The 62,500-nt window shown below is 46.8% G+C and overlaps 2 protein-coding genes across 2 annotated transcripts in view; both read left to right on the forward strand.

Moving 5' to 3' along the window:
* Nucleotides 1–25,140: 25,140 nt before the first annotated feature.
* Nucleotides 25,141–44,633, forward strand: peak1 (pseudopodium-enriched atypical kinase 1; the record flags this gene model as incomplete). Its single annotated transcript, XM_080545039.1, has 4 exons — nucleotides 25,141–28,535; nucleotides 34,741–34,952; nucleotides 38,944–39,788; nucleotides 43,056–44,633. The coding sequence occupies 4 exons, from the start codon at nucleotides 25,141–25,143 to the stop codon at nucleotides 44,631–44,633; spliced, it is 6,030 nt and encodes a 2,009-aa protein (XP_080401165.1).
* A 17,337-nt stretch (nucleotides 44,634–61,970) lies between these two features.
* The window catches only part of syt12 (synaptotagmin XII), a gene marked incomplete at both ends in the record, with an annotated part of 11,739 nt that continues 11,209 nt past the window's right edge, over nucleotides 61,971–62,500 (forward strand). Inside the window, one exon of the mRNA XM_080544994.1 lies at nucleotides 61,971–62,016. Coding sequence (XP_080401120.1) covers nucleotides 61,971–62,016 — 46 coding nt within the window. The remainder of the gene's footprint in view (nucleotides 62,017–62,500) is intronic.

The following is a 62,500-nucleotide window of genomic DNA, read 5'->3' on the forward strand; positions in this document are numbered from 1 at the left end:
AGGAGGAAGCCAGTCTGGTGGAAGCGGTTACCACATAACAGATACGTAGGTGTCTTACTACCTGCAGTGGGAGTGTCTCATGTTGACTGGCGTGTCTTCAAAGCTTCCACCTCAATCAATACCAGGGGGGAAGGAGTAGGAAGTCAACCACACACACACACACACACACAAAAACAACCCCCTAAGGATATTGCAAGGTATTACATAATCTCTCCTCTAATGAGCTTAATACCAGTTTCACTTCTTTGGCTTCAGTTTTCTTCTCCCTCTTTTGTGAGATTTGTTGTTCCGATCCGAAATGAAATGCAAAGGCTTTCAGAAGTCCTCCTAAGTCCTCCTAAGGCGTCTAAATGAGGAGCTGAGCCTGGGTATTTTTAGCCACAGCGAGGTGCATTGTTGTCAGATTATTATTGATGATGGAGGCTGAGGCTCAAACAAACAGTTCCCCTGGCAAAGCAGGGGGGGCATCTATTGACACCCAGGCAGTCCTTTAACACTACAACAGCCATGAGGGGTCATTTTGAAAAGAAAGGTGTTCTATCTTTGCACTCGATCACATTTCAGGACCCTCCTTTCATGACTTCTCCTAGATATGTGCGTTCTACCACCCAGTATCCTTACATTTTCAAAACCACATCAGGATAAGCTAGTATAAAGCTATTTTGCCGTTTTTCTGTGTAGGAAGCAGGCTAATTTACAAGCGGCCAACTAGTGGTCGTTGTGTGTAAATAGCAGTTTGAGCATTGTAAAGAGAGTAAAAAGGCACAGCTGTTCTAGTGTTAAGCTCTCTCTCTCTTTCTCTCTCTCTTTCTCTCTCTCTTTATCTCTTTCTCTTTCTCTTTCTCTATCTCTCTTTCTCTGTCCCTCCCTCCCTCTCTCTCTCTCTGTCTCTCTCTTTCTCTCTCTATCTCCCTCCCTCTCTGTCTCTCTCCCTCTCTCTCTCTCTCTCTCTCTCCATTTCAAGATGGAGAAGGAACAAGTCCCTCAGTGGTAAATGTACCATTAAATCTGTTTTAGCGCAGCATGGAAGAACGATGACATGGTTAGAAAATGAGTTACAACTTTAAAAGCACATTGCCTCAAGGAAAATAACAAAAGCTCCCCCTTTCTCCTTCTCCCTCTTCTCTACCTCCTCTGTTTTTCATTTTCTCATGGCTCTCTTTTCCCTCTCTACCCACCCCCCCCCCCTCTTCCTTTCTCTCTCTCTCTCTCTTTTTCTTAGGTTTTTCAGCAGTGACAGAGTGTTGTGTGCTGGGAGCAGGCTGGAGTCCATGGCTGCTGTCTGAATTATTACACAGGTAAATTGTGTCCCTTCTCTCCCTCGTGTGTGTGTGTGTGTGTGTGTGTGTGTGTGTGTGTGTGTGTGTGTGTGTGTGTGTGTGTGTGTGTGTGTGTGTGTGTGTGTGTGTGTGTGTGTGTGTGTGTGTGTGTGTGTGTGTGTGTGTGTGTGTGTGTGTGTGTGTGTGTGTGTGTGTGTGTGTGTGTGTGTGTGTGTGTGCGTGCGTGCGTGCGTGTGTGTGTGTGTGTGTGTGTTATGAATCATGAAACACAGGACGTGATGTTATACTGTCCGTTGTGCCAATGGATGATACACACATGAGGTTTGCCTTGATGTTGCATGGGAGCTGTATCTCAGTCGTGGGGAGGATGTACATTTTGGGACACATCATCAGTAGTGTACCTTTGAATCATGGGGTGTTTCGGCCTTTCAACACTAGATACCCTCATCTAAGGTGGCCAGCTACAGGGTGATCAAGCCTGAGCTTGTGTCCCATGTCCGATCATGAGAATTGCCTGGTGGTTTAAATGGCGCAGCCCCACGGGACTATGCAAGAAGGCAGGATACATCGCCTTAACCTCCCCTATCTGCCCGGTGCTTCTAATTTACCAATTTACACCAAAAATGTGAGAAGAGCAGAACTGCCAGAGCTGTGTCTATAATGAAAGCAGTGACTATACCAGACGTAGTTTAGATTCACTCTTTCACACAATCATGTGGCCCCTATCAGTGAGTACGGCACACATACCCAAATGGTACCTCAGAGCCGAGCCGAACTGAACTGGGCTGGTGGCACATCCACCATAGATGCTGAAACAGGAAAGGAGCGTGTGAAAGGAACGTATCTGAGCCAGCACAGTATGTGTTGTGTCTACCCTGTAGTAAAGTCAACCCCCCCTATATTATAGGTGTTTGCTGCTGGCACCAGATATGATATTATCGGGCCAATTTAGCTCTCGTTGAGAGCGCCAAGTTAGTAAACAAAGGGTCCAAAAGACGTCCTCGGGGAAGCCGGATTGTGGGTTCAGATGACGTCTTTCTAGGACGCCCAGATGACGTCTTTAGGACGTCTTATGGACTACAGAATCATCTTAAGATGTCCTAAAGACGTCATCTGGACGTCCTAGAAAGACGTCATCTGAACCCACATTCCGGCTTCCCTGAGGACGTCTTTTTGGACCCTCTTTGTTTACTGGGTTTGAGAGAGCTAAGCCAAGCAGGTAGACAGCACAGCACAGTTCAGTTCAGGTGTCCCGCAGTGAAGTGTTTGTCACAGGGGGCGCGTTACAACTAGAATACAAACCCTGATTTGTTTTCATGGAAAAATCAATCTCAGCTGTCTGAACTGGTCACTGTTGCAAAAAGAGATGTTTAAATCTCAACAACACAACCTGTATGAAGTACCTAGTGTATTTTCTACAGGCAACAGCATTACGGAACAGTTTGCTATGAAAGCGAACCAAAAAAGTATTGTTATTGATATGAGGCGTCACTGCCGATGCGTTGTACAAGATCAGACGTCAGCTGGATTGATACGGTAGAAGCCGAGGCTCAGTGGTGGACTAGTGTAGTAGTCTGTCTCTCCTCATTGATGATAATACCATTAAAACTCACATCGAAGCCGTGGGGGGAAAAAATAACACAACAGACAAAATAGCTGGAAGGCTGGAAGGTTTGTTTTATGCAGGCCGGACCTGGAAGAGTCTCACTCACAGGCTACTATGTAGAAGGGCGTAGGGATATACACTCTCAGGTACAGCCTCTACACACACACACACACACACACACACACACACACACACACACACACACACACAGATACACAGACACAGACACACACACACACACAATCCTTTCTCTTTTTTTTTTTTTTTAATTTGTTTTTCAGATTTTATCCCTTTTTTCACCCAATTTGGTAGCCAATTTAACCCAACTTAGCATCCAATTATCCCCTGCCTATTGCATTGGATCCGCCGCCCGACCCCGTGGCCGGCAGTCCCAGAGGAGGGCGCCAGGCAGACTAGGCTGACTGGCTCCTCGAGCCCAGTACTGTTATTCCGGCACCCCAGGGGGCGGTGTTGCGCGACGGATCCTAGTCCAGAAATACTCCTATACCCCCCCTCGGAAGCGGCCGGCCAATATGCCGCTTCCCGTGTGCCTCGGCCATTATCTGGATCTGGCGAGCCGGGATACGAACCCCGGCCCCGGTGGGCAGCATGCACTAGCGGCCAGTGCGTAGACCGCTACACCACCGCGGGGACAATCCTTTCTCTTGACTTCGGCCAGGGACAACACCGACATTCTGTTTGTCATAAACATTGGCCTGCAGTAACGCACGCACAATAATAATAATAATAATAATAATAATAATAATAATAATAATAATACTAATAACTTATAATAATAACTTAATAACTGTATAGCGCTTTTCCTGCAAACGTTGCAGCTCAAAGTGCTCCAATCATTATATAATCATAATTTAATGATTTAGTCATTTAAAGGCAATATTAAAAAGATGGGTTTTTAGTCTTGACTTGAACATATGTGCTGAGGTTGCATCCCTAATGTAAACTGGCAGTGCATTCCACAATTTGGGTGCATAAAATGAGAACGCAGCCTCACCAAATCTCTTCTTTTGTACATGTGGTACACAGAGAAAACCAGCGTCAGAAGACCTGAGAGCTCTAATGGGCTGATATGCTAGCTCAACCCAAAACCAGCCGGTATCGATTCTCAGAGATTCACGCCGACCCAAACATAATTTGTTGTTGAGGTATTGGAGCAGAAAGGCCAGGAGGAGGATGAGCATGGATGAACAAACACTGATTCCTTTGTGTAAAGTTGCACAGCCGATAATACAGTACTGCATTATCAACACATCAGTTGTTTCTTAATACTGGGAAAAATAAATTGAACATTTGTATTAAAACGTGACACCTTCTAATTTAATACCCATTCAGAATATATTACTAGTAACATGTTTATTGAAACACCTCCAGACCTTTTCTCCCTTTTTTCTTGATTTTTTTCTTTTCATTTTCACTTTTTCACCCATCTGTTTATCTGTTTAGGGGTTATGCTACGTTTCTTTGCCCTTTGTTTTACTCTTTAAGATGTAGATATGATGTTCTGTCCATGTTTAAGATGTAGATATGATGTTCTTTCCATGTTTAAGATGTAGATATGATGTTCTGTCCATGTCTATGCTGAAACCCAATACATACTCAAGTGATAAAAAAAAAAAAGTAGTTTCTTAACTTGAAGCGGAGAGAGTTGCAGGACTGGCATTGTGAGTAGGAGGTTTCAGTAGTAGGTTTCAGTAGGAGGTTTCAGTAGGAGGTTTCACTAGGAGGTTTCCAGGCAGCATGTCAGCTCTCTCTCCCCCAGGCAGGCTGCTATCTCCTGGGTCTCCTGTCTACACCGCCTCCTCTCACTTCCACACATCACCTTTTGTGTTAGCCTCCTTTATTTCCTCTCCCTGTGTGTGTGTGTGTGTGTGTGTGTGTGTGTGTGTGTGTGAGTGTGTGAGTGTGTGAGTGTGTGTATGTGTGTGTGTGTGTGTGTGAGTGAGTGAGTGAGAGTGTGTCTGAGTGTGAGTGTGTGTGTGTGTGTGTGTGTGTGTATATACCCCTTCACCCCTTTGAAATTTGACTCTAAAAAAAGGGCCTGGTTCAGTTCAAACTGCATCCTAGTGCAACACCGAAATGTCTGTCTGCAGCAAACAGTGAGACGAGTCCTAGTGCTTCAGGAATATCAGGAATGTCAATGGTATCAACTCTATGGAAGCGGGGACTGTGAGAGCATCAACTGATTATGGGTGTCATCCGGGGGATGGGGATGGGTGTTGTAGATAGTATCCTGTGCCGTTGAGGTAGGGCTGATGGGTATTGTTGATGAGGCTGGCATTGTTGATGAGGCTGGCGTCACAGGGAGTGTGGGGCCAGGTGTTCTAGCGTGGAGAGTTGCCTGAGATGGAGCAGCTCTCGGGGTGAGCTCTACTCCTGTCTTCACCATTTTCTCTAACCTAGCTGAGAAAGGCAGGAACGGCGTGAGTTGGAGGAAGGAGAACTCAGTGGACTCAGTGGATGAGTGTCTCTGGGAGTAGTAGCCCTAGTCCTAGTGCTTCACCATGATGAGACTATAACACTAGTCCTAGTGCTTCACCATGATGAGACTATAACACTAGTCCTAGTGCTTCACCCTGCATGATGAGACTATAACACTAATCTCGCCAAAACCACCTCCTCTCCACCACCACGTGAGAACCAACGGCCGTGAGAACAACCCTCCAGCCGCCAGGCGAAACTTCCCTGAGAAGCGTGTGAAATATTTTAATGATACCTGTCTGGATCGGTTTCACACTTGTGTTGTGACTTGTACCGTAAACGGTAGTTGAGGAGAAGCGGGCGGGGGGGAGGGGGGGGGGGGGTTAAAGGAAAGCTGTTCATCGTCTCAGCGACATGTAAAAAGAAAGAATGAAGAAAATGTGACATGTTGAATACGAGGCTCCAGGGCATCGTTAAGCTCTTGAGAGAAGAACTAATTGTATAAATGTCCTCGTTGCGTTTGGGGGTCAGTTGAGATTTGTGAAATGAATGAGACGTACAGCGATTGATATAAGACGTTTTTATTGAATTCTGCCTTTTACGCCTGAAGTGGTAGGCCAGGGACACAATGTACTGTAGTTGACTGTAGTTGAGAACACATTTAGATAAATAGCAGGGTTCCCACGGGTCCTTGAAATCCTTGAAAGTTTGTGAATTTGAGAAAAAGAAATCAAGGTCTTAAAAGTGTTTTTAAAATAGACATGGGTCATTGAAAGTGTTTGAATTCCCCTCTCTCTCTCTAATTGCTTAACTTTACACATATTTCACAATATATTGTTTTGCTGTGCGGAGGTAGAGAAGGCAAGAGACCATCTAGTGTTCACACATTCAAGCCTCTCTTTTTAATTGTTGTCTGCGAGCGGATAGTTCCTATTATATAAATTCTCATCTAGATCTGTCAAACTATGCCGTGTTGAGTCCTTGAATTTGAGGGAATTGAGTCTTGAAAGTCCTTGAAAGGTGCTTGAATGTGATGTTTCAGAAGGTGTGGGAACCCTGTAAATAGTGTTGAGGAGGTTGGAGACGACAGAAGTCACTTGTGCTGGCGATGATGATGTCACAATAAGATTGCAAACTGACAGTTTGAAACGGATACAGCACCAGCTGCTCTACACTACACAAGGCCATGAAGAGTTCGGCCTATTTCTTTCTTTTTTTCCAAAATGTATTTTTATTTAGTAATTTTAAAACAATTGTGGTATAATACAATTGTGGTAATTGTGGTACGATAAGACTGTTATTCCCCCGATCCCCCCACGCATTCCGTTGCCCTCGGCAACAAACAATGAAAACAGAAACACAGAAAAAGTGTCATACGTTGTGCTTCCTACAGTATATTTGGATATAAGGTACCGGTAGTAGTAGGGGTGTAAATCACCAGCTTCATCACGATACGATATTATATCGATTTGTTTCTATGACGATACGATGTTTGACGATATCACAATGTCAGTCACGATACGATTTCGATTCGATTCGATTCAAGATCGATATGACGATATGATCGATATGACGCGATATCATATGCCAATCTAACACAATTATCAATTGTAATAAGTGGTAATTAACATACAGCTCATTAACATACACACACACACACACACACAGGTTCAGAGAGACATCCAGTCACACACGCACACACACACACACACACGTCCACACACGTGTCACACACGTCCAGCAGGTCTGATATTGGTCTGAATGGATTCGCCTCGAAGAGTAGATGTTAAAAAATATATTTGGTGTCCAAAACGGTCAATGTATTCGGCCATTAGACTCCCGTTAGACGCACTCTCATTAGACGCACTCACACAAGCCGAACATTTCCGAAGATCACCGGAGATTGCCGAACGCGAGAGGAGGAGGAGCCGAGAAGTGGAGCCGAGCCGGTAGACAGTCACACACGGAGAATGCGAGTCACACATTGCGAACGCGAGTATGTTACCTTTCCTGGTTCAGAGAGACTTACTGTCTCTCATCAAAAATGAAAAACATTCGTATCTTTTTCAAGTCTCTCTCTCTCTCTGCGCGCATAAGATGACGATATAGATCGATGTTTTTACATTGCATCGATGTAATCAGATCGTTAGTCAATGAATCGATGCATCGATGTGAATCGATGTATCGTTACACCCCTAGGTAGTAGTGATAACTAGTATATACCAGACCACCAACATGTATGTGTGTTTGACCTACACACCCTGTCACTCTCCAGGACCAGGTCTAGGGACGGTAGGTAGCCTAGAGGTTAGAGAGGCCGCCCAGCGATCGGTAGGTTGGGGCTGTGGCGCAGGAGGTAAAGCCGGTGTCTAATGATCGCAAGGTCGGCAGATTGGCGGTTCGAGCCCTGGCTGGCCACATGTCGAGGTGTCCTTGGGCAAATGACTGAACCCCAAATTGCTCCTAATGAGCGGCCGGCGCCTTGCATGGTAGCTTGCCGCCATTGGTGTGTGAATGGGTGAATGAGAGGCCGTTGTAAAGCGCTTTGGAATAAGGCGCTGTATAAGTCAGTCCATTTAGGTTGTTGGTTCAATCCCCACCCCAGGAGGGAGCTGGTGTGTGAGGTGACTGGAGGGTTGCTGGCGTCATATCTAAGGTGCCTAACTGTACCAGCGGAGCTAACGATGGCTGTTGTCTCGGGGTAATCGAATGATAAATTTATAAATGATTGATTGCCATATAAAACATATATGTTTACATATATTTGGAGACTTTTAGCCAGACCTGGGTTCAAATAGTGAAAAACTAATTTCAAATACTTTGCTGTGATGTTTCGCTTGGTTGAGTTTACCTAGCCACAATGGACCCAGTGGAATAAACCTTACCCATCTGGCATTCCATCAAATCATTAAAGTATTTGAACAAATTTGAATTCCTTAATCCCCCCCCCGGGTCGGCCTGTAGCCTATATCTTCCTCGAGGGGCCGTGAACAAGTGGCCCGGATATCCGAACACAGGGAGACGGCAGAGCCATGCTTAAGTCATTACTGGAACGACTTTCTGTCCTATTTTCCCATTACCTTCGGCAGAGTGGTCTGGACATTGTCATGGGAAAGGGTTTAATAATTTCCCCACTTTCACACACTCTTGTTGTTGCAAATTGTATCCTCTCTCATTCCCTGAGGAAAGAAAGGCAATGATCATACGGTTCTCACGAGAAAGACTTAGAATCCAAACTATACATATCTGGACAGGACGTGAGTCTGGCTCTTGACTGCCCTCTATGGCCCCACTGAAGATGTTCAACATACATGTGCTCTTTTTCTTTTTCAATAGCAGCAACAATTTTACTCAACCCAAATGTAGAATGAGATTATAGAGATCAGCAGGGTTCCCATGGGTCCTTGAAAACCTTGAAAGTTTGTGAATTTGTGAGCGGATAGTTCCTATTATATAAATTCTCATCTAGATCTGTCTCAAACTATGCCGTGTTGGGGTCCTTGAATTTGAGGGAATTGAGTCTTGAAAGTCCTTGAAAGCTGCTTGAATTTGATGTTTCAGAAGGTGTGGGAACCCTGAAAGTTGATTTTGCGGGTTGATGTCCGGTTAGAGACACAGGGCCTGAACAGCTGAACAGACCCAGAGGGCCTAGTGGAGGATTAGAGGGTTAGAGGAGCTGGCCTGGGATCAGATCATATACAGAGTAGCTGGCTTCAGTCACCAGGCCCCGAATGGCTCCAGAACAGGTGGAATAATCCAGGAGAACCCAGCCATGCTGGCAGAGTGTAGCCAGAGCTGGAGGTGTGTGTGTGAGTGTGAGTGTGTGAGTGTGTGAGTGTGTGTGCGTGTGAGTGTGAGTGTGAGTGTGAGTGTGAGTGTGAGTGTGAGTGAGAGTGAGAGTGAGAGTGAGAGTGAGAGTGAGAGTGAGAGTGAGAGTGAGAGTGAGAGTGAGAGTGAGAGTGAGAGTGAGAGTGTGAGTGTGAGTGTGTGTGCGTGCGTGAGTTCTTTATGTCTGCATTTTGTTAGTGTGCGTGAGTGTGGAGGTGTGTTGTGTGTGTGGAGGTGTGTTGTGTGTGTGTGTGTGTGTGTGTGTGTCTGTGTGTGTGCATGCGTGCGTGCGTGCGTGAGTTCTTTATGTCTGCATTTTGTTCGAGTTGTTGGCTTTAGTGTGCCTGTGTATGCGTGGATGAGTGTTTGGCTGTTTACATGAAACCCAGTCCTTTCCACAACGTTCAGACAAGCTTGAGTGAACTCGAGGTCGTGTCTAAGGCCCGGCTCTATGGAACAGATGACTTTGTGACACGTTTTGACCGATAGTTGAGGAATAGCTCAGTTTGGGGTGAGGAAGTAAAGTTGTGAGGGTTAGGGTTAGACTTCTTTATCGTCTGAGAACTAAGGATGTCCAAAAATGGATTACATAAGACTCTCTCCCTTGTGGCGCCCATTAAGTCATTAGACGGGATTAGAGAAACAGGGGGCTCAGTTGGCGGTTACAGAAAGAGTCAAACATGGCTTTCACACCAACACCCCCCCCCCGCCCCGCTGCTTTTGCTCAGAAAGTGTCTTCATTTCTTCATCTGCAGTGTTTCATTACAGCTCTTTGCTTTTTGCCTGTGGTAGTTTGGCACTAGTGGAAACCTCTGGGTTTCTGGTTATCAAAGACCTCCTGCTCAGATCTCTGGGAGAAAAGGCTTGTTGTGGACAGCAGTTGCTATCGGAAAGGGTCTCTGTGTGTCGTGTGTTCCAGCACTGAACAAAAAAACATTTGAAATGAAAGTTCATTCCCTTTCATTGAAAGTGTACGACACTGAAATAGATGTGAGTGAGTGAGTGAGTGAGTGAGTGAGTGAGTGAGTTAGGGAGCGTATTTACGCCCCCACAATCTTCCAGTGTGTCTGCTCTCAGTCTCTTTCTCCTGGTCTGTGTGTGTGTGTGTGTGTGTGTGTGTGTGTGTGTCTGTGTGTCTGTGTGTGTGTGTGTCTGTGTGTCTGTGTGTGTGTGTGTCTGTGTGTGTGTGCCCCGGGGTCAGCAAACATCTTCCCCTTGGGACTCTACTGTTTCTTTCTCATGCTCGCTCCTAGAGCTTGCACAACAGCCTGCAGAGCACTGGAATGTACCCCATTCTTTCTCTCTCTGTCTGTCACACACACACACCTCTACTATGCTCTCTCTTTCTTTGTCCATTCTTTCTCTCTCTCTCTCTCCCTTCCTCTCTCTGCTAAGGATGATTTTAGCAGTCACAACCTAAATATGTACTGGCAAGACAAAATGCCTGAGACTCCCAAGAATGCTGTCCTGTTTGACTGTGAGTGGTGGAGAGGCCAGTGGGGGAGGGAGGGAGGGAGGGAGGAAGGACAGAGGGAGGGAGGGAGAGAGAGAGAGAGAGTGAGGGAGACGAGAGGCGTTTCTCCTCATGGGGTTCAGACCACAGAGATCCTCCAGAGTTTCTTTATTCATCGCTATGCGAAAATGCAGCAAATTGAATTTGAGCATTCAGACTGATACTGATTGATGAACACAAAGGAAGGTTTATTACACGCCAGTGAACTTGAATAACATCAGCTCATAACACGAGATGAACAGTGTCCTGTGCCGCGTTTTGACTTTGCTAATGTCAATGTGAAGAAGAGTAGACCTTGTTCAAAAACAGAAAACACAGAAACAACAAACAAGCAACAGATAACATGAGCACATACAACACAGAGTTACCGAACGGGGAACACAGTAACGCAGCAATGTCCAGGGGTGGAGGGAGGGAGGGGGGGAGGGGGGGTGGCAGGGTTAGGGGAGATGGTTAGGGGTAGGGGAGGATGTATGCACGGGAGAACAGGTAGGTTTTGAGGTGGGATTTAAATCCCATGGTTTGTATTTGTTTGTCTGTCCCCCCCAAGTATTGGAATTGTCCCTAGGATCTAACTCCTAGCTTTAAGAGCAAGAGAGGACCTGGGTGAGACCAGCCATGCTGCAGTGCCCACTATGCACATTAATAATGCAGCCACTACATAATACTGGACACAATCTATTACCACGACTACTGTTGTGGATCATCAATATACATTACCGGCCTGCGCCGAGCTATTACAGGGTTATATGTGGAGACAGTGAGTGTATTTATGGAGTAGTTCAACCAAGGTCCCTGTATCTCAGTAGTTAAACCAAGCCCCTGTATCTCAGGCAATGGACTCTAAGCACATCCAGTACACTGTTTGTGGTGAATCGTGGGGAGTTTGTAACAAGAACATTGTTTCTGTGGCAGGAAAAAAGAACCCTGTGTACATCTCAAGCTGTTGCTGTTTGTGCTTTAGGCTATATCCTCTGACCCCAAACCTCCAACTCCTCCTCAATGCAGAATCATCTGAGCCAAAACACCTCCCTTAAAGGAGCACGGTGACAGAATGTCTCCCGTGAAAAGGCTGGTGCGATTGTGCAACCTAGCCTAATCGGCCTCAAATGTCCCGAAAACCCCCCTTGAAACCGGAGTGAAATTGTGTATAATCCGTTTGGCTGCAGACGTTTACGTGGAGGGGGTAGACAGTTGGAACGAATTGGAAGTTATTTGAACCACTGAGGCCTGACCTGCATCTCTTTATTGAATCGAGAACTTGGCGTCTGGACGGGCGTTGGGTGAAGTGATGTCTCGCTTGTCATTATCAGACAGGCTTGTTATTGCTGGAAAATCCAACTGCTGCAATATGAAACTGTCGAAAAAGACTCGGTCGAAAAGAATATATCTTGTATTCCAATCTTCCGTCGAGTGTCTGCGAATGCGTTTGATGGCCTGCGAGAATACACTGGCTCACAGGCTGATGGCTATAGCCAATACTCAGGTTGTAAAAGAAAATGTTGGGGGGATGGTGGATTTTATCATAATACAGCCCACAGTATTTTACTCAATATGCGCAAAACTAAATATTGAAATAGCAGTAATACCACGTTGATTGATAAAATGACATAAGGGATGGAAAGGGGGGATGGCAGTTTTAGAAGGGGGATGATTTTGACCGTTTTTATTTCAGGGGGGCATGCCATCACGCCTCATCCCGTCTCAACTCGAGTGCTGGTTATGCTATGTTATGTTTAATCCACTATACTGTATGATTAGTTTTCTAATGTTAATGTGGTCCTATTTCTACACAAACGTATATACACTGTACACTATCATAACCCATTAGTTAAGTTTGGGTGCTAAACGCTACAGCCATCCCCCCTCAACTCGAGTGATGGGTAACTGTGGCAGTTGGGTGAATGTACCGTAGCCTACAGCTCCATGGCTAACGGCTAACAGCTAACTCCATCCCCGCTAGCGTCAGACCTGTACCGTCGCAGGCTGTGCCTCAGCTCTCTTATCATTCCAGCCGCCTGCAATAAAAACAACAGAAAAATCTAATCTCCCAAGCCTGAGCAGCCCGAGCCGCTATAATATACTAAGCTAGCAGCTCAGTTTCCCTCTTTCTCTCTCTCTGGCGGAGGGGACGTGCTGTGGTTATAAATGGGCCTCTCCCCATCTTGATTTACCAACCTCCTGCTCTCCCTGTAGTCTCCGAGTTTTTGCCTTGGAGACTACTTTATTCAAAGGACCGTGTCGACACGAATATATACACGCATCCCATCCATCTAATGTCTCATTCCTGCACCCTTTGGCCTCCCTGTCAGTCAATCTCTCTCTCTCTCTCTCTCTCTCTCTCTCTCTCTCTCTCTCTCTCTCTCTCTCTCTCTCTCTCTCTCTCTCTCTCTCTCTCTCTCTCTTCCCTCCCTTGCCTTTCTCCCTGTGTGATTGAAATACGCGTCCTCTAAACACTGTTCCACGTATTGACACAGTCTTAAACAAGATGGACAGCACATGTTGTTGTCCCGAGTTGTGGCGCTACATTTATGTGGACGTGTCAATTCCTGACCGGTCGGGGCTGTCATCATCTCCTCCCGCTGTCAGGCTCTGTTTACTGACTCATACATTGGGTTCTGATGGCCCATCTGGCACGGGGGATTTCAGATTCTGTGCATTAACCGACTTTGTCTGTCACAGAGAATGTGTGTGTGTGTGTGTGTGTGTGTGTGTGTGTGTGTGTGTGTGTGTGTGTGTGTGTGTGTGTGTGTGTGTGTGTGTGTGTGTGTGTGTGTGTGTGTGTGTGTGTGTGTGTGTGTGTGTGTGTGTGTGTGTGTGTGTGTGTGTGTGTGTGTGTGTGTGTGTGTGTGTGTGTGTGTGTGTTGTGTGTGTGTGTGGTCACAGAGAGTATGACTGTGTCTGTCACAGAGAGTATGACTATGTCTGTCACAGAGAGTATGCCAGTACTCTTTTAGCACTAGAACCGCCGTGCGTCTGTACCTACTAAAAGAGCCGCCTCGGGGGTCAAATGACCATAGTCTTTACAATGCTCGAGCTGCTATTTACACACAACGACCACTAGTTGGCCGCTTGTAAATTAGCCTGCTTCCTACAGAGAAAAACGGTTACTAGCTTATCCTGATGTGTTTTTGAAAATGTAAGGATACTGGGTGGAAGAACGCACATATCTAGGAAAATATATACTGTGATCGAGTGCAAAGATATAACATTTTATTTTACTCACATCGGTCAAATGACCCCTCATGGCTGATTAAGTGTTAAGAGCATGGGTGTAAGGGGTAGACAGGCAAGTCCAGGACATGCTTATCGTGGGAAATTAGGGCTGACCAATGTACCCCATAATACAGTATATCACAATATGACACCATTCATTTTTCCGGTGCTCCACTGCGGGCAGATCTTCATTACACACAGACACACTGAGGCTGGTTGTGCAATCGTGACATCCAGTCAGCCTCAAATGGTTCTCTCCCAGGGAGGGAGTATTTTCCCTGCCATGTCGATTCAGTCGGCTGTAAATGAGAGAGGGGAGGGGAGGGAGAGAGAGAGAGAGAGAGAGGGAGAGTGATGTAGATAAAGAGAGAACGAGGGGGAGAGAGAGTTGTGGCGAAGGCGGGTTTCTCTTTGGTGAGGGAGGGATGGAGAGATGGGATGGGGTCATTTAAGGGGAGAGAGAGAGAGAAATGGAACCTTGCCTTGGTATCTGACACCGAAGCTACCCTGCAAGCTCCCCGTTTTTTATTCTGTGAGGGTCATTTTTTCTATGCTACATCACCCAAAAAATGGAAAAAAAAGTCTAGGTTTAGAAGATGGTGATAGAAGAAGATTTTTCCTTCTATCGCAGAGACTGCCAATGGCCCCGAGCTGGATTATTCTTCCTGCTACGACTGGTGGATTGATGATTCACTTGCTTAGTCAAATGTATTGAGTGTAAGTTTGGAATAAGGCGTCTGCTAAATGCCAAAAATGTAAATGTAAATGAAGACAGAAGTGTGCAAATCATTTTTTTCAGTTGAGTGACGCATAAAGATGTAGAAAATACACTTCTAGGCAGGCAGAAAATCGGACACGCTTTGTATTCAGAGATGTACCTAAGTACCTTCACTCTCACCGCAGGGGGCATCTCTTTAACTCAGTAAGGCTTTCTATATCTAGAACGCCCTCCCCAACCACATCAAAACCCACCTCTTCAAGCTCGCCTTCACCAGTTAACCCCTCTCCCCCTCCCCTTCCCATGTGTCCCCAGCACTACCTTAATTAGGCCCCTATACTTTCTTTTATACATTTTGTGTTTCCTTGTATTATTTCTACTCGATCTTTTCAGTTTGTAAAGCGTCTTTGAGTGTCTAGAAAAGCGCTATGTATTGTTATTATTATTATTATTATTATTATTAGAAGTAGAGTCTTCCTCTCTACCCGTGCCATCCCTCAGGCGCTGTTGGCTGATGGTGGAGGGAAGCAGCAGGTGTTGTCTGAAATGTTGCCTTGGCACCAGCGTAGAAACCACCACTATTATCAAACCAGGACCAGATGGGCATTAACTACAGTGTTTTTTTCTGTCAGGGCTGTATCCTTTCTGACGAGAGAGACTCTGGCCAGCCGCAGATAACCAGTAGGCTGTGCCAGTGCATGGTGGAGCAGCCCAGGCAGTTTGGAAAAACCCAACAACAATAAGATAGAGAGAGAGAACGTCTCTCTGACTCAGCTAAGAGTCTTAAGTTGTAATGAGGCTAACCTCCCGATGTATTTGTCTCACTTTGATTTGTGTGTGTGTGTGTTTGGGGAGGGGGGGCTGTGGGTGGGTGGGGGGGGTCAAAGCCACGAGCAATTTGTGGGTCAAAACCACTAGCAATTTCCCAATGCTCCACTATGTTTATGTTTTTATCTTACAGTCAAGCAGCCTGGGGATTGTTACCCAGACATTATTTGATATGGAATTCAAGGTATTGCGTGGGAGTGTGTAAGTCTGTCATGTTACACAGAGGAGATGTGTGCTCCGGTCCTGGATGCAGACAGGGTTCTGTGTGTGTGTGTGTGTGTGTGTGTGTGTGTGTGTGTGTGTGTGTGTGTGTGTGTGTGTGTGTGTCATCAGAGAATCTTGGCAGTCACACAACTAGCATTCCTATGATTGCCTGTGGGCTGCCCACAAACCATACACCTCCTCGACAGACATAAACATACACAGATCCACACACACACACACACACACACAACGGGAAGGTGTGTAGTGAGGCTGCAGGGAGAGGAGAGGTGAGGAGAGCCAGACAGACAGACAGGAGAGGAAAGTGGGATTTCAGGACCTGCCATGTATGTCAGTCATCTCCCAGAGAGGGAGAGGGAGAGAGAGGGAGAGGGAGAGAGAGAGGGAGAGGGAGAGAGAGAGAGAGAGACACACACACACAGAGAGACACAGAGAGACACACAGAGAGGGAGGGAGAGAGAGAGAGAGAGAGATAATGTGGCTCACTCCGTCACCTGGATGTAGCCTTCCACTGTGCAAGTAGGGGAGTGTGTGTGTGTGTGTGTGTGTGTGTGTGTGTGTGTGTGTGTGTGTGGAGATATGTGGGGTAGGAACTGGCCCATACAACATTGCAGTAGGTATGGTATGGATGTTCAACTGTAGTATAATGATAGAGATTAAGGCTTATTTACACATTTGAAAAAAGATTGTCCTAATCGAATTGAATTGAATTGAATATAACTTTATTGTCCACCAAGGTAGAAAATTGTCTTGGGCTCACCAAACAGAAAAATCAACACAAGAATCCAGAAGGCAGCCAGCACGACATAAAAACACAAACAGGCAGAGACAGAGACAGGGCTGCACATTAGAAACACATCAAAACACTTCGTGTCTGTGGCTTCCGTCTTGTTGGTCACTTTGCAGAATTAAGGATGCTAATGGCAGTTGGAATGAAGGACTTCTTGAATATATTTCTAGTTGCCATGGGGAACTCTACAGCGCCTCCCAGAGCTCATGAGCTCAGACTCAGTCAGTCACATAGTGATTATTACTCTGACTCCTAGCAGCAGCCAGCCTGGAGGGAACACGAGTTCACACGAGGCCATCGTCTCTCAGTCATGAACCGTTGCTTTATGACACCTCTGCTGCCTAATACGGAGTGATTGGGCGCTGTATGTCCCTCAGTGGCACTCTTAGGGCCACCAAATTCCATTTCCTGTTTTCAATAGGACCTAAAAACAGACCACATTGGCTCTCTTTCCCCTCCAGTTTCAGAAATTGTATTTTCAAAAAAAAGTGAGACTCCAAGAGGACGTGAGGGAGTGGTGATGAAATAAGTGCACTTTAATATAGCCTAATAATTGCTGATATTTTGATATAGATGCAGCCATACCATTAACAATGATTTAAAGGTCAACATCATCATCTGTAGTGGGGTGAGTCCGTTAACGTTAGAGTTCACTCAGCAGTGTAGCTAGTGGGAGAGAAGAGAAGTGTGGGAAGAGTAAAAAAAAAACGAAAGAAGGAGATATAAGCTAGACATGTTAACTGCGTGGCGTGTTAATGTAGCACAGACCAACTTGTCTTATTGTCTTACCAGCACCCTGCACTGCTTGTCTGTCAACCATGAGCGCTGCTAAACGAGAGAGAGGCTATCCTTGATGATTCAACATTAACATTCTGCTTCAGGCCTTCGTACTCGGTCGTAACAACGTTTTTATTGACATTCCCAAATCAAATCAACTTTGATAAGCCCTATAATTAATGTATTCAGCAGGCCTGCCAGCCGGCTTACTGTATGCAGGAGACACAGCTAAATTAGTGGCAGAGAGACGCCTCTGCCTCATAAAACATTCATGGGCGACAAACAACAACAGGAATGACAGGAATTAACAAGCAGGAACCCTGTGGACAGAGCTTTGCATTTACCCATTTGGACAACCAACCCCAGTGTCCAGTGAGCACAGCCCCACTGCCACACACTGTAGTGAATGGTCAAACTTCCCTCAAAGACAGGAGACACCTGATGGCCACACAACCAAAGGTGTGGGATTAATTTCCAGCATGGTGAAGGTAAGCAATTTACCATGAGAGGAATGGGGTTGTGGAGACATTTACCACTGGTACAGGGTTGGGAAAACCCTGGGTTGGGAAAACCCTGTACGGTGGTAAATGTCTCCACAACCCCCCCCTCGAATGGTAAATTGCATTTCTACAACAGCCACCACATATACATATAAAACATAAATACACAGTTAAATTCATTTATTTACAATCATTAATCGTTTCAGAATACATATATCCTTCCACTACAGAATATAGTCCCATAAACAAGATCAACGATTGCATTGTAGGTCAGCACAGGTGTTCTTAATCAGATTGATTGGGAGGCGCGTTGATACTGGAAATGCAGTCTGAACTGAAGGTTGTTGGGGTATTTACCACTGTTGCTAGCCAATCAGAATCCAGTATCCAAACATGCTGTTGTAGAAAGCTCTACATTCACCACTATACATATAATATAGTCTCCTAAATGAAGCAATGAAATGCTTAGGGCAAGCTGGCTCCTCAACAATGCAGAAAACAACAATAAACAATTGCAATACAATGCAATGATATGAACAAATAAAAACAAAACTATAACACAAGGTTGCAACGTGAATAGCAACAGAACGTAACAGCAATATTGGGCACAAAAGTAGTAATATAGTGCAGAGTAGCAGCGTTAACATTAAGTTAAGGAGGCTGGGGAGAGTCATCTAGTGTCTCATAACAGACATTTTTAGGTAAGTAACTTATGACATGTTTTTTGCTTCGTGCGGGCACTCTGACCATGGTGACATGTTACCACAACATCCACATTGCTTTTTCTTTTCTTTGGCTTTCGTTCCTCACTTGAAAGTCTGATAAACGTGGGAAGAAACAGATGTACGTGGGATGAACGTAGGTGAAATGAAAGATTAGCCCATCTTCAGTCTGTGTGATTCCCACGTTTATCAGACTTTTAAGTGGAAGTGGAAGCAGCCTGTAAGTAGCTGGCTTACTAACCACAGGTCCTGCTGAAGAGAGGAGAGGGAGAAGAGGAATGTTCTCCCATCTCGTCCTCTCAGTCAAACCTCTTATCATTCCTCTTTCGGAGGAACAGGAACCTTGAATCAGAATTGCAGGAGAGAGGGAGCAAGGAGAGAGGGAGCAGTCTGTTGGACACATGCCCAGACCCAAATCAATGAGCCTCGACCAATACCAGCTCAGACCAAACACTTGGGGGGAGGTGTGTGTGTGTGTGTGTGTGTGTGTGTGTGTGTGTGTGTGTGTGTGTGTGTGTGTGTGTGTGCGTGCGTGCGTGCGTGCGTGCGTGCGTGCGTGCGTGCGTGCGTGCGTGCGTGCGTGCGTGCGTGCGTGCGTGCGTGCGTGCGTGCGTGCGTGCGTGCGTGCGTGCGTGCGCAGTGTTTCCCCTAGGTTTGCTGCCTTTGGGGGGGGGGGGGGCATGGACTGTGGCATGGCTCTGGGATCGGGGTGTGTTCGTAATCACAAGATGGAATCTCATTTTTCACAATGAATGTAAGAGTCAACAGCGAGCCAAACAGATACACAGAAACTAGTCGACTGACAACGGGGAATCAGGTGGAGAATCTAAACAGACGGACAGCCTTCTGATTGGCAGATGGGCAGCCCTCTGATTGGACAGGAACAGGGAATGAATGATAAATAACGGGGATGAATGGTGAATAACAGGGATGAATGGCCAATTGCAGACGGCCACCTGAATGGAGAAGGATAGTGAGAGGGGAAACACAGAATAAAACAAGGACACACACACACATGCATGCCGTTGTTGACGTAACACACAGATCAGGGACAGAGACTACCATCCACAGAGTAGTCACCAGCCAAACTACATCTGTTTCTTCCTTATATACATGGAATAAATGGTAAATAGACTGCCCTTATATAGCGCCTTTTAGCTGCTCCAAAGCGCTTTACTTTACAACGGCCTCTCATTCACCCATTCACACACACATTCACACACCAATGGCGGCAAGCTGCCATACAAGGCGCTGGCCCGCTCACTGGGAGCAATATTGGGGTTCAGTGTCTTGCCCAAGGACACTTCGACATGTGGCCAGCCGGGGCTCGAACCGCTGATCTGCCAACCTTGTGATCATTAGACGGCGACTCTACCTCCTGCGCCACAGCCGCCCCAAGTAGTAGTAATAGTAGTCTATTGTGGCCCCATAGGGCCCCATTGATTGTGCAAATATGTCCAAAGCATTTTGCAGACACTTTCATCCAACTCCAATAATATGACAATCACTCACTGCAAGATTTTGGCTGCATTCATTTTCTGAAAAAAGTCATTTTGTTATACTGTAATACATTTCAGTGTTTTCATTGTAACAAAAATGTTCAAGTGTATTTCATTTCAAAATGCTGAAGTGTCTGCGAGGTGTTTTGGCTATGACTACTCAGTCTCTAAGGAAGCACAATAACAAATCAAACTGTCTGGGCTAATCACCGACACCAAAGGTCAGGGCCGAACCAGGAAACACGTGGCGGCTGTGGCTCAGGAGGTAGCGCCGGTGTCTAATGATCGCAAGGTCACCGGTTCAATCCCCGCCCGTCCACGTGTTGAGGTGTCCTTGGGCAACACACTGAACCCCAAATTGCTCCCAAAGAGTGGGCCGGAGCCTTGCATGGTAGCCTTGCATGGTAGCCTTGCATGGTAGCCTTGCATGGTATCTTGCCGCCATTGGTGTGTGAATGTGTGTGTGAATGGGTGAATGAGAGGCAATTCTAAAGCACTTTGGAATAAGGCGCTATATAAGTGCAGTCCGTTTACGAAAACAAGTTTTAAAAGGTCAAGACATTCCTTTAACCTGGCTGCAGTGAAGTTGAACAGTTACAAGTTTACAGTACTTACAAGAACATTCAAACGGATTGTTTTATTGATGAGGAGAAATCAAACTCGGCACAAGTACATTAAGTGCGTTCAACTCAGCCAAAACCATTATTGAATACTGGGTGAAACATGACTCCACTCCTCCACATCCCAGTGAAACTGAATCTGGATGTGCAAGGGAACCGTATTGCTCCGGGCATGCAGGCAAACTGGGCCACAGTACCCAGGGAGCAGTCACCGACCGCTCCGTGCCAGGTCATAAAAAAGATTTTGTGGCTGAAAGAATGGGCGGAATTTCCCCTTTGTCTCAGTTGAGTGATGAACTTCCCCTACCCAGCCCAGTCTGGGAAGAGATAGTCAGGAAGGAGGAGGAGGAGATATGCATTGGAATTCATTGTGACAATGGAAAAAGAGACAGTTATTAATCCCTCTACACTTTAATCAGTGTAGTTAAATACTCCAAACCTCTTCTATTGAGCATTAACTCATGTCCACTGGTTTACTAAGCAGTTGTACCAGTGCAACGTTTTCCAAAAGGGCAAAGACTAAAACAATGCCTTCATGGCACTGTATTTATTTACACTTCGACATATATATATACCTATTATATATGCACATATATATACCTATTATATAGCATAATCTAATTATGATCTAATGTCTTCCCTCTACCTCTATTCACAAAGTGTACCAACTTGGCCATAACCTTCCTTCGGGAAATGGGCTTGTGGGTCCTCGCTTACATCGACGATGAGTCGATATGTGATGAGTCGATAGGTGATGAGTCCATATGTGATGAGTCGATTATGTGCGGACACTAAGAATCACGCAGCAGAGCACACAGTGCTTCTAGTGTCGCACCAATATAACCTGCAGATGGTGAGTTCAGTCCAGTGATATTTCACTGAGTCTTCATGCAGTGAGTAAACCAGGTTTCTCCCCAAAGAATGGAAGAGTGGCGCTGGGCCACGCTGTGAACTTGGCGGCGCCTCTATGTAAACATTTCAAGGCAAATGAAACTCTGTAGTCTGTAGTCAGTATCGATAGAGTAACTCGTGAGTTTAGAATTATAAGGTTCTATCTCCGTTTAGGGCAGTTCAGAGATATTGAGCGTCAAAGTTTTTACATTCCATTATGTTTTGTGAGATGGAACCTTTGTATTTTATTAATTACAGACTCAAAAATTTCAACATTTTAAAAATAACACCACACAGGCATTAATACACCCCTAATGGATCAGATTATGTAAAAAACTCAATTTTGACAAAAAAGGAGATAGAACCTTATAATTCTAACGTCACGAACTGTCTTTGATCGTCAATGACATTGTTGTTTAAAAAACAACGATGTGAAAGTGTTTGGATGTTTCTAGGTTGAGCATTCAGCATTTTAGCAGTATTTGTTTTTGTACATTTTGACATAAATGAACGTGAGTCAGGTTTTGATAATTGCAATCCTGTGCCATGCTGTCCTGGGAACCCTGGGAAGAACCCTGTAAACCTGACTGCACGTACTGAGAGAGTTTCATCTCTCTAACTTGTTTCTGATTAGAGGGAAAAAGCAGGGCTTTTCACTTGACCCCTGTTACATTTGTCCCTAATCTCCACTATTTGTACTCGCTACTATCTATTAATGATAAGAGATTTGTTTCTTCGCTGATGTACCCCGAGAAATACTCAACAAGTAACATTCTGGTCGGTCATGTCAGCGTGTGGTAATTCCAGGCAGTGAGGTGTCCGTTGAGACTGCACACAGATACATGACACTACTGTGATGAGGTAACACACTGTAACACACAGTGTTCCACACGTCAAACAAAGCTATTTAAGCCTCGTCGCTGGAGCACAGACATGGAACGTTATGGTAGTGGATAACATTTAATCACATTTTACTGGCTGCGACCTGAGAGCACTTCGCCTCAGAATACTTCAGTGAATGTAGTCCAGACTTCTGCCTCAGACAGGGTACAGTTATAGACCAGATGTACAGTATAATTCCTTGCTGTCTACAGGGCTCCCTCCCACGGGTCCTTGAAATCGTTGAAGGTTTGTGAATAAAAAAATCAAAAAATCATGGTCTTAAAAGTTTTTGAAAATAGACATGGGTTATTGAAAGTGCTTGAATTCCTGTCTTTCTCTCTCTCTCTCTAAAAAAATAGATATATATTCAAAAATGTTTTACTTAGCTCCTCCTCTCTGTATTGCTTAACTTTACACATATTTCAGACTATATTGTTTTGCTGTGCTGTGGTAGAGAAGGCAAGAGACCATCTTGACCAGACATTCAAGCCTCTCTTTTTAATTGTTGTCTGTGCGCGGATAGTTCCTATTATATACATTCTCATCTAGATCTGTCTCAAACTATGCTGTGTTAGGTCCTTGAATTTGAGGGAATTGAGTCTTGAAAGTCCTTGAAAGGTGCTTGAATTTGATGTTTCAGAAGTAGTGGGAATCCTGTGTCTACTTGGCGAAAGGAAAAGGCACTGCCATTCCCCTGTATGCTTTTTTAATGTCCTCCCACTCTCTTGCTTGTCTTGAAGTAGTTTGAAGTTGACCCTAACCGCAGGGTTACAGTGTTAAAAACTTTCTTTTGTCCTCCACATGATTAAGTGAGGCGCACTCAAGTGGCACTTAATAACAATAGCTGACTGATAAGGAGATCTATATTGATGGTGTAGAGAGTAGGTCTTACTACAATGTACAATTCAATCCACCATCCTCTTGTTTTTAGTTTTTTTTTTATAGTAGAATGAGGTAAGTGAAGTCATCTGTATAGCCACTGCAGTAAATGTCTAAACTCGACATCACTACTGTTATTGTTTGTTGTTTTGATAAACAAAAAATGCCTTCAAGGCAATGTTGATCATGATAAGAGAACTGGATGCATCATCCTTATTACAGTGTTACCAGCTTTGCTACTCTGAATATCTCCAACTGTTTTTATTACTTTTTATTTTTCACATCGCGTCCTTCTGCTTCAGAGTAAAAGCGAGAGTAATTGTTGAAATAAAAGCAACAATCACAGCAGGACATAAAAAACAACTTCCATATTCCACATGTAGGCTATTATAAGTGTGAATTAATGAATGTGTTTTAAGTGGTTGGGGTGAAAAGAGTGGGCAGAGTGGTCAACTGAGAGACATAGGCTAATTACTGAGAGACACGTCCATATAAGGATATAGCAAATGTGATTTTCCCTTCTTCTTTTTTGATTAAACTAGGATAATATTCTGCAGTATGAATATACTGTACATGAAGTAAAGAAATATTGAGAGTGGGGTCCACAAAGACTTCAAATCCCATGATCCTCTTCATTAACTTGCAATAATATGTGATGAGTGTCCAATGGTTCATTTCTGCACCTATAACGGCTGCATTCATGACAGTCCTGCCCGCAAATTATAACCTACATAATGTCATTCTCGGGCCTCAGTGATGGAGGGCAGTAAAAAGGGATGATGACTCGAACATGGAGCTGAGAAGAGAAAATGACAAAATGGGGTTTTGAAAGGATGTGGTTTCCTGTCACCACATAGGCCACATGGAAGTGTGACCTGGCTGACAGGACTGGATACACAACAGGAAGTGTCCCACCGCTGAGCTGTCCCAGATGACTCGTGTAGATTTGTCTCGGTCCTGCTCTTAAATGTCATTACATATTTACAGCAACAAAAAGTCGAGTTTGAGGTTTTTATTCAGTATTTTTTAGGTTTATAAGTTAAGACAAACTTAGGGACAAAAACAGTCAATAACAATCCTGTTTCTGTTTTGAATGTTCTGTAAAATAATACAAATGTAATAGTTCTTAATGACATTTAATTTAAAAAGGACCGGTTTCCCCCTAGCTACTCAGGTGCAGAAAGATTTTGACATGGGCCTATATTTATAGCATTGTCAATCCATCCATTTCTCCTAAGCCAACAATTGTACAAAGCAGTCCAAAAATAGGCGGGAAATAACCGTCTGGCCTGTTCATTCCTGACCCCCTGGCCCCATAGACGCCCAAGCTCAGCTGAGGAGATGCCCCTACTGCCCCTTAGTGGTCAGCCTTCTCAGTCTGCCTTCACAGAGTGAAAGATTGAAGAGCATCGCCACCTAATGGAGGGAAGGGAATGTCTCTGACTCAGTTAAGAGTCTTGGGAGTTGTAATGGGGCTAACCTCCCGATGTATTTCTCTCACTTTCATTTGTGTGTGTGTGTGTGTGTGTGTGTGTGTGTGTGTGTGTGTGTGTGTGTGTGAAGTGAAGTGAAGTGAAACTTTATTTATATAGCGCCTTTCGTACACGGATGCAACTCAAAGCGCAATCAATGTGTGTGTGTGTGTGTGTGTGTGTTATATGTTAAATCTTAGGTTTTACTTGTTTTTTTTATCTAAATATTGTGTACTGTCCCAAGTAAGAGGTGTCAATTGTATTGTCTAAAGGATTTAAAATCAACAGTTTTCTAACGTCATATTTCGTTTTCTTTCAGGTAGAGTCTGTCTCTGTGGGACCTGAGGATTAACTAGCAGCCGGTGGTGATAAAGGAAGAGACCGTTCCCCTGCATCTGTACCTATGGAGGGCTTTCCTGTCCACTGACCCACCGCACCGCCTCACTGGGATAGCAGCCATGTCCGCCTGCAACACCTTCACCGAACACGTGTGGAAACCAGGCGAGTGCAAGAACTGCTTCAAGCCCAAGAGCCTGCACCGCCTAGGTGAGAGTGGTCTGAAGAAAGCTCCACCTGAGCAACACCGGCTAACCCAACATCAGCACCAGCCTCCGGCCGGAGCTAGGCCCAACGCCAACCTCGCCAACAGCTCCCAGAGGGGCGGCAGCGGTGTGTCGACCCGCTCCGGCCACTTCCGTCCCCCTGTGGCCAAAAAGCCCACCATCGCGGTCAAGCCCACTATGATGCTGCCCTGCTCCTCGGCCGGCCTGGACTCGGAGGGCAATCTCCACCGGCCGCCGAACGCCGGCGAGCCCGGGAAAACGTCAGCCTTCACGGTCTGGAACCGCAACGGGCTTAATCGCAAGAGGCCCTGCGGGCCGAACAATAACGAGGGGGAGGACGCCGGCGAGGAGATCGAGGGTTACGTTCAGTGTAGTCGACGTGCGCCGAGTGGCAACAATAACAATAACGGCCTAACGGACGTGCTGAAGGAAATCGCGGGCCTGGGCTCCGGCCCTAGCCCCTGCCTCAGCTCTGGCTCCAAAGACCTGTTTTTGGGGCGCATCAGTAGCTCGTACCGACGTTCCCTAGAGAGAGGCCTTCCCGCCTCTGGCTGCCTGGCCATGGGGAGTGGCGTCGGTGTCGGTGTCGGAGGGGCTGTCCAGAAGCAGGTATCCCTTAGCAACAGTGCAGACGTCATCAGCGCCGAGGGAGGGCGCTTTTGCTACCCCGAGTTCTCTAGCGAAGACGAGGACGAAGACGAGGAGGACAAGAGCGAGGGGAACGACGACGGGGAACACGAGAGTTGGGACGAAAGCGACGAGGAGCTCCTGGCCATGGAGATCCGCATGCGGGGTCAGCCGCGCTTCGCCAACTTCCGTGCCGCCACGCTCTCTCCGGTGCACTTCGTCGGAGGGAAGAAGTGGAACACTGTGCCGCTACGGAACCGCTCGTTACAGAGAATCTGCGCCGTGGACTACGACGATAGCTACGACGAAATCCTGAACGGCTATCCGTCCATGGACTGTAACAGTGGCCACGGTCTCCTTCCCTACGGTCCACACGACCTTCACGGCAGCAACTTCCTCTCCACCTCAGAGTCCACCACGTCCCCAGAATCGTCCTCGTCGCTGCCGGAGGACTCGCGCACCACTTCCAGCAGCAGCAGCAGAACCCCTTGTGGTCTTGGAAATGGCCTCCACTCTCCCTCCTCTTCCAAAGCGCCGCTTACACGCACCGCTGCTACAGACAAGGAGCAACAAACCCACCGGGCCCCACCTAAGGTGACAGAGACTCACAAGGCTGTCCTAGCCATCCGATTGGAGGATCAGGACGGAAGGGAGGGCGGGGCTATGCCCCAGGCTCTTCCTGGTCAACCGGTTACGATCAGTTTCAGCCCCACGGAAGAGCAAGCCAAGCCTTACCGGGTGGTCAACCTGGAGAAGCCTCTCATCTGCAAGCCATACACAGTCGTGGACGTGTCGGCGTCCATGGCCAGCACAGGGGAGGAGCACGCCCCAGACAGCTCTGCTCCCAAATCCAAGACCATCCAATCCATCCCCTCTAGCCCAGTCTCCTTCCCCATCTCCCCCTTAGGCCAGCCTCTATCTCCGGTCTCGCCCACCTCCCCGTCGTCCCCCATCTCCCCAACGTCAGCCACACCCTCTGTCATGCTAGGCAACACCCGCAGGAAACCAGGCAACATTCGCTATCAAGAGGTGTGGACATCCAGCACCAGCCCACGTCAGAAGATCGCCAGGGTGGATCTAGGGGGTGGGGGAGTGCCCGGCCCTGCTTTCCCACCCCGACACTGCAGTCACAAATCGGCCCCCACCTCCCCCATTGCCGGCCTCTCCTCCTCTCGGACGGTACCTGTGAAATCCCCCAACCTGTCCGAGATCAAGTTCAACAGCTTTAACAACGCGGGGATGCCCCCCTTTCCCATTATCATTCGGGACGAGCCCACATACTCACGCAGCTCCAAGAATGCCGTCAAGGTTCCCATCGTCATCAACCCGAGCGCTTATGACAACTTGGCGGTGTATAAGAGCTTCCTTGGTCTCAGTGGGGAGCTCCCCCAACCTAAGGCAGGGATAGGGGGCAGAGTAGCCAGCCATACCTATGAGGAGATTGGATCCTCAGAGAGTGTCCATCCCACCACCACAGAGAAAACAGCCAGTAGTAAATCAACAGAGAAAGCTGTCGCTGACGAAAGAAAATCTGCACCCGGGTTGGCCCCAAAAACCCAGGAACTCGCCGGCAGAACCAGTACAGACTCGAGCACGGTGACGAGCATGGCCGCTGGTGTTGGTGTTTCTGCCACGACAATGACTGGTGGTGCCTCAGCTCCTCTCACTGTCACTACAAGCTTGCCCAAATCCAGCCCCACTGCTGCTGCCACCAACAGGCGCACTCGCAAGATCAGCGGGGAGACCACATCCAGCAAAGAGGGTAGCATGGATTTCCCTCTGTCCTCCTGTGGCACTGGAACAGGACACAGAGAGAAGGCCAGCACGGTGTTATCCCAGATCGTGGCCTCAATCCAGCCCCCACAGTCCCCACCGGAGTCCCCCTCCCCACACTCTAAAGCCTGCAGCGCTGAGGAGCTCTACGCTCTCCCGCCAGACGCCATCAAAGAGACACTCAGCCGGCCCAAGTCGTTGTTCTCCTCCGCCGACGGCTGTCTGTCCAAACCCAGGAAAGACACCCCCTCCAAACAGCTGCCGAAATCCCAGAGCGCCTCCGCGGCCATACCCGTGTCCAGCCCGAGCAAATCGGAGCCCAACGCTCCGTTCCCGCCTCCCAGGTCCACCTCTTCCCCTTACCACGCGTCCAACATCCTCCAGAGGCACTTTGGGAACTGGACCAAGGCCGCCGCTGCCGCGAGCTCCCCCACCCAGCGTCCCGGGGGGGACGGAGAGCCGACCAGCCCCGGGGGAGGGGAGGGGAGACGCGGGGCGGTCGAGAGCGCCAAGCCCAAACGCTGGATCTCCTTCAAGAGTTTCTTCCGCCGGCGGAAGGACGAGGAGGAGCAGCGGGAGAAGGCGGAGAAGGAGAAGGAGAAGGGCAAGCTGGTGGGCCTGGATGGGACTGTCATCCACATGCTGCCCCCGCCACCTGTCCAGCGCCACCACTGGTTCTCCGAGGCCAAGACGGACGACCCCAGCCAGAAGCCCACCATCATCTTCACCTATAAGCCGGACGGCAGCGCCACCGGTGGCGGGGAGGGGGAACTGCGCGTGGAGGAGTGCAGGGAGACCTCTCTGCTGTCGTCCCCAGAGGAGAGCACAGAGACGAGGCCGCTGTCGCCAGGGCAACCAGCTTCCCCACACACCACAGGGAGCGCCGTCAGGTAACTACTCTGCTTTATTACTATTGTGACGCCTCCCACTCTGCCTGCCTATTGGTTGTTGCTGGTTCCTTTGGGAATCTTGGCAGAGTGGGTAGGTCGTCAGCCTAAATAGTGTCACCTGGGTTGGGGAGCTGAGGATGTATATATTGTGGGAGTATTCTCAGCTCTCTCTCTCTTCCTTTGGCTTTGGTTCATTTAGAGTTTTTGGTAAACCAACATGGTTCATCCTACTGCCCTCGTTCTTCACTCTCGTAGTTTGTCTAATTCATGCTTGCTGAAGGAAATACATGTTTAGTTTCCTCCGTACTACAGTAAGTCAGTGTGTAAAAGCCCAGCTGCATAAACTCCCAGCTTACCTAACCTCATTATTGAAATTCAAGAACATCAATTACCTAACTCATTGCCAGAGCACGGGTCTCCACTGAATTAGGTACATTTAGTTGTGGTGCACCTCACTGCTGGAACAGTCTGCAGAGAATGTTTCAGTTGGTTTCTCTAGTGCCACTCAGGCAATTTAAAGTTTTGATTAGGGACCTCCATTGTTGTTGTGTTGATTGTGTTTTATACTGTCGTAAATTTGCATTACTATTATGTGTGGTTGTAAACTGTGTATATGCAGGGCTCCCTAACTTCAACAAATGGTCTCTCCAGACCTCTCTCTGGGTTAGTGACAAGGTCCTGGGGACTTCTAGTGTTAATTGTAAATGTTTGTCTTTGGTCCTTGCAGTGTGAAAGTGTGATTAACATTTCAATATTTTCCTTGGGTCCTTATTGGCTAATTAACTGTCAGCGATGAGTACTGTGGCCATCCATCACTTGAAATTAATTGAGCACCGGGAGTGGCAAAGTCGGCCACAGTTAACAGTTGAATCAGGACAATATGCGACTAGTCAATTAGCTCTGGACATAATCTACGTTTCACTGGCCTATTCAAACACACTCTCGTCGCAGATAAATCCTCATTTAGAAATGTTGAAACAACACACCAGCACGGCCGAGGGGAGGTTAGTGTACGGAAAGTTAATGACGTGTGGCTGGAACATCTGCTGTGCTGGGACAAGTTAATCAACGGCTGGAGCAAAGGTGCGACTTGCCCCCCGAAGCGGGGCTCATACAGGAGAACATCTCTCCTCAGTGGGGCTCCCGCTAGGAGAAACACGAAACTCGTCAGTGCGTTCCAGCTCATTGAACACACATATCCATCATCACTCGCTGACCCACAGGATTGTCTCTGCATGACTGGCATCATCAGAGGTGTGGCTGAGAGCCATCTTCTGTCATCTCTCTTTGTTTACTGGGGAGTAAAGGTGTGACAGACATGAGTGATGACGAATGTTCCTTGCCACAGTATGAATTGTCTTGTATTTATTTCAGTTTTTTCTCCGCTATTTCTCCGCATTGCTTGTTGGGCCTCGGCTTTTTGTTTAGTCGGCGTCTTTGCTGTGAGAAATATTGAATTGAGTTAATGACGGTCGCTGTACAGTTACTTGTATTGATCGTCTTTAGAAAAGCATTTCACTATTAGAGAATTGCAATGTATGTGAGAGAACTCTCACACAGGCACACACACACACACATGTACAAACACACACCCACAGTACCCACACACCTAGCCTCTCTTTCATCTGTGTCTTCTTCTTTCTGTATTCTTAGATTGACATGACGTATTTAGGTTGTTGCTCCTCGCCATTGTTGCTTTCCCACTTTGTGACCATGTCATTGTAGAATGAGCGAGGTCTATGACATACATGCCTATGACAGGTCTATGACATACATGCTAGCCTGATAACACTGAGACAAAGGAAACAGATCCACGTAGGTTAACTTTGTATACTGACTGATTGATTGATTTTGAGATTGAGTTTATTCATGGATCGAGTTAAAACAGTAATCCAAGGGATGACATGTGAAAGTGAAGGTAACAGATATTGTTTTGAAAATATATAATATACTGTGGAGCTATGACCGTTGAAAGTGATTTTATATCAATACAATTTAAAAAACAGCGGTGGCGTAGTACCCGATACCGGTGTTATCGGCACAACCTTGTTTACCATACACTAGGTGCTTCTGAGGCTGTTGACGTGGACGACGTGCTGTGCCTCTGGAACTCCCCCTCCCGAGCCCACTTCCTTTGATGTCGCAAACCCCACCGCGGAGGAATCGCCTCGCTATGAACTCTGAACATGTGACGAAATACTCGAGTGTGTACTTAAGAAATGGCACACACACACGGCATACCATCTGTCAGGTGAAGATGGCTTCCTGTTGCATACCACACAGACAGAGTGTTTTGCTCCAGGCCGGTAGGGAGAGAGAGGGAGGGTCCCACCTGACCAGTGTCACAGAGAGTCAGAGACACAGAGGAACCAGCCACGCTGGTCAGTCAACCCTGCTAGTGTACAGATCTGTTGTTTGGATCAGAGGCAGAGTAAAGGGTTAACCTACTAGTTCCTCCCGTGAGCAATGTTGTTGGCTAACGGCGGGGCGTGTTGTTCAGATCACCTCAGACAGGTGAGCAGGAACAGGAGGGCAGGAAGAGAGGAGAGAGAAAGGAATACGTTCTACACCGCGAAGGCAGCAGAGAGCGGTCGTCTCGTTCTCAGAATGTGAACGACCTGTGTGTGACCTTGTCTTCTTCTTCACGTCTACAGACATGGGGAGTTGTGTCAGTCAGTACAGCGGGTAAGCTCGGATAGTCGCTGGTCGTCCTGTCACACCACCGCCGCTTCCTCTTTGAACAATAACCTGTTACCTTCTGCTGTTGACTTAGTTGGGTGGAGATTCAGTAGTGTGTGTGTGTGTGTGTGTGTGTGTGCGTGTGTGTGTGTGTGTGTGTAGGTGTGTGTGTGTGTGGGTGTGTGTGTGTTTGTGAAAGTACTTAAACGCACTGCACTGAGGCACGTTCTGGCTGCCGAAGGAACAAGTCAGGTCCTGACATTAGCAGACATGAAGGTATTTATAGTGTCAACCTCCTCTCAAGGTATGGGATGTTTGTGCTTGTACTTACTATGTTAGAAGGTGTTCAGTATAGAAGTACTTATTGTTAGGATGAGTTCAGTATAGAAGTACTTATGTTAGAAGGTTTATTGTATAGAAGTCAAACAGAATGACAGTCTGTAGTTTGACCATCACATGGTGTGTGTATTCTTTCTCATGTTGACCTAAACCATGATGTAGTGTCCTGACGGCCAGTTCAGATGTTTTCGAGCCCTTCTCTTTTTCATAGAAAGGCTTCAGGAATGAGTCAGTGTTTTAGACAATTAACTTGATAACATTGTGCTAACAAGATAACATTGTTAGCAAGCTATTATGTTTTTAAATGGACATTGCTCAAAGGTGCTCACGGTTTTATTTGTTTCCTGAAATTATAACTCGGCTGTTGGAAGGCTACCTATGTGGTGACCAGTGAGAATGATTGCCTGTTCCGTTTTGAGCTGCCCTTTGATTGGCTGTTCGGTTTTGAGCTGCCCGTTGGCTAGTTGGGAGGGTGGCATTCGCGATACAGGTCTCCACCCTCTTTATTTCACTAACTGCCAAAGAATTCTGGAACGCTCACCCCCGAGAGTACCAAGTGTTTCATGTGGTATTAACTTTACTATTACTTTATTAATACCTAGCAACACTACTTGTGATTGGCTACAAAATGAAGCATTTGGGGTGAATAATGTCACCCGTGGCACCCTAGAATGTTGACAGTTCGGCCGACTTCGTTCACCCTCAGCACTAAACGAGTTAACGGCTTTCTGCCTCGAACTGCCCCAGGCTTACTGAGCAAGGTGACAAGACTGGGCGACAAGGTTATGTACCATAATACAAATGATCCCGTTCTCTCTGTAGTAGATGCAGGCTAAATGACCAGGCTAAACGTTTACAAACCACGATTGTCAGTGAAATCAACCTAGAATAAAAGGAACTCAAAAAGAAGAAGAGATGATGTGTCTATTCATACACTGGTGCATGGATGCACAGTTGATGTTGTTGTACACCTGTTGTCTGTTACTTGTTTTTATTTTCACTTGTTTGCCTGTTTTAACCTGCTGTGGCTTTCACTCTTGTATTATGTTTTATTGTGTTTCTTCCTTGTTATGTAAAGCACTTTGTGACCCTTGGTCTGGGAAAGGTGCTGTATAAATACATTTTACTTACTTACTTACAACCTCAGGCATCACAGGCCCACATACGGGCGGCTGTGGCGCAGGAGGTAGAGCCGCCGTCTAATGATCGCAAGGTTGGCAGATCGGCGGTTCAAGCCCCGGCTGGCCACATGTCGAAGTGTCCTTGGGCAAGACACTGAACCCCAAATTGCTCCCAGTGAGCGGGCTGGCGCCTTGCATGGTAGCTTGCAGCCATTGGTGTGTGAATGTGTGTGTGAATGGGTGAATGAGAGGCTGTTGTAAAGCGCTTTGGCTAAAAGGCGCTATATAAGTGCAGTCTATTTACCATTTAAATAGGTTCCTTTTTCTTCTTCTTTTTTTTTGCTTTGTAAAAAACGCTGGAGCCAATCATAATGACAGCTAACTTGTTTCAACCAACGGGTGGCTGTTGTGCCCAGGTGTCAAGCTGAGCCTTGAGTGACACATGAACCAGTTATATTATTATGATATATTTGTATATATCTATATATTTATATATCATATTATTATATATTATTATGATTATTATTATTGTGTATTACCGTTATATTACTGTATACGGTATTGTAATGTGGTTTAGAAGATGGTGATCGAAGTAGATTTTTCCTTCTATCACAGAGACTGCCAATGGCCCCGGGCCTGAGCTGGATTATTCTTCCTGCTACGACTGGTGGATTGATGATTCACTTGCTTAGTCAAATCTATTGAGTGTAAGTCGCTTTGGAATAAGGCGTCTGCTAAATGCCAAAAATATAAAAATAAATGTAAATGTGATGCATTATATTGTGTCAGTATCATATCATTCATTCCATTCCTTGTTCCGTTCCGTGCGTTCCAAGGAGCCTGTCCTCCTGTGTCTCCAGCCCCAGCCTCCCAGCATGTTGGCCATGTGGCCAGTGCTATGTTAGTCCTCCTCCTACATGCATGATGTGATGAACTATCACTCCAGGCGTCACCTGACCTGGTACATTTGGGAAGCAGGCCATGGTAAACATTCAGTGGCTGGCACGGCACGAGGCCTTTCTGGGTCACTTCTGTTGTCTTTGATGTTGACTGTGGGTCATCTCTACAGATATATGTGCTATGATGAATATTATATGATATACAGTATATATATGAATATAGGCTTCCCTACAGCTCCACTAGCTTGGGACACAACACAGTTATGATGATCAAGCTTCAGTTACACCATCTGTGGTTTTATTTCTGGTAATATATTATTAATACAGTGCGGGGAGGATCTTAGCGAGAGTACACTGCACCATGATTGTCATAAAAGTGTGTGTGTGTGTGTGTGTGTGTGTGTGTGTGTGTGTGTGTGTGTGTGTGTGTGTGTGTGTGTGTGTGTGTGTGTGTGCGTGTGTGTTTGTGTTTGTGGGTGTGGGTGTGTGTCTTATGTACTTGTATTGTTATGACAAGGAACTACATTTCCCATGTGTCTCTGCATCTCGTGTTTGTGTTTGTGTTTGTGGGTGTGTGTGTGTGTCTTATTTACTTGTATTGTTATGACATGGAACTACATTTCCCATGTGTCTCTCTGAAGCCCTCCTGAAGGCAGCTCATGTCCTGTCACGTTCGCTAGATGAAAACCTCCTTCGCTCCCTGGTTCTATCCCTACGAGAGGGTTCTATCACCTCTAACCTCTAACACTGGCTCCCCGCTGGTGGAATGAGCTTCCCACGGCTGTCAGAACTGCAGAATCACTACCCATCTTCCGTCGTAGACTGAAGACCCATCTCTACAGGTTACACCTTAACTGCTCCTCCTGAGACATCTACTACCCCCCAGCACTGCATCTCCTGAAGACACACGCTTCTCCCCTCTACTGTGTCCCCTAAAAACTTCTATTGCCCCCCTTGTACTGTTTCTCTGTTTCTCCAGTGTTTAAAAAGGCTAGGTTTGGGAAGAAGGTGATGGAAGAAGGTTTTTCTATCAATGGCCCCGGTGATGATTCACTTGCTTTGTCAAATGTATTGATTGTAAGTCGCTTTGGAATAAGGCGTCTGCTAAATGCCAAAAATGTAAATGTAAAATGTAACCGCTCCGCCTCTCTCTCCTCTGTCCTCCAGCCAGGTGCCAGGCGATGCGGGGGACAGGGAGATGCCGACAGCCGCCTCTCTGCCAGCCAGGCTGGAGGTCTCGTCCCCCGGGGAGGGGGGGGGGTGTCCCACCCCGGGCTCGGCCAGCGAGGGGAGCGCTAGCCTGGGGGACCCGGAGGAGGAGGGCAGCCAGTCGCCCTCGCCAGCCTCCAGCTCCTGTAGCGCCACCTACAGCAACCTGGGTAAGACCACCTCTGGGGTTCGAGCCCCGGCTGGCCACATGTCGAAGTGTCCTTGGGCAAGACACTGAACCCCAAATTGTTCCCAGTGAGCGGGCTAGCGCCTTGCATGGTAGCTTGCCGCCATTGGTGTGTGAATGTGTGTGTGAATAGGTGAATGAGAGGCCGTTGTAAAGCGCTTTTGATAAAGGCACTATATAAGTGCAGTCCATTTACCATTTACTTTGTTGAATGAAATGACCAAACGTAGCGTGATGAAAGCCCACTGTCTGGCTGTGTGGTGAGCACCGTGCTTACATCCTGTGTGTGTGTGTGTGTGTGTGTGTGTGTGTGTGTGTGTGTGTGTGTGTGTGTGTGTGTGTGTATGAGTGTGCGTGTGCGTGCGTGTGCGTGCATGCATGGGCTCATGCAAGGGTTATTAACAGTGCTGTAGGACACGGGAGCAGTGTGTTAGCCACGGTCAGTTACATGACACGGGACCACGGTGGTTCTGAGGAGCACTCTCTCAGAACAACATATCGCGCGACAGCAGACCACAGCGGACGGTCTGTCGGACCGACACGGCTCTTAGTTCCCGCCTGTCTCTCCTCCGTCTCTGAAACGGAGAGAACGATTCTGGATTCTCTCTATTCCCTGAAAAAGCACTCACTCACTTACTCACTCACACACACACACACACACACACACACACACACTAATACAAACTCACACTCCCTCCCCTCTCTGTCAGCGACAGCCGAGGGGCAGGAGGGAGGGAGCGAGGGAGGGAGGGAGGGCGCGCGGCTCGCTGTCTCACTCAGAAAGAATGCTGAAGTAGCGCAGAGGCGTCCTGTCTGCCTGCCGGTGGGTGTGAGTGTGTCTGTCTGTCTGCCTGTCTGTCTGCCTGCCGGTGGGTGTGTGTGTCGCAGCAGGAATTCTCAGGGAGACAGAGACAGACAGACAGAGACGTCTGCCGTCTCTCCTGCCCCTCTTCCACTTCTCCTTCTTGCAACTTTTAACACGGAGACATAAACAGGACCACGCACGGTAGGCTTTTCCTCCTCTGCTTCTCTCCCTCCCTCCCTCCCTCTATCTCTCTCTCTCTCTCCATTCTCCTCCGTTCTCTCTCTCGTCATCTCGTAGGCTTTAGTTATTCGCAGCACCTCTCTCTCGCGTCTGTTCTGCCCTCCTCATCCCTCACCCTTCTCCTTCGTCCCTCCTTCCTTCACCCCCTACTTTACCTTCCTCCCATCCCGCTTCCTCTCTCTCCCTTTGTCCACCTGTCTCACCTGTTGCCTGTCTCACCTTCTCTCCCTTTGTCCCCCTGTCTCACCTGTCGCCTGTCTTACTTTCCCTTCCTTTGTCCCCCTGTCTCACCTTCCCTCCCTCCTCTCATCCTTTCTCGTTCGTCCCTCCTTCCTTCACCCCCTACTTCACCCTCCTCCCCCCTCTCTCTTACCATCCTCCCGGCTCCTCTCTCTCCCTTTGTCCCCCTGTCTCACCTGTCACCTGTCTTACCTTCCCTCCTCCCTTCCATGTTTGCCATTCCCCTCCCTCCTCTGACGCTCATCCTTAGTTCAGGTGCGAACATGCTGTTAGGAGACAAAGCAGTGTCTCAGCATCACTGTCAGTCTAGAAGTGTCCCAGCATGCATCAGTCTAGAAGTGTGGGAATCACATATAAGTTCCAATGTCATTTATCTGCCGCTATGGCAACAGAATGTGTCTCAGAAATCTGAATGGAAGTGAATATGTTTGTTTTCACATTCTTATGCATTGTATTATACTGGACGTCTATTGCACCCATCGACGTGGATAGTTTGTGGAATGAGCAAAAAGTAATCTCGTACACAGGCGAGATTTCAACCACAAATCAACAAAAGGTTATCAAGGCTTGGATTTATTTCATGTAAAATGTCATCTTTACGTTAGGTCTTTTCCCAGTGAGGGAATGTCTGCTCTCTTACGCAATGGGATTGTTGATGATTGATGGCTTATGATTATTCCACAAAGGCTGAAGCTCCAATTTGGACTGACAAAAATAGACAGCAACTGCAAGACTGATGCCAAGGACTTATATATGGATTTTGGTCGACAGGGAAAAAAATACAATTAGCTTTTAATCCTGGAGAGATTTGTGAGGGGATTGGGACCGCAGCTTTTCCCATGTGACCGCGACCACAACCGTGACGTCAGAAGGCCTGTACTTCTAGTTGGCTCTGTCTTGTTACCAACACCCAAAGTTGCCCACAGAAAGATTATCTCTCACTGTTGTTTAAAAAAAGATCTGGAAGAAATCGGGACAATTCCTAGTTGGTATTTGACATTCTATTTGCAATCAACAGGTCTAGGAGTAAAATTAAACCTGGAACAATCGGTCCAACTTTTAACTTCGTTTTCTTGCAACTGTTATCACAACTGATTATCACAATGAAAGAACAATTGAACCATTATCTGGTGTGTCAGGCTGAAGGACTACAATACTGTACTGTTCCACACAGAGAGTTCATGGTGAGTTTTTCCAGTGAAAACTCACTCTGTCACTCTCCTCCCAGATCTTGGGGTTTCTACCATGTCTCCACCAAATGAGGGCAAAACTGTTAACGAAAGCCCGCTCGTGAGCTTAGAATTATAAGGTTCTATCTCCGTTTAGGGCAGTTCAGAGATATTGAGCGTCAAAGTTTTTACATTCCATTATGTTCTGTGAGATGGAACCTTTGTATTTTATTAATTACTAACTCAAAAATGTCAACATTTTAAAAATAACACCACACAGGCATTAATAAACACCTAATGGATCAGATTATGTAAAAAACTCAATTTTGACAAAAATGTAGATAGAACCTTATAATTCTAACGTCACCCACTGACAAAATCACTTTCCAAGTTGCCTCTTTAAGCCTCACTTAAGACCCACTTGGGGAGAGATTTACTCTCCCACCACATGGAGGCAGTTGGATGGACGTGTTCCGCCACAGCTGTTCTTCTGCTCCGTGTCCTGTACTCTCCTCAGGACCTCCGACCTTATCTGCCAGGCTCTGACGCTCTCCTCTTTCTTCAAGAGATGTCTGGTAAATGGAAATACTCAGGACCTACTGCAGACATCTGTCATCATTATATTATATATATATTTATATTATTATTATATTAATTATTATATGACAGCAGCTGGTGAAACCCGGGAACAAGTCGCTTACCAAATCAAAATGTTCTGACTTTTAGTCAGAACATTTTTAATCAATTTCGACGTTGTTGAAAATCAATGACCCACTCGCTAGTCAAGCCAAAATATTGCAATGCAATGGATCCGGTGAGTAATCCCCACTACTCTACACTAACTAGGTAGTCATGGGGATTACTCACAGAATCCATTGCATTGCAATGTTTTGGCTTGACTAGCGAGTGTGTCATTGATTTTCAACAACGTTGAAATTAATTTATGTTGTTCAGAATAAAAGTCTGTTGGTTGCCGACTTGTTCCCGGTTTCACCAGCTGCTGTCACATATCAAATGGCCTATGTACAGATTAGGGAAAAATAACAACAAAGTGTGAGAGAACAAGTCTTAAGAAATACAGTTGTCTTGTTGTCGTGTCTGTGTTCAAGGGAGACCCTGGACTGACGTGACTTGATGGTCATGACATGATGATGGCTCATAACGGCTGTTTGACCAGGGTTCCCACGGGTCCTTGAAATCCTTGAAAGTTTCGAGAGAATTTGAGAAAAAGAAATCAAGGTCATAAAGGTTTTTGGAAAATACACATGGGTCATTGAAAGTGCTTGAATTCCCCCCTCTCTCTCTCTCTCCCAAAAAATAATAATATTAAAAAATGTTTTACTTAGCTCGTCAACTAGTTCTGTCTCAAACTATGCCGTGTTGGGTCCTTGACTTTGAGGGAATTGAGTCTTGATTGAAAGTCCTTGAAAGGTGCTTGAATTTGATATTTCAGAAGGTGTGGGAACCCTGGTTTGACCCATGTGTTCTTCCTGTTCTCCTCTGCCTCCCCCCCCCCCCAGGTCAGTCCAGAGCGAACATGATCCCGCTGAAGCAACCCCGGTGCCCCAAAGCCTCCGACGACACCCTGGCCTCGGCCGACCTGGACGGCCCCCCCCACCAGCACGACACCTCCAAAGCCACGCCGCCCCCCCTGCCCAAGAAGGGAGTGACCCGCTCCACCCCAGAACCCTCCTCCTCCTCCCTGGGTCCTAACTCGCTGCTTCCGACTCCCCTGCGGCCCAAGCGCGAGGCTAAGCCCGGCGGCACCAACCTGAGCGTGGCTAACCCCATCTACGACCTGGACTCCACCTGGGAGACGGCCAGCCAGAGCTCCTCCATCAGCTCTGAGGCGCCGCCGCCTCGCCACCCCCACGGTGACCACGAGAGCGGGGGCGGGGACTCCCTGGAGAGGTCGTCCGGCCACAAAGGTCGGCCGGCCAACAGTAGCTTGTCCTGCCTGGCGTCCTCGACCCCCAGCAGCACCACGGGGGGCGGGAGGGAGCGCCGCGGTTGCCGTAGCGCCGAGTCCCTGGCGGGCCGGGCCCGGACCACGGGCAGGGGGGCCGGCGGCGGTGGCGGGGGTGGGGGCGTAGCTAAGCCCCAGAGGCAGCCTCTCTACAAGGGCATGGACAGCTGGGAGGAGGTGGTGGGGCGTATCCGCGGGCTGCACACGGACACGCTGAGGAAACTGGCGGGGAAGTGCGAGGACCGCTTCATGGCGGGTCAGAAGGACCACCTGCGCTTCGGGATGGACAGCTGGTCGCACTTCCGGCTGACCACGGGCACACCGTGCTGCGAGGCCGGGGACGCCGTCTACTACACGGCCTCCTACGCCAAGGACCCGCTGGTCAACTACGCCATCAAGGTGGGTGAGACCGACGGTGAAGTGAAGTGACCCCGCCCACACACACACATTGTGGTAACAGCCATGGTTTGGGTTTTATGTTGTTGGTCCCTTTCTCCAACTCAAAGTGGGGGGGGTCTTTGTTACGATTCCCCCTTAAAGAGCTGTTGTGTGTGTGTGTGTGTGTGTGTGTGTGTGTGTGTGTGTGTGAGAGAGAGAGAAAGAGAAAGAGAATGATAGAGAGAGAGATGTGTGTGTGTGTGTGTGTGTGTGTGTTTGTGTGTGTGTGTGTGTGTGTGTGTGTGTGTGTGTGTGAGAAAGAGAGATTTGTGTGTGTGTGTGTGAGAGAGAGAGAAAGAGAGAGAGAGATTTGTGTGTGTGTGTGTGTGTGCATGCGTGTGTGTTTATGTGTGCGTACGTGCACAGCCTGCCGGGTGAGAGCTGGAGATCCAGCCATGTGATATTTACATGTCAGAAACCCCTCAGCTCTCCTCCACTTCAAAGCCTTCCATCCCAGCCTTCCATCCCCATCCCAGCCTTCCCTCCCAGCCTTCCATCCCATCCTTCCATCCCAGCCTTCCATCCCATCCTTCCATCCCAGCCTTCCATCCCAGCCTTCCATCCTAGCCTTCCATCCCAGTCTTCCATCCCAGCCTTCCATCCTTCCATCCCAGCCTTCCATCCCAGCCTTCCATCCCAGCCTTCCATCCCAGCCTTCCATCCCAGCCTTCCCTCCCAGCCTTCCATTTCAGCCTTCCATCCCAGCCTTCCATCCCAGTCTTCCATCCCAGCCTTCCATCCCAGTCTTCCATCCCCATCCCAGCAGCCTCAGGAGAGCCAGGCGCTTGTTCTCCCCGACACATGCCGATAAGATAAGATAGCCAATCAACAGGAGCGTCCGCGTGCAGCTCAAGCCCAGCTCCCCAATTTAGAACATTTTCTCCCTCATATTAATGTGTCGCCCACACTCCCCCCTCAGCCCATCTACTATTCTAAGTTGATCTGTCGATGGGTTTGTGTCATGACTATTTAATAGTGTAATCCTGATTCCCAGTCTGTCTGTCACAGATTAGATTAGGCAAGGCAAGGCAAGTTTATTTGTATAGCACATTTCATACAACAGGGGCAATACAAAGTGCTTTACAGACATTATTTAAAAATACAGCAAGAGGAGCATAGTAAGAAAATAAAAATTACAATGAATAAAAGCAAATATAAGAAGATAAAACATTTCATTTAAACATGTAACATTTAATAAGACAATAGTTAATGGAAAAAAGACATTGATAGAAGTGTTTGTGTTTAATCATAACTGCTGCAAAACGTGAAGGTTTTTTAGCTTAGATTTAAATATTTTAAGGGTTTGGGCCTGTTTGATTTCTTCAGGGAGTTTGTTCCAGGAGCCTGCTGCACCGTGTTTTGTTTTTACTCTTGGCATGATTAGCTGATTAGTCTCAGCTGACCTTAGGGGCCTTGCGGGAATATAGGGTGGGAGGAGATCTGATATGTATTTTGGTACCAGTCTAGCATCTAACCAGAAGTGCAAATAATGATACTTGCAAAACATGATATTGTAGACAAAATAGGATATGTGCAGTTATGAAGTGATAACTACTATATGCTAAGTACAGTAGATAGTAGGTTTATACATGGGATAGATAACAGTAATATAGCTTAAACTGTGATTAAGTGTGAAGAGTTACATCCCCAAAGGTTTTCAAAGGCAATTCCTATTTTAAACACATTCATGATTACTGATTTTTATCATGAAATACACCCTGCAGACACCCACAACAGAGTTATGTTTAAATTATTTTAATTAAATTGATCTCCCTTTGAAGACATTCACCACTGTAAATGCAAAACGATCTCCATTTCATTTCCAACTCCAAATTGGAATATAGATAATTATTCAATCCCAGAATGTATTTCAATTCCATTTCTGTTCCCCAGATTCCACTGAGACCGTGCCGTCACGGGGGTTGGTGGCTATTTTGAGGGTTGGATAATCATGTGTCTTGTGTATAAACATTCACGCTGACTCTCATTCTCTCATGAACACAGTACCAAGCTAATGAGGAAAGTCAAGTAATGCGCATACATACATACATGTCTTGAATGAACAACAAATACAGGTTCCTTATTGTAATTTTTCTGTCTACTATTCCAATGATGCTGGAATATAACATGCCCAACCTTTTCCCAGTGAGTGAACTTTCTGAATTTCATTATGAAAAATGTTAATGCGGTATTAAACATAAATCCATCCCAATCGTTTCAAACCGATTTACATTTTGCCCTGATATTGTTGCTATTAAAACTCTCAGGCAACAGTTAACCAGCGGTACTGGGTATCATATGCAACAGTTGTGCAAATGAGGATGCCCTATTTCTTCCTGTTTGTTTGCAATCTATCTGGCTTGAGCCTCTGTGACTCCTCAGAGAGCTGTGTACAGAGAGTGATGTCTCTCTCGGAGAGAACGGTTGGAGCTTTCTTTGATCAAAGTGAAGAGAAGAAGAGAGACGGTTTGGCTGCAAAAGCTGTCACCGGGGGTTAGGCAGAGGAGAAAGGCTCCCACCAACATGTGTGACAGTCAGACTCTCCTCCCACTGCTATGGGGAAGATCAGTGGCGTGAGCCATAATGCTAGTCTGAAGAGAGACAAAAGAAGGGAAAAAAGGGAGAAAGCAGAGAGCAGATTATCTTCTTTCTCTCTGTGGATCTTTATTTCTTTGATCAAAATCGCAGTAAGACATTAATTTTTCATCCTTCGTTGACAGTCTTCCACATATTATTTCTCTCATGGATTCCTGAGAGTGTCCTGCAGGTATGACACATCTTGAAACACAATCTTTGACGTTTTGGAAAACTTCACTGGTTTATTATTATTTTACTGGTTTAAGCTGACCGGCTACCCACCACAATGTATTTATATAGGACATTTAAACATGACACATGTCAACCAAAGTGCTTTACAGTAAAAGTACACCTAAAGTGTAAATAAACAAAAAATAAATAACCAACAGAAACAACAGAGGAACAGAACAACACGTCAAAACAAACAAGGCAAGAGTCAGAGTGAGTCAGGGAACGCTAAAGAATACAAGTGGGTTTTGAGTTTAGATTTAAAGGACAAGTCTGATGGACATGGGGATGCTGTCAGCTATGTTTAATTGTACTGTTTTTAATTTCAGTGTTAGCCATAACAAAAATAGCATTGAGCAGTCCACGCAAATATATGACTAAGTATTCCTAACACGTTCTCTCTCTCTCTCTCTCTCTCTCCAGATCTGTCGGAGTAAAGTGAAGGAGACCCAACAGCAGTTCTTCCACAGCCTGGCCGTCAGACAGAGTCTGGCGCTGCACTTCAACATCCAGCAGGACTGTGGCCACTTCCTGGCTGACGTGCCCACTCGTCTGCTGCCCTGGGAGGAGGAGGAGGAGGAGGAGGAGGAGGAGGATGACGATGACGAAGGGGACAGCCAGAAAGAGACAAAGACCGCAAGGAAGGACACTGCCGACGGGCCGGGCGAGGCACTCTCTCACTCGGCCCAGAACGATTCTCGACAAGCCGAGAACGCCCAAGCGGCGATGGACATGGGCTCTGCGGGCCGGCTGCGCAGTCGCGTGGTGGTCATCACCCGCGAGGTGCCCTTCCAGACGGTGGCCGACTTCGTCCGCGAGGGCGTGGCGCGGCACGCCCGCAACCCGGAGCTGTACGAGCGGCAGGTGTGCCTCCTCCTGCTGCAGCTGTGCTCCGGCCTGGAGCACATGAAGCCCTACCACGTCACCCACTGCGACCTGCGGCTGGAGAACCTCCTCCTGGCCCACTGCCACCTGGGAAACCCCTGGAACGCCGACCCGCTGGAGCCTAACAACAACAGCGGCGGCGGCACCGGCACCACCCCGGGAACGGACGCTAACACCACCGCCGCCGCGGCCAACGCCACCTGCCCCGCCCGGCTCATCATCAGCAACTTCTCCCAGGCCAAGCAGAAGAGCCCCCTGGCGTTGTCGGCGGTGGACCCGCGGACGCTCCAGGACCAGTCGCGCCTGGCGCCGGAGATCGTCACGGCGACGCAGTACCGGAAGTGCGACGAGTTCCAGACGGGCATCCTCATCTACGAGATGCTGCACCGGGCCAACCCCTTCGAGGAGACGCCCGAGCTGAAGGAGAGGGAGTACACCTGGGCCGACCTGCCGCCCCTGCCCGCCCGCTCCCTCTACTCCCAGGGCCTGCAGCAGCTGGCCAGCCTCCTGCTCACCGTCAACCCCTCCGAGAGGATCCAGATGGCCGAGGCGCGGGCCTGCCTGCAGGGTTTGCTCTGGGGGCCCCGGGAGGACCTGTTCCAGGCGCTGGGCTGTAGTAGCGGTGGTAGCGACGGGTCAGGGAGCAGCGCCACCCAGTCCAGCCAGCGCGAGGCCACCCTCCAGAACTGGCTGGACCTGAAGCGGACGCTGATGATGATTAAGTTTGCCGAGCGCTCGCTGGACACGGGGCCCGGCGTGAGCCTGGAGGACTGGCTGTGCTGCCAGTACCTGGCCTTCGCCACCACAGACACGCTGGGCCGCGTGGTCGGCATCCTACAGCCCTCCCAGAACCAGCACCCGGGGGGACAGACACGGCACCTGACCCAGAACCAGCACCTGGGGACACAGACACAGCACCTGACCCAGACACAACACCTGACCCAGAACCAGACCCAGCATCTGACCCAGACACAGCACCTGACCCAGACACAGAACCAGCATCTGACCCAGACCCAAACACAGCACCTGACCCAGTCACAGACTCAGCACCTGACCCAGACCCAGACCCAACACCTGACCCAGAGTCAGCACCTGACCCAGTCACAGCTGCTCTGAGCTCCACTGCTCCTTTACCAAGAACCCGACTCTCTCTCAAAAACTCACGAATCCTCATGGTCACTATGGCAACGGAGCAGCAACGGATCCGGCTTCTTCCTCTTCCTCTCCTTCCATCTCTTTGCTGACAAAAACACATTCGTGACAGACGGGAGCTAAACTCTGCCTGGTGGTGTTCTGTGACATCGCACGCAGCACGCTACTCCATATCCGTTTCATCTGTTCAATCTCCCTTTGTTTTCTTTTGGAGAAAAGAAAAGTGTTGTACATCGGGTTCTGTCGATGGTGACGAGTCACGTTGCGACAAGCAGAGACGACGTCAAACTGTCAAACCGAACACGCTGACTTTATGTCTTCATGAAGCACTCCGATTACACAAACAGCACTTTTGATACTTCTAACCAGCATACAAGTGTGGCCGTGGTCAATCTCAACAATCAAGCTCGGAGCAACTGGAAAAAAAATTGTGTTACATAAATAAACCCTATGAAAGGGGCTCTCAGCGGGAGTCGCCATGGTTACACAGGTCACAACCACAGTTACTTCCCCAGTCTGTGATTGGCTTGACTGGCTGGCATCTCCCCAGCACCATCGCCAATCACAGTCCGATCAAAACTCTTGTTAGTAGAGTGGCCTCTATGCCGTGGCAGGTCAGTTGACATTAGAGAGACGGTTATTATTATGTCCCACGCATCTGGTGGTCTCGGCTGAGGTCTGCTGCTCTGACTCCCCCCTCTCTAGCGTGTGACCCCCACCAATCAAAGTAGATCAAAGACCTGGAGGGAATTCATCCAGATTATTTGACTGCAGCTTCCCAGTAGGACTGTTTGAGGCTGAAACAGGGGGGTTGTATCCTAGTAGAGTTGGAGGGTGAAGGAAGGAGAGCAGCAATGGACCTATCGCTAAGCCACGCCCCCTTTGAAAACTCGGACAAACAAACAACGCTTCACTGACAGTGACTGACTGACCGACTGTGACTGAAGGGCATTCAATGACTTACAATGGCGGGAGTTGGGAAATTTCTGATTTCTGATTTACCACAGCAAGTAATAGACATGTTTTTTTTTTAAAGATGACAAGAATATTTAGTCTAGAAGCTTTTCACCATCAGATATTAGCGAGTTGTTCGTCCGCGTTTTCTGCCTCTCGTGACTTTTGCTGTGATATGATTGGACAATTTCTATTTTGGGCCGTGGCTTAGCGATAGGTCCATTCTTAGACAGAGAACTGGAGGCTCCTCTAGCTTGGGGGCAGAGGAAGGGCGGGGGGGCGGTTTATTAATTAAACATATCCATACCGAGCAGAGGAGCACTGTTTGGCACACTCATTCTGAGATCAGAAACATTGTGCAGTTTCACATTTCGGGATTCATAATTCACTCTGATCTGATTATAGGCGCACCTATCATTTCAAACAACAGCGAGGAAAAGTTATAGCATCCTTAACGTAGCGCTCTTGTCGTGCTTGTCCAAGTGAATTGGCTCGTTAGCCGAGACTGTGGTGATACCATTTTTAATGTTCTCCTCATCACTCACGAGCTCAGTAAAGTACATTCTCTTCATCAACCATTACCATGCGAGAGAGAGGAAGAGATGAAGGGACAGAATGGGAAGGGGGTGTAAGTGAGAGAGCGAGAGAGAGAGAGGGTCATTGATAATGAATGAAGTATACAGGCTCCTCCGTTCTCCCCTAGAGGGATTGACCTAAACTTCAACAACTTACAGCTAACAGTTTTAACAGTTGATTCTGAAGGTAACAATCGGTTATTGGCTATTTTTCTACCACTGAGTGTGTTATGCAAAATTGAATCATCTCCAAAGATCTGCGGCTGTGTTATCTGAAATATCTTGTTTCAGTTCATCAAGGTTGACCCGTAGCCTAAATCATTTGAAGTGTCCTTATCACACAGATCATTGGGATTTCTATGTATCTGAACAATCAATGAAGACCATGTGCTTGGTAGTGTTTTCGATGAAATGTCAGTCATTGTTTGAACAAAGAAGCACTCCCAGTTTGATGTGCTAGATTTAAAAGCGAAAACCAGAACTCTGAAAAATGAGTTAGAACAACGTGAGATTTGTTGTATGTGTGTGTTAGGTTGGACATGCACACTTTTTTTTTTCCCTTTGGATACGTGCAATTGTTGTCAAATGTTATTACTGATGAAAAATGACAGTATTTAAACATACCGTATATGTTATCTTAACACAATATGCATATTTTCAGTTATTCTCTCTTCTCTTCTATTTTTTTCGTACATTTTTTTGGCACATAACTAATGACAATGTCTGGCTGAATACGCAGGAGTTAAGTCTCAAACCTGCTTTTAGAACAAGCTGCAGTCAGGAGCTAGGATAGGGTCGCCTCGATCCGCGGGGGGACTCCTGTTTCAGGGACTGCACGATCGTTTTTGTCGTTTTTTCTTTTAATTTTTTGTTTTTTTCATTGTTTACATAAGATGTTTTATCTCTTTTTTTGAATGGTATCCGAGTGTTTGTTGTTGATGTTTGCACATTCAGTAAGAACTCAAGCGCTTCTTGATGGAGAGATGAACTGAGTCTGTGTGATAATGGAGAAATGGAGGACGGATCCCAATTCTAGAATAAAGTTCCAGCCATTGTGGAACAATTATCTTTTCTTGCTCATCATCAGCACATGGAATTGTACGAGTTTTTCTGGAGCGGAGTGAAACCATGACAACAAAAAAGGAATCCTACGAGCCTGGACTCATTCCCGATAGACTGCTTTATAGTCTCCGTTTGGGGGCATTTTACTAGTCAACCACTATACACTACACACAAGAGCTCCAGATCAATAGAGAACAACCACTGCCTTAAAACTCTGCCCATTAAAACTCACCGCACCTATCACTGAGTGATGCCCACCCTGACACATAACCCCCCCTTGCTTCCTCTGCATTGTCGCTAACTGCATTTAGCGTCAAACTAATTACAACCGAACTAATGAGCTCGTCTTCGTGATCTGTGTGTCTGCCTCCATAGAATCAATGAAGCTTTTAGGCGGCTTAAGACGACAGAAATGACATGTTCAAGTATGTCTGCGTATTAAGTGCTGTTGTGGTTTGACAAAAGTTGAGACGTTGTGTCTCTTTCCACAGATGATGCATGCTAGAGTTTGAGTAAGCAGTACCATTGATTCATCATCAGATATTCCTAGAGAAATAAGGTATTGTGTCGTGTAAAAGTTATACGTCGGTTGCGGTGTGATAGTGAAGTGATGATGCAAATAAGCAGTCGAGTACAATCACAGTACATCCTTTTAATAGTATCCCGTGTTTATTTTACAAAAACGCCATCGAGTGGCCTCCTAATACAGTATCCTTTGCAGTATGCGTTGTACAATAGACACTTAGTTCACATAGTTCATGTATGTACAGTTAGTATACATACAAGTGGGTCATGTATCAGGCTCTGAATGATGTCATCATCCTGTTCGTGTCTGTGCAGGTCTTCCTTTGGTATGTCTGTTAAAAGCTGTTGTTCTTTAACCCTCCCACTCCAGCCCTTTCTGTGACAGATTGGCCGACCTCTGCCATGGTTTTTCTCTCTTATCCAAATACCATTTTAGCCACTTACTAGGTCAGTGGGAGCACTACTGCGGGGACGGGAACGTGTGTAGGAGAAACTCGAGGGGGGGGTGGGGTAGGGTAGGGTGGGGTTCAGATGTCTAGAGAAACTCCAGGTTGTCACTGTGTATGGTCAATGTACTGAGGAATGCGTGTGGACTGCACTGGTGGCCGTCCTTGTATCTAGAGAGTGAACATTTATATGGTAATCTAATGTAATCTATTTTAATCCAACACTATTTGCAGAATACAGCACACCGCTATCGGTCTGCCTAACTACCTAGATAGACTAGACGTGTCCCTTTTAAAAAAAAAGATAGCTTTACTTGACTTTTTTTGTCCCAGTTGTTTTGGGAGGAAAATGGTGAACTGGTTATTCTTAGTCCAGATAAGAACAAGGTTAAAACAAACAAAACAATAGTAATCTCACCTTTGGGAAATAGAGAGTTTGCATACAGATATATGTACAGTATTTTTCCCCTCTTGTATATGATCATGTCAAGGAGTTGAACCACTTGGGAAACAACCAGTTGGGAGGATGGTTTTTGAACATACACACCATTACAAAGCTTGGATAGTATTGCCGGCAGTTGAATTTTGCTGTGATGTATCATTGCATTGTGTGATCGCCACTGAACATAAAAAGAGAAAAGCCAAGAGCTTTCTATGTGTGTGTGTATATGTCATGGCCTACCACCATCTATTGTTGATCAAGTTAACCGATGTAACAAAACAATAAATATATGTTTTTATATATATTCTGTTGGATTTCTTTATTGCCAGTGTTGCTGTGTTTGTATGCCGCCCCCCTGTGGCGTTGAAGTGGAACTACGTTATTTTCCATCAACAAATACTGTGCAAGTGATGCATCCCCGAAGTCTAAAGTGGCGTCCTGAAATAATTTCCTTCATGTGCAGTGATGTGACAGAGTAGGATAGTTAAAAGCAAAGTCCCAGTAGGTATCTAATCCATATTGGTTTCACTTCCCCTGTGTTTTAGGTTAGGGCAGATTAACAAGAAGAGAAGAAGCAACTTTAGATTATGGGGACGAATCTCTTGTTTTTTACAAGCTCTGCTGAAATGTTATAATGCATAAATGAATTCGTGTGTTTCATGTCTTCTGAGCCTATAAACATGATGTCATCGAATGCTAGAAACATGGGGTTGTATATAATATATACAATTATATATATATATAATTACAATATATAATATATTGTATATTTCCGCTAACAAACAACGTAGAGCCTCAATATGTTCAAAACTATTACGTTGATCGTGTAGACGGTCAGTCCTCGCATCCATGATCGCTTCAACTGAATTTGAGAATAGTTCCTTTTCTCTGTCTCCACCCCTCAGCGTTACAGCAAGCCAAGTTGGCAGGGCTACTGTTTGGCTAGAAATTAATTCTTATAGATTTTAATGTAGTCGATTGGGTCGTAAAAAAGATTCAAGACGTGTTAAAAGAGTCCCTAAATGAATGTAAATTAATTCACTGTTCATTGCCAAGTCTCGTTTAAGAAAATATCACCAGCACTGGCTGATCTCTACTCAACATTGACCACAAGATGGAGACATTTCACAAACAAAATGTCAAACCGCAAAACGCAAAATATGACGACTTCTGTCGGGACAGCAAGCTCTCTTGTATTCAAACCTGGAACCTGCTGACATGCTGAATGGAGACTGCAGCGGACATACTGGAAGCTGCTTAGCAGACAAGCATTCGTTTCCGTTAGTCTTGTATCATTGCACAATTGCACATTCCAATTGTAGCCGAATCAGACCAATCAATCTGTGTTGCCCTGAGAGAGGAAAATCGTTGCTTTAATTAAAGGCCAACCTTATTCGTTAGTCCATGAGCTGCATGAGCTGCAACGTTTGCAGGAAAAGTTCTATACAAATACAAGTTATTATTATTATTATGTGTGTGTGTGTGTGTGTGTGTGTGTGTGTGTGTGTGTGTGTGTGTGTGTGTGTGTGCGCGTGTGCGTGTGCGTGCGTGCATGGCACACTGCCCGTGCCCTGACATTTCATGCATGATCAAAGTCCCATTATTATCTTCAGTAAACAAAATCAAACAGAGGACGTATAATTATGACTCATGCTCTTTCCCACCACTGTAGACATGTAACACCCATGATGTGATGCATAATGATAGGCCTACATGTAATGTGAGAGGCAATTTTGTCCCAGATTGGCAGAAACACCTCAAAAAGACACATCCATGACTAGAGGACAGCACCTGAATGTCATTGTGCCATTCATGGGTCTTATTGCTGAGTTGCGTAACACTCTGTTGTGTAAAGGCAAGGCAGATCAATAGATTATGAACTCCAGCTGGGTCATTCCCCCCTCCTCCATAGACAGAAGTCTGCCTCTACAGAAAGAGAAAGAAATAAGCAGTTAGAAAAGGGAGGAATGCTATGCGCACATTGTAAACAATAACGTCTTCATTCAGAATCTAAAAAACATTCATTGTTTACAATAAGATACATATTGCACCTCTCTTCCTCCCTCCCCTATACTTTTGGTTCTTCTTTTTATTTTACATACCTCAGTAGTGGTTGGTGGTGAAAGCGAGGACGTGTGATGAAAGTATAGCTAACCCGATTGAAGAAGATATCCATTTGACTTTTGAACTGTCTGTTATTCTGGACAGTTGATTTCCAAAGAAGCTGTTGGTTCTCTATGCATGGCTACTGTATGTTTGGCTTGAATGTTCACTGTCATCACTTATGGTTGTGGAGGTGTTTCACATGTATTCACATTCAATGAATCTCCTTTGTACTTCAAAGGAGTAACGTACTGTGTGTACTTGCCTACGGTCCCCTGTGTCCCCATGCAGATACAAACACACTAGATAAAGACCCTCCTTGGCACCTATACATATTCAATTCAACTTTATTCGCCATGTGCAGTGCACTAGGAACATGACTTGGTATTCTACCATGCTGAACAAGCTACAGTACATACAACAGCAAGACGACAACACGACAATACCTAAGACAAAATATACAGTACCAATATGAGTGAGTATTATGAATAAATATACTGTACAACTAAGTGCAAGAACATGTAACGTGCAAGGTGCAATGATCAGGAGTTATTGAGGAGGGCTGTGGCTTTGGGGAAGAAACTGTTCAAGTGGCGTGATGTTTTTGACCTGGTGGCCCTGTACCGCTGTCCAGTACCGCTGTCCAGAAGGGAGTAGTGCAAACAAGCTGTGAGCTGGATGTGATGTGAGGGGTCAGCCACAATCTTGCGTGCTCTCTTCAGTGATGCCCTGTCTCACAGGTTCATATGTTCATTCTTAAGTCGCTTAAACCATATACTATGTTTTCTATAAAAATACATCATTGAATTATAATTTCACAAATGCATTTAATTTAATTAATTGCAGTACACTTACTCTCATAATGGTATGGAGCACTGGACAAATAAAGGGCAATGGTGGTTGTTGTGGGTCAGGATATTGAGTTAACCCACCCCCACACAGTGCGTTAAGACAGAGGGGGGTCGCCCTGTTCTCCCCTAGGACCCATACTAGGGATATGCTTCAGTTAGCAGTTTATTCGAGCATTATTAACAAGATTGCCTCAGTTCAATCGAAACCGGATTCTAAAGAAATTGAGTGAGCATATGTCTCTGTCTGCAATATGTCTTACTGATTGTGACATGTTGTTTTCACTCTCACTCTCTCTGTCTCTCTCTCTAGCACACGCACGCACGCACGCACACACACACACACACACACACACACGCACACGCACGCACACACACACACGCACGCACACACACGCACGCACGCACGCACACACACACACACACACACACACACACACACACACACACACACACACACACACACACACACACACACACTCACACAACGAAATAAAATAAAAATCAGCATGTGTGTGTTCTTACTCCTGGGATAGCAACATCAAACCGAACCCTCCCCACTATTCAGTTGACTATTTTGTCGGGACAATACTGTATATTCGCTCTAATTGAACTAACCGTAAGCTATAGGATTCTTACGGCTTAAACATTTCAGAAATACCGCCTGTATGTATGAGGACAGGATCACATTACGTGAGTTTAGAATGATACGGTTCTATCTCCGTTTAGGGCAGTTCAGAGATATCGAGCGTCAACGTTTTTACATTCCATTATGTTTTGTGAGATGGAACCTTTGTGTTTTATTAATTACTAACTCAAAAATGTCAACATTTTAAAAATAACACCACACAGACATTAATAAACACCTAATGGATCAGATTATGTGAAAAACTCAATTTTGACAAAAATGGAGATAGAACCTTATAATTCTAACGTCACGATGTGTAACTGTAGTCTTGTACTGGGAGAAACAAACGCGCCAATCTTCTATGGCGCGAAAACAACGCGGTAGTCTTCTATTGAGCGCTCCCTCTCCCCGTGTGTTCCGGTCAAGAGCTGGAAGTTGCATTGCAGGGGTGGGACTACTTCTGCAGTCGGGGGGGGGAGCCAGTCAGCTCCCAGAGAAACGCTTCTAGCAGCGGTCTCTAGCATGCTGCATGGCACCTCTCCTGATCTCCCCCATCTCCTGATCTGGACACCGCCCGTGGACCACCAGTAGGACGCATGAGAAGCCCCCCGGTTGAAAGCGGAGGGGTGTGTGACTGTGTATCGTGTTCCCCACGGAGAGACCAGAGCCCCCCGCGGTGCCGTTGGATGGAGAGCACCAAAAAAAAGCCCGCTGCACCAAAAGAAGAAAACTCCTTTCTCTAGGTGAGACCACCGTCTCCCTCCGCCTCACTCACTCACTCAGGCTGTGTTCGAAATGGCATACTAGCATACTCAATTAGTATATACTGCATACTAGCATACTCAATGAGTATATACTGCATACTGCTTACTAAATTCATAATAAGTATGCCAATACCAGCCTACCGAAAATCTAGTATACATTTCTTGCATACTAAAATTTCACATACATCTACAGTGTGAACGCACTGCTTACATACTCAAAATCGACGTCATATCTAGTATGAGTAGTATGCTAGTATGCCATTCCGAACACAGCCTCTCTCTCTCCTGCCCCGAGTCTCACTACACACACTGTTGGTCTGTCTGAGAGGCTTTAAGAAGCTTCCTATAAGTCCCATACAGTGTGTGTGTGTGTGTGTGTGTGTGTGTGTGTGTGTGTGTGTGTGTGTGTGTGTGTGTGTGTGTGTGTGTGTGTGTGTGTGTGTGTGTGTGTGTGTGTGTGTGTGTGTAGCGACAAGAGTTGTTTTTATTTCTTATAGTCTCTCTGTATTGGCTTGTGCATCTCAGCAGTAACGTGATTAACTTCAGCATAGAGCATTACGCCTTTGTGGGGGTTGCTTAATTGATGGATTATATATTATAGTCCCGACTCCCTCCCGGCAGAGATCCAATGCCGTTCTGTGATTCTCTACAGCTGAGAATCGACCGATACAACATGTTATGTATGTAAGGCCTGTTTGAATGGCAGCTAGTGCCTTAACGAAGCCTTCCTAATTTCGTCAATAAAGGAGTGAGGAGGGCTAGTGACAGAAGGAGTTGCATTCTGCAAACATGTACGCTACAGTTTATAAATAAACATTTGGATTGAAAAACATCCTCACAAACATTCACAGTTCACACCCCGGGTGGTCGAGTCAGGGAGAGTGTATAGATGCGCTGCTGGACTGGTGCGTTTCAACTGGAGGGAGCTGTCCTTTCAGCACCCCCTCTCCCCTCCCCTCAGAGCTCAGAGCAGCCCTTTGGCTTTCACCCGTCTCTCTCTCCAAAGTTGTGGTGTGTGTTGTTGATACAGCCTACCTACGAGCTAAGAATGAGAAATGAGTCATCTCATCTCAACAACAACCCACCCGCTGACAACTCTTGTGAGATCTGAGATAGTCGTGGGCTCCTCCGGGCGTCAGAGCCACCGATAGTGACGTTCGTGTTGGCAGCAGTGGTACCTTGGGGTCTTGAAGATATTCTTAGCATCTGATATGGTGTAGGTGTAGTAGGTTATCAGCAGAACGATTTGATGCAATGCCTGCATTTCCAATGTCTTCATTTCCTTATTTTAAATTATATTTATTTATATATAATATTTATATTTATTATAATTATGTCTCTGAGAAGGCTTGATAAGGATGAGGTTGACTGGTGTTGTGGGCGTAAAAAGCCAAAGCATTGATTCCATTTAAAAGCTGAGAAGATTATGAATGGAAGGCCTTCTTTGTTGAACTGGAAGTTAACATTGGGATTTCATGAAGGTTATACCCTTCAAAATAAACGTTTTCTCAAAGCCATGCTAGGCCTACCTGTCCACTACAACGTCATAGTCTACAAACTCAGTTCTAAAAAAAATGAAATAACTGTTTCTGTTTGAGTGAAATACTGTTTGAACTGTTTGAATGGCACGTTCCTGCTGCATTGTCCACCTGCCTACATGTTGTTGGGACCTTGAGGAATTCTCCTGTCAGCTTGGCCATTCTTCACACCACCACCCACACACACACACACACACACACACACACACACACACACACACACACACACACACACACACACACACACACTCCCCTGTCACGATCTGTTGGAAACACTCAGCTCCTGTGTCCGACCCAGACAGCATAGCCGGACACACACACACCTACACACATACACAAGTAAGAGCCTTGTCTGCCAGAGGCTGGATTCGATCTCACATCCCACATGACACATCGTGCTCTATGAAGCACTGACTCTACCAGTAAGCCAGCAAAGACTGCAAGGGAGTTTAGTACTATAAGCCTCTGGAAGGTGACAGCACTGGGTGTGATGCTGCATAGTCAACCACTACATCAAGATGAGAACAGATAAGGGGCTGTGTTCCAAAATGTCTATTGGACTGTGTTCTATTGGACTGTGTTCTACTGGACTGTGTTCTACAGGACCGTGTTCTACTCTGTCCAGAGCGTATAGCAAGTACGGATATGCTCGAGATAGAGCGCAAGAATGCATTTTAGATTGTGTTTTTTGTTTTGCATAGCCCCTCTCAAAAGTGCTGTGATGTGAGAGTCGAGTTGGGATTTGAGACAGTGGCTGACGTGACCTGGAGGCTAGAGCATAATAATAATGATAATAATTAATTGTGTTTATATAGCGCTTTTCCGAGGCTCAAAGACGCTGACGATATGGGAAAAACAGAAACCACAGAAACAACAACAAGCAACAGATAACATGAGCACATAGAACACAGAGTTAACGAACGGGGAACACAGTAACGCAGCAATGTCATGGGGGGGAGGGAGGGGGGTGGCAGGGTTCGGGGAGATGGTTAGGGGTAGGGGAGGTTGTAGGCATGGGGAGAACAGGTAGGTTTTGAGGTGGGATGATTTAAAAGTGGAGAGCGAGGGTGAGTCTCTGAGTGGTTGAGGGAGAGAGTTCCAGAGGCGGGGTGAGGCAGCTTGTGAAAACGTGACTCATGTCAAACACCATGGAGGCCAAACCCCTCAGACGGTGGCTATGTGTATCAGGCGCACTGTCGGCCTTATTGAGTTCGAAACGCACAGGAAAAATCTGTCAAAAGCAATGAAACCCTATCTGGCATCAGAGAGAACTAGGCGGGAGAGAGAGAGAGAGAGAGAGAGAGAGAGAGAGAGAGAGAGAGAGAGAGAGAGAGAGAGAGAGACAGAGAGAGAGAGAGAGAGAGAGAGAGAGAGAGAGAGAGAGAGAGTGCCACAGCCACACTGGCGTTTCCTAGGCTCTGTGGCAGCAAAGGCAGTTAATTTTATTATGACTCATTGGGTGAGATTAAAAGCAAAATTGATTTATGAGTTGTTGCCGGTGCCGGGGAGTGAGGAGGGAGAGAGAAGCTGACAGAGCACACTCGCTGTACTCGGCGTCTCCCTCTCTTTCTCACGCTCTCTCTCTCTCTCGTTCTTTTTTCTCTCTCCCTTTCCCTTTTCACTCTCTCCCCCCTCTCTCTCTCTCTCTCTCTCTCTCTCTCATTTCACTCCCCTCTCTTTCCCCCCCCACCCCTCGCTCGCCCCCACCCTGTCCTCCTCCCCCTCTCTTGTGCTCCCTCTCTCCCTCTCTCCCTCTCTCCGTGTGGAAAGCACTGCATGCATGATTATTGATCTCTGGTGCTTTGGTGCTTTACCAAGACATTTTTATCTCCACAGTCCAGTAGAACACAGTCCAATAGAACACAGTCCAGTAGAACACTAGATCAGCGCAAAATGTCATATTCAATATCACACACAACAACCATTCCCATAAATGCTAACAAATAGAGATACTCACACAAGCAGGCATAAACACACATGCATACACGCACGCACACACACACACACGCACGCACGCACGCACGCACACACACACACACACGCACGCACGCACACACACACTAAAGGTGCCGTTTGTTGAGATTAGATTAGATACAACTTTATTAAATTATGTATGGTCGTTGTGTTTGTTCATGCGTTGTACGGCCATCCCTCTCCCAAGTGAGAGAGGAGCCAATTGTGGCTCTGGACCATGGCAGGGATCTCACCTAGCAGAAGAGATAAGGCACACACACACACACACACACACACACACACACACCATCTGCTCTGTTCTATCCTCCACAGGCCTTCTCCTTAGACCAATGTGTCACAGCAACACACACAGAGAGAGAGAGAGGGAGAGAGGGGGGGGAGGGAGGGGAGAGGGGAGAGGGAGGGAGGGAGGGAGGGAGGGAGAGAGAGGGGGCGGGGGGAGGGAGAAAGAGAGAGAGTTTGTGTGCACAATTAAATCAACCACATTGGGCTCTGACTGATCATGAGAGTGGAGGTTGTCCATTATGTTGCCTGAGGCAAAAGAGTGCAGGACCTGCTCTGAATGAATCATCGTTATGGTCTTTTTCCATTATGTTTACACAGTAGCTGATCTGTTCATTATTCATTGGTATGGTAGTATGTTCAGAATATTGTAGTCAAGGGAGCATTGCTGACTTAAAGCTGAACCCAACTGTCTGTTTTGTAGTCTTTATGGATAGGCTACATCAACATCAACTGGCATAACAGAATATTCACCATGAATTCAGAATAGATAGGTTGAATATGAATGAATTTATTGTCATTGTAACAGGTACAACAAAATGTAAATGCAAACCCTAGGTGCTAACAAACAAACTCAGTCCTAAGATAATAAAAACAAGAATGAGACATAAATAGACATAAATAGACATAAATAGACATAAATAGACATAAATAGACATAAATAGGGGGATAAGTGATCGGGAGGAATCTGAGAAGAATGTATCTATTATGTAACTGATATACTTCTATACACGATAATGTCCTATTCACAGGGGGGTATATAGACAGGGGGGAGTTAGCATGTAACTGTGTACTCATATAAGATAGATAGATAGATAGACTTTATTTGGCATTGCTACAGTACAGGTACCAAACAACGAAATTTAGGAGGGGAGGCTCCCCTGGTGTTTAGGAAAGGAAAAAGAAACACATTTTGGAAAAAGCATAGATGCATAAAAATCACAAGAAGGTAAGGAGCTGGTTTACATCAATAGAGGCTATGTACACAATCCACTGTACTATACTGCACAGATAGTCAACTAGGGTTGTCATATTTCACAGAAAGTATTTTTTCACATGATTTTAAAGTGTCACAGTTTGCAGGCTTGAAAATTTACATGTTTGTGCCTCAGCACTAGCTGCCATACAATCCGTCCGGACTGTCCTGGGCCCAGAACTTAGGCCTTTTCTGTGTTCAGGGCCTTGACGGCCCTGTGGTAGAAGCTGTCCTTCAGTCTGTTTGTCTTAGCGGCCGGGGTCCTGTACCTCCTGTTCGAGGGCAGCTTGACAAAGTGTTCGTGCCCAGGGTGGGTCGGGTCCTTGGAGATCTTGGAGGCCCTCCTGAGACAGCGTGTTTTGTACAGCTCCTCCAGAGAGGGGAGGGGGGCGCCGGTGATCCTCTGTGCTGTTCTCACGACTCTCTGTAGATCGCTTCTCTCCACTGCCGTGCAGCTGTGGTACCAGTTGGAGATGCCGAAGGTGAGGATACTCTCCACTGCGCCGTGGTAGAAGGCCACCAGCATCTCCTGCTTGCTGTGTTGTTTCTTGAGGCATCTCAGGGTGTATAGCCGCTGTTGTGCCCTCTTGATGGTGCCTTTAGTGTTGTCCTTCCAGGCCAGGTCATCCCGCATGTGATGTCCCAGGAATCGGAGGTTTGAGACTATCTCCACGCTCTCTCCGTCGATGAGCAGGGGCAGGATCTCGGACTTTTTCCTCCTGAAGTCTACGATGAATTCCTGGGTCTTTGACTTGTTTAGCAGCAGGTTGTTAACCTTGCACAGCTTGCTCAATTTCTCTACCTCATCCCTGTACGCCGCCTCGTCCCCCCCCGAGATACATCCCACCACGGTGGTGTCGTCTGCAAACTTTACGATGTAGTTGCTGGGGTGGATGGGGGTGAAGTCGTGGGTGTAGAGGTTGTAGAGGATGGGGCTTAGCACGCAGCCCTGGGGTGACCCAGTGCTGAGGCTGAGGGCTGTGGAGGTGTGGGGGCCCACCCGCACCCTCTGGGGGCGGTCGGTCAGGAAGTCCTTGATCCACGCACATATAGAGTGTGATAGACCCAGGTCTAGTAGTTTGGTCACTAGCCTGTCTGGAAGGATGGTGTTAAAGGCGGAGCTGAAGTCCACGAAGAGCAGTCTCGCGTAGCTGTTTCCCCTCTCCAGGTGGGATAGAGTGGCGTGGAGAGTCGTCGCTATGGCGTCCTCTGTGGACCTGTGGGCTCTGTAGGCGAACTGGTATGGATCCAGGTTGGGCGGGAGGCGTGTGAGTATGTGGGCCCGGACTAGTTTCTCGAAGCACTTCATGATGATTGGTGTGAGTGCCACCGGGCGGTAGTCGTTTAGGCAGCTCACCGTGCTTTTCTTCGGGACTGGAATGATAGTTGAGGTTTTCAGGCAGGGTGGGACGGTGGCCTGGGACAGGGACTGGTTAAAGATGTTGGTGAAAACCCCGGCCAGCTGGTCGGCGCAGTCTCTCAGCACCCGTCCCAGGACGCCATCCGGCCCCGAGGCTTTCCTGGGGTCCACCGCCTTCAGTACGCGTCTCACCTCGTGCTCTGTGAGGGTGAGGCTGCTGAGAGCTGGAGAGAGTGGTGTCTGTGTTGTGGTATAAACATATGAACTAGTAAACTTATATACAGTGTATGAAAACCTAAACACAAGAATGTAACATTATATAGTATATTATAGAATATAACCAACTATGCAGATTCTACCACATGTAGAGTAGATGCTTTTGTACGAATCGTACATTTCTATGCACATTGACCAGGATGGCAGCTCAGTGAAGTCTCTCCAACCACTTCTTGCTTTCAAGAAACCGTGTTGGATGTTGAGCCGCCGCCATCATGTCAGTTGGCGGAATCAATCAATACTCATTCCAATCTATTCAAAGGGCTTGACCGGGGCTTGACCGGGGCTTGACCAGGGCACTGTGGCAGTACAGTCGGGAGCTACGCACACCAATACACTGTACAATGTCTGTGTAGATACCCTCTTTTCTTTCTTGCCACCTCTCTCTCTCTATCTTTCTCTCTCACTCCCTTCCTCTCCTCTTCTCTCTGTCTCTCTCTCTCTCTGTCTCTCTCTCTCTCTCCCTCTCCCTTCCTCTCCTCTTCTCTCTGTTTCTCTCTCTCTCTCCCTTCCTCTCCTCTTCTCTCTCTTATTTTGCTAAATAATCGAGAACCTTAAGCTCACACAGCTTTCGTTTTTTTTACTTTCTTTGTCCCTAATTTCTTCCCAGGGGGCACTGAGGCTAGAGCTGGCTGCTGTGGCTGTGGTACACGGCTGTGGGGCTGGAGCAGGGGTTACGTCAGGGCTGTGGCTGTGGTACACGGCTGTGGGGCTGGAGCAGGGGTTACGTCAGGGCTTGGGCTTTGAGCTGGGGGAGGAGGGTAAAGGTGAGGTACTGTCGGACTGAGAGACTGGGGCCCAGGACCTGGGGCCGTGGGCTGGTTGTCTCCCTGCTAAAGGCCCGTGCTAATGGCATCTCAGCAGCTGTCACCGGGCTGCACTGCACCAGGCAATTTAATTGGGCTGCCCCGGATTTACAAACCGCTCGGCAGAATTGAGTGATTTCTACCCCCCCCCCCCTTTTATTTCTATGTAATTAGTATAATGTTCCAATCTTCCAAGCCATAGAGTCTAGGTGATGCAGGGGGTGAGTCAGGTTATCATTTCAGCTGTTAACTCTGAAAATAGTGGTATAAAATATGTTGTTAGTGCTTTTCCTGGGAAGACATGGTGAAGATATGTTATTGTGTATGGAAGCACTCATTATGCATCCAGTAGTAATAATCTATATAGACCCCCTGGGCCCAGACCCCCTAGTCCACCTTCCTCTCTGATGTGGATGTTTCCTGTCTGGGCCTTCTGATGTTGTTGTAGTTAAAGCTATTAACCTGCTGTGCTCTCAGGTCACGTCCTCATTACAGTCTCTCTCAGCGCTGAACCTAAAGTAGTGTCCAGTCACTCATGACTGGCGGCAGCGCGTGTACACGCCAGAGCCTGGCGTCTGACTAGAATCCACAATTGACCGATCGCTAAGCCACGGCCTCTTTGGAAACTCGGACAAACAAACAACGCTTCACTGACAGTGACTGACTGACCGACTGTGACTGAATGACATTCAATGACTTACAATGGCGGGAGTTGGCAAATGTCTGATTTCTGATTTACCACAGAAATTAATAGACATGTTTTTTTATTGATGACAAGAATATTTAGTCTAGAAGCTTTTCACCATCAGATATTAGCGAGTTGTTTGTCCGAGTTTTCTGCCTGTAGTGACTTTTGCTGTGATATGATTGGACAATTTCTATTTTGGGTCCATTTAGTGTTTATTTGCCTACTTATGTCAAGTCTACTCAGTATTACTCTGCTGTTTACTCAGTCTAGTCTTGTGAACACTTCATACAGCTAACAAGCATTACTGCACGTTGGATCTGGTCTTGGCAGTGGTCATATACATGAACAACTCTAGATTCAGATTCAGATTCAGATAACGTTTATTGCCATTATGCTTGACACATATAGGAATTTGCTTTGGCATTACAGAAGGTGCATTTATGCTTTTTTTACATATATATGAACAAAACAAGTACAATACAAATGCAAAAACAGGCAAAAACAGGACAACACAGGACAGACAGTGCATGGATAGTGCTGTATATAAAGTGCAGTGCAGAGTTATTCAAGGTCTAGTGCATGCCTCCAAATGCAGTTAACAGTATACAAAATATAATTCTGGACAGAAACCCATGGTTTGGTATTTTCATGTTTCAGTTGAGTTATTTTCCGAGAACAGACGGTGATTGGTGGTGTGATGTCCTGATTTACCCTCAGAAAGGTTTGGCGCTGGCTGGTACATCAAACCATCAAACCATCTCATTCTCTTGAAAAATCAAGGCAAAATCAGCCAAAGCGTCCTCTCTCTCTAAGCACTGAAGCCAAGAGGAAGCCCCTGTGGATGTGGAAATGATCAGCATTATGCATCTGCTGTATGACGGATATAATGATGGATTGTTATGAATGCTTACAGTAAATCTTATGATACACTACAATATCAATAAAATGCACTATAATGCCTTATTAGTGTGTTATTAACTGGTAGTTATTAACATGTTGGCTGTTGCCAAATTTCCAACTGAGTTGTTTGTGATTGCAGGCCGGCAGCTGCACCATGTCCTCAGCGCAGGGCGGGGACATATCGGACTACCATCTCAGTGGTGAGTGTTTGTGACAGCGATGCCACCCTCATACTGATTCTGCTTGGGCACACACTGCATAGCCACTGAGACGTGTCTGTGTGTGTGTGTGCGTGTGTGTGTGTGTTTGTCCTCACACAACCCCCCTCAGCCTAGTTCATTCCTGTCAGAGTGCTGTTCACAACTTTATATGACATTTTAAAGAATACTCGATGTATTCCTGACACCCTCACACATGCCCGATCTGTTCTAGGATTTCTCCGTCTCTTGTTTTGAAAAAGCGAGACAGAACTGTCAGGTTTAGCCACTCCTTAGAAGTCATTCTTCTTGAGATAGAGACAGCCAGCAACAATTGATTATGTCTCTTTTAAGTCCCATAAACCTTCCACCCCCCCTCCCCATCCCAATCTCCCTTTACCCCAACAGTCCCCCACCTCCCCCTCCTCCCACAAGTGTCCCTCCCACCAAATACCTCCAACCCACCCGCCCAATCACAGCCCCCCGC

The sequence above is a fragment of the Nansenia antarctica genome, assembly GCF_963989245.1.
Source record: "Nansenia antarctica genome assembly, chromosome: 14".
Lineage (NCBI taxonomy): Eukaryota > Metazoa > Chordata > Actinopteri > Argentiniformes > Microstomatidae > Nansenia > Nansenia antarctica.